This window comes from Spinacia oleracea, chromosome 6 (genome assembly GCF_020520425.1).
Source record: "Spinacia oleracea cultivar Varoflay chromosome 6, BTI_SOV_V1, whole genome shotgun sequence".
NCBI lineage: Eukaryota > Viridiplantae > Streptophyta > Magnoliopsida > Caryophyllales > Amaranthaceae > Spinacia > Spinacia oleracea.
The window spans coordinates 36810396-36882484 of NC_079492.1; the positions used below are offsets into that span (position 1 = coordinate 36810396).

The window sequence follows — 72089 nt, forward strand, 5'->3', positions numbered from 1 at the left end:
ATATTTATTGTAAACCCTAAATACAATATTTTCAGAATTTATAATCCCTAAATACACTACTTAATGAGTTTTACTTACCACATTACTTCCACTCACTTGATTATGTTTTCCTCCCTACACTATTCGGCTATTCCGTCAAGCATCAATAAATAAATAGGGTCCATGATGGCATCTTGTAGTCTAATGTAATTGTTGAGGCCATGATCTTAACGTAAGTCGTCAATCTTTAGGGTGTATTTAAAAATCTGAAAGTTTGAGTTTGTAATCGATAAAGAGATAAATTATTGAATTTACTCCATCCGTTTTGAAATAATAGGAACAATTTGACTTTTAACACTATTCACAAATTTCAATTTGACTATCATTTGTGATTTAAGGTAAGGAAAAATATGGTCGTGTGAGATCCTGTTTGATTCGTCTCGATATGTATAGTCGTGTGAGATCTTGTTTTATTTGTTTCGATGTATATTCGGATTATCAACTTTTTATAATTTTTACAGTTGCAAAATTAGAAATATTAATTCTCAAACACTTATATTAACAAACGTGAAAAGATAACTGTCCCATTAATTATTTCAAAACGGATGGAGTATTTGACAAATTTTCTTTGAAGGGGATAAAAGATAGGGGAGGTAAGAATTTTAATGTTAAAAGTAAAATACACATCTAAACTTTGTATAATTTTCTTTTTAATTTTATGATGGATAAACACATGACAACCTTATTTTCTCTCACATGGGGTCATAAATATATATTTAATTATATGAACCGCTCGAGGTAAATATATGGACGAAAACTTGATAAAGTTCGGATGTTAAAAGGGTGGTGGTGGATCGGGTGAATAGATTGGGTTAGATTTGGGTTAAAGTTCCAAGATGTTACCTAGATCATCATTCGACTCATCCATCCATCCGTTTAAAATTATATACAAGTATATTACAATTACCAAGTTCTATATTTCTAACTAGAATGTATTAATATATTATTCAAAATAATATTTTAGATTTTTAGAATATATATAGTGTCAAAATTTTAATTTATTATCTACTATATTCACAAATATTAGTTTATAAATAGTATTATAAATAAACTTGATGATTGTGTTTAATTTCACCCGTTAATTACCTGATCCTCTCGATTAATTTGCGAATGATGCATGGGTCAGATGTGAGTGAAGGGTAAATCGGGTGATAGATAGTTGGATGTGGAATGGACCATTGGCGGATAGAGGTGGATGAAACTCCACAAAATCTACTTCCGATCCATTGCCAACCCTTGGTTATTTGGGTACACGGTTCACCTATATATTTGCAACATATATATGGTTAGGATCCAATGAGAATGATCCTTATACTCGGTTCACCTATATATGTTTGGTAACCTTAATGGAACATTGTTAAGACTACTGAGTCTAATGGTGTTTTCACTGGAATTAATGCCTACCACTTTGATTTTATCGTTAAATACGAACCCATTACAGCATTGGCTGATGATCAACAACCTGATGCAGAACTTGCCACTGAATCAAATTAAGGTAAATTATCATCCCTACACATGATTGGATAAAACTCGATTGTAGTATTACTTGTTTCATTCTTTTATCCAGCTAATTGGGTTCTCATCGTTGCAGGAATGAGCTAGCTAGGGTCACCTAGCTTCTCGATCGCTTTCAAGGACACTGTGTTTCTTCAACAAATTTGGGAATCTCTCTTCTTTTCTTTATTGCATTTCTTTTCTTATTTCTTTCAGACTTTTTCCAATTATGTGCTGTAATAAGTATGCACTTTTTAAAGTGCTGATTGTTTCTTTTTTTTTTGTTGTACTTGTTGGATAAGATCAACCAGATTTACTCAACATTTCCCATTATCAAGTCCAATCTTTTCATTAACTAGTGTGTTTGTTCCCATAATTAATTTGCAAGTCTTCCTTTTTTTTTTTTTCCGTGATGAACTCTTGAATCGATCTGTACCCCAATGCAACACTTGTATCGATCCAAGACTAAGCATAATAGAAGGTAGTTCGATATTCTCTGGAAGAGAGTCATCAAGCCTTCAAAATCTACATGTAAAGTAATTCTCTTCAATTTTGTGTCAGCTATGAGTTGCCCCGCCTAGCTTATGTTCACGTTTTGAGCCAACTGGCAACTTGTTTGTGCTCCTCTCTTCAAATTTTAGTACTCTCATCCGTGATTGGCTTTTACGCCTTTCATTGACACTTTTATTTTAGAAAAGATCGCTCAATTATTTTAATACCTCTCTCTTTCCATCACAAAAAGTAAGGGCCCCCACCATCTCAAATTCAATTAAAAAATTCCTAACTATTTTCTATTCAGCGCGTCTCTTGTGAGACCAGTCACACCATCAACTTGATGGTGTGACGAACGCGAAATCAATAGCGTACCTCCCCTAAAACTATAAAAAAAAAAGTAACAGATCTAAACTATTGAAATAACATACCTAAACTAAAAAAGTACCTCCTCTAAAATTATATATATATAAAAAAAGTAACATGTCTAAACTATATAAGTAACATACCTAAACTAAAAATGTACCTCCCCAAAAACTATTCCGTATAAAAAAAGGTAACATGTCTAAACTATAGAAGTAACATACCTAAACTAAAAAAGTACCTCATTTAAAATTATGAAAAAAATAACATGTCTAAACTATAGAAGTAACATACCTAAACTAAAAAAAATACCTCCTCTAAAATTATTAAAAAAAAAGTAATATGTCTAGACTATAGAAGTAACATACCTAAACTAAGAAGGTATCTCCCCTAAAACTACTCCGTATAAAAAAAGTAACATGTATAAACTATAGAAGTAACATACCTAAACTAAAAAGAGTACTTCCTCTAAAATTATAAAAAAAAAGTAACATGTCTAAACTATAGAAGTAACATACCTAAACTAAAAAGGTATCTCCCTAAAACTACTCCGTATAAAAAAAAGTAACATATATAAACTATAGAAGTAACATACCTAAATTCGAAAGTGTGAACTGGTCTCACCATCAGTTGATGGTGAGGACAGTCTCATATAAGAATTTGGGTTTTCTATCACATCTATTTTTCAATAAAATTATAGTTCTCTATCCCAATGTTACTATACCCACATGTGAACTGTCCCACTTTTCATAAATAAGAGAGAAATATAACTTTATAAGTTTGCAGATACTCCCACTATTGACAATTGGTTTTAGTGTGGAACGTCCACTGAGCTTGTAAATGGACCAACTCGCTTCCTCCTTATTGGCTTGCTCAGACCCGTTTTATATTTCTCAGAAATTTAACATGACACGTATCATTTTTTAGCGTTCATCTTAATGTCAATGTAAAATTAATATTTCCTCCGTTCTTTTTTAGATACACAATTTGTCATTTGGAGCGCATTATTCATATAATCTAATTTGACTAACAATTGTGATTTATACTTAACAAAAATATAATCACGCTGGATCTTGTTATATTAATTTATAATTTCAACTTTTTATAATTTTTACTCATTTGATAATTAAAAATATTAATGATTGAAATCTTGCATTGACAAGTGATAAAAAATAATTGTGTTATATCAAAAAGACCGGAGGAAGTATATTTTAGAATAGATTGTGAATAACAAGTAAATAAGAATGCTTAATTTCATTATATAAATTTGTATAATTGGTGGCAAACATGATAAACATATCACTGACACACTATACATTATAAGAAAGCTAGATGCATCTTAAAAGTTTTTGGACGTATAAATTTTATACAACTTATACGAGGATAACTTTTATCCAATTTGTTGAACTTTTACCTAATTTTTGTAATTTTTGATATGCTTTGAGGGATTAACTTTTATATTATAAAAAAAAAAAGTTGATAGATAAACATTATAAATGGTTAAATGATTAATTTTATACATTATTAGTGATTTTGGAGAAATACTTTATATATATATATAAAAAAATGTATCACTAAAAAATAGATGACACATATAAACAGGTACTCTCTCCGTATTTAATTAAAAGATAAACTTCCTATAATCGGCCGTACTTAATTAAAAGATATTCCTATTTTTGGCATGATAAGCTTCCCAAATCTAATTATATTAATATTTATATCCCTCTTGTGCTCCCTACACATACGCACATCCTCTTTTTACTACAATAAATAATTCATCCACTATCAATTTCGTACAATAAATAATAACTCCATACCCACCTTCATCTTATTTTACTAATTAAATTCATTCCCCGTCCTAAAATTACGTGTGGTCGAACTGTATCTTTTAATTAAATACGGAGGGAGTAACTTTTAAGCACTTTGAGTTAAACTCCCATACAATATTTTTTGTATACCACTTGTAAATAAGAATTTAAGTATACTTACTTTTTTTTGAGGGGGTGTATATTTACTTATTATTATTATTATTATTATTATTATTATTATTATTATTATTATTATTATTATTATTATTATTATTATTATCATAGAGTCAATCAAAATACAAAAAATTAGTTGGTAGCCGACATACAATTTGGGCCCCCACTCCTCTATCTATAGCAAAGCCTATCCTGGTGAATATATGAGCAGCAACACGAGCCCCAATGTCCTGAGTCTTAGAGAACTTCTTAACTCGCTTCAACAACGCAACAACATCCTTATCTAGTCCCCCAGAGAAGAGAAAGAGAAAGGAAGAAACCCATACCCAATTTCCCGGCAACATGCTTCATACTTGACCCACTTCCGATTAGCTGCATCGGTCACAACTAGGGATGTCAGTGGGTAAAGGACCCGACCCAGATCCGTTTAAGCGGATATGGATCCTCAATTTTTGGACTCGACGGATCCGGGTAGGATCTGGATCCTTGGTTTTAAAAATGGATCTGGATCGGGTCCTAAGTCATTACCCAGATCCGGATCCATTTACCCGTTTTTATATAAAAAAATTTAAATATAAAAATAACGAATTAAGAATTGTAACATTATTGAAGTTTGTTGAACTTTTAATATTATTTATGTTAATTTGATTTTAGTGAATGCTTGTATGGACAAATAACGTTGTTATTGAGGTTTTATTAAACTATGTTTTAAGGTTAAAATGAAAATTAGGGTCGTTTGATGAAAAAATAAGTTAGGATCCGTTTTGGACCCGGATCCGTAGGATCTGGATCTGGATCCTCAATTTCATTACCCAGCGGATCCGGGTAGGATCTGGATCCTTGCCTAAAAAACGGATATGGATCTGGATCCTAGAGGATCCGGTCCGGATCCTACCCATTGCCATCCCTAGTCACAACCCGCCCCGGATCAAAGCTAGAAAACCCAGATTGTGTCAAAGGAGAAGATCCCATCAAGTCAAGACATACATCACGTCCCCGATCCCAAGAGTAGAGCTCCATCATTCCCTCCAGACAGACCAATATCAACCTCTTTACGAGCCGAAATTTCAGACCGATAACAAACATCAACAACGGTATCCCGAACAACATTATGTCGATGTTTAATACCTACAATGCCAACACACGACACTGCATGATCACCAAAGATATCCCCCGCAAATACCCTGGAGCAAGCAGAACATGATGCCGAAACAGATAACAAAGAAACACCCAACCGGTAACACAACACACAGCGGTAGGTATTAGCATTCATCGTTTGTCCCAAACCTGATATGAGGACTGCCCGAAGCCGATAAGAGGTGTGATCTCCCTGCTGCGACTTCCACAATGCCGATTGTCGAGGAGATAAAGAGAAGGTGGACTATGCAGATGCAGTAACCTTTATGAAATATATATATATATATATATATATATATATATATATATATATATATATATATATATATATATATATATATATATATATATATATCTACCAATTTCTTCATGAGTTTTGGGGTAGTGACCTTACTATGATTACTCATAATGTCAGACTCCATAGTTCTATTAAACAGATTCAACGCACCTTCAAAGGCACGACCAAGACCAACAATGCCAACACTTCGAAGAAGTTTTGTGTGCAAACCAACAGACTATAACCGAGAAGTAAGAAAAGCATAATGACGAACATCACCTGCGGAATAAACACCAAGCCCTCCAAACACACAAGGTAAGGTGGCAACATTAGTGGAAAAACGCTTATTGGCGTATGTCATTTAAGGCCATTTGCGTTGTACATTGTACGACGCAAAAGATCGCGACGCAAATGACCTAAAGTCATTTATGTCGCACATTAGCTAAATGAGCGACGCAAATGACTTTTCTGGCGCCATGAAAAAATGTCATTTGCGTCGCACATCAATGATTTTTTTTGTCATGCTGAAAAGTCATTTGCGTCGCACATTTAGCTAATGTGTGACGTAAATGACTCTTCAGCATGACAAAAAGAAAGTCATTTACGTCTCACATTAGCTAATGTCAACGCAAATGCCTTTTTTTTGTTTTTATTTTTATTTTTTTTTAATATTTTTATTTAGCAACTTAATTCTATATAGCTCGAATAATCTCATTACATATAATATATATCCAGAGCATAAAAGTAAAAGTAAATTAGATGGAAATATCGACAGAGTCTCCTTTGTAATTAGACCCTTCCCAATACCTAGAATGTTACAATACATTTATATATACATGTCACAAAAGTTTACAACCCAATAAAAGGAAAATTCATCACAGATTAACCAACATGTTACAACAAACATAAATATTACAACAAACTAGGTAGCTAGCTAGAGATTGAGTTCAAATTAATTACAAATTAAGCTAAATATTGACATTGTTCATAAAGTAATATGTCAAAAAATCTTTAACCTCATTGATCTCCTCCGGTGAATAAGACAATGTTCTTGAAAAATCCTAAAAAACACACAAGTGTAAATAATTCAATTTATCGACGATCAATATTTTTTTGTACTTCACACTAGTAGAAAAAACCCTTATTGCAGCGGGCTTTTAGACCCCTGTTACAGCGTACATCGTATGCTGCAACTGGGAGGCCTACAACAAGTCTGAACTTGTTGCAGCGTACATTTTTCGCTGCGAAAAGTGCTATATGTACGCTGTAACAAGTGTGTAAAATTTGGCCAAAATCATGACTTGTTGCAGCGTACAAATTTGTGTACGCTATAAAAGACCCATCCTAGGGATATGGTTAACCTAGACTTTATGGGGATCAAGGGCGCGATATTGGGGATACAAATATCTCTAGGGATATGGTTAACCTAGACTTTATGCGAAAAATTCAAAAGAGAGAAGTCGAAATGGCACTGAAAAAGATGGGACGCAAGAGGGCAATGGGGCCCGATGGTTTACCTATCGAAGTCTGGAGATGCTTGGGAGAGAGAGGGGTTGTATGGTTAACAACTCTTTTCAACAAGATTTGGGGAAGTAATAGGATGCCATTAGAGTGGAGGAAGAGTACTATCATCCCCTTGTACAAGAATAAGGGTGATGTCCAGGATTGTGCCAACTATCGAGGAATCAAACTAATGAGTTATACTATGAAACTTTGGGAGCGGATTATTGAGCAAAGACTGAGGAAAACTGTGAAAATTTCGAAGAACCAGTTTGGATTTATGCCTAGGAGATCGACTATGGAGGCCATTCATCTTATAAGGCAACTAATGGAGAATTATCAAGATAAGAAGAAGGACTTACATATGGTTTTCATAGATTTGGAGAAGGCGTATGACAAGGTACCAAAGGAAATCCTTTGGTGGGCATTAAGTAAGAAAGGAATTCCGAGGAAGTATATTGATATCATCAAGGACATATATGAGGGAGTTAGCACTACAACACAAATGAGCATATGCAACGGTCTATTGCAACGGTTACTTCTATTGCAACAGTTGTTTTCAACGGTCTAGGCTTTTACAACGGTTTATTGTAACGGTCTACTCTATTGCAACGCCTTTTTGCAACGGTTTTCATGAACCGTTGCATTACTCCCTCTAGAGCAACGGTTCTACAGAGTATAGCAACGGTTTGAATATATTGAATTTTAATTTATATATGTAGTATATTATATTGCTAGCGCGCGGAATTTCCCTCCTAAATTATTGGAAACTTTCTAGAACCTAAATTCCTTACAGGAAAAAAAAATTAAAAACACTAAAGCAACAAAATTTCACCCAAATTCTTCTTCTTGCTCGGACAAAAAACATAAACCCTTTTTGTTCGTTTCTTCGCTGAATTATCTGCCTGACCTTGAAGTGTTCTTCAATTCCCGGACTAAAGCAACAAAATTAAGAAAAAAAACCATAAAGATTCCAAAGCTTCCATTGTCGGCGACCTTTGCAGACACACGCCCATTGCTGTAATTCAAACGCCGGCGACCTTTTCAACGAGGACTGCTCTTTGTCTCAGGTATGCTCTCAACCTTTAAATTCTTAAGTTTTTTCATCCTTTAACCCCTAAAATATCATCAATTTTCACAAATTATACTTGCATAGAGTGCCTCAATTTAAGCTATTCCTAACCCATGAAATTGAAATTATCATAGTCTTTATGTTCTCCTTAAATGTTTAACAACAACACTACACGAATTATACTCTTTTGATTAGTGTTTTAGGGTTTAATCTGTAATTTTGATAGTGCCCACCAATTGTTCGACGAAATGCCTAGTAGAAATTCTAATATTTTTTCTGGTTGCCTTGTTGTTGCCTTCTGGATTGGTTCTTGGCTTGCTGTTGGGCTTCCCGTTTCTCTGTATTTTATTTCCATGTGTTGTTGTGTTTCTCTGTGTTGTTGTATTAATCTGTTTTTATCTTATCTGTTGTTTTAATTTTTTTTTTTTGGGATTTGTTTGAAATTATTTGTTTAAGTCATCATGAAATGTGCAATAATAATAAAATTAAATAATGAGTAGTAGTAGTAGCTTCATAACTTTAATTTCTCTGTACTATTAATTTGTTTAATTCTATTAGTCAATGAAATATTTTATTCCACCTTCCTTCTTAATTTGGCATTTAATTGTAAATACGCCGTAAGGGCAACGGATTACAAAGAGGAAGAGATTCTAAACTCGTTATCTACTGTACATAAATTCTCAGTATTTATTGGTAGAATATGTGTTGATGTATATAAATTTATCTGTAATCTTGATTGTTCACAACCACCCTCAAGGAATGAAGCAAAACAAACATTTTGAAAAAGATATTGCAACGAAATCTGAATGGTACATCTATACTATTTTGCAAGTAAATATATTGATTTATTGATTGTGTTCTTGAATTGTTCCTCTTCAAATATATAGCAGTAAATTAAAAAAAATATTGAGAAATAAAATACTCACCACATATCAGAAGTGAATCCATAAGATATGCGAACTACATGTACAAAGAATTATTTGATTAACTTCTTAACTTACAAAACATACATATTAGGAAATTGGACGGAGATAGTCTTGCGCCTCTTGAGTCTTGGCCCCCTTCTTCAGTTCTCCATACTTGATAGTTTAGTCTCCATGCAAAAACTCAGTTTAGGAGACATTTCAAACAAATTGATTAGTAAATGGAAAGCATTTAAGATATTGTACATTAAAATTTTAAGACTTCAAATAGTGTATGTACCGAGTAACGTTAACGTATGATGTCCCAAAACAACCTACCTATTCCATGCATACTAAAATTTTAAGACTTCAAATAGTGTATGTACCGAGTAACTTCTTTACTTTTTGTGTAAAGGAAAGGAATCATTGAAGTGCTAAATATGATAATTGTATACTGTAATATGGAATATCACTATCTATAGAGGTGTTAGGTTAAGCAACTAGTATATATATATATATATATATATATATATATATATATATATATATATATTAAAAAAATATTGTAAGATGGTGTGATTAGTTACAAATTTTGTTTGCATTTAATTTGTTTTCTTATTTGCATAATTTAATGGAGTATTTGTTTTGTTGTCATGTCTTTTAATTAGAGTATGGATAAAGGAAATAAAAAGTGGTGGACATTTGCTAGATGGAGTGATGAATATGAACGAGGAGTTGATGAGTACATTGAAAACACTTTTGCATCCAAGTCACAAGGAAATCAAATTTGTTGTCCTTGTGAAATTTGTCATTACCGTTATTGGCATCATACCAATGTTATTAAAGAACATACAATTTGTAACGGTTTTGTGCCTAGATCTGACATAGTAGGGGCGGACAACGAAAGAGAAAATGTGACAGTTGATCCTGATGTATCTCCTAATATAAACGATGGCATAGAGGGGTTGTTGAATGATTCTTTAAGAGAGGGGCCAAATGAAGATGCAAAGAAGTTTTTGAGACTAATTGAAGAAGGTCAACAAGAGTTGTATCCCGGTTGTAAAATTTTTTCTAAACTTTCCTTTACAATCCGGCTACTTATTCTCAAGTGTGATTATAAGCTGTGCAACGATGGGTTTGATGCTTTTTTAGAACTTTTTAAGGAAGCGTTGCCCAATGATTCAAAGTTTCCTTCTTCTTTTAAGGAGGCGAAAAATGGGTTAAAAGTTTTAGGGATGAATTATACTAAGATAGATGCATGCCCCAATGATTGCATGTTGTATTGGGAGGAAAATGCAAATGCAACAAGTTGCCATGTTTGTAATACTCCGAGATGGAAATCAAGTGATAAAGACAATGTAGATGAAAAGCCCCATAGAATTCCTGTCAAAATCCTAAGGTACTTTCCAATCAAGAAGAGGTTGTAGAGGTTATTTATGTGCCAAGAAACCGCAAGGTACATGACATGGCATGCAAATGGACGTGAAGAAGATGGGCTTTTACAACATCCAGTGGATGGTGAAGCTTGGAAGGAATTTGATAAGTTGTACCAAAAGTTTGCTGAAGAACCTTGTAATGTGAGGCTAGGGTTAGCCACAGATGGATTTAATCCATTTCACACGATGAGCATTGTACATAGTACTTGGCCAGTCATCTTGATCAATTACAACTTGCCTCCATGGTTGCTCATGAAGTCTGAGTTTTTAATGTTAGCATTACTTATTCCCGGCCCTCTATCCCCCGGCAATGATATTGACATCTATCTACAACCACTAATCAAAGATCTAAAAGATTTATGGGATTTTGGGATGGAAACATATGATGCTTCCACAAATAAAAGGTTTGACATGCATGCAGCTTTGATGTCTACTGTTTCTGATTTTCCGGGTTATGCAATGTTGTCTGGTTGGAGCACTAAAGTAAGAAAAGCATGTCCTTGCTGTCATTATGACACACAATCACGATGGTTGGACCATAGCCGTAAATTTTGCTACCGGGAAAATCGTATATTTCTAGATCCATCCCACCCTTGGCGCCATGATAAGAGAAATTTCAACGGTGAAATTGAGGAGAGAACTGCACCTCTTAGATTGAAAGGAACTGAAAATGAGGAGCTACTACGAGACTTTCTAAATGAATTTGGAAAGAAGCAAAAGAAAAAGCCAGATGAAGAAGTTCCATGGAGAAAGTTGTCAATACTTATAACTTGCCTTATTGGAAGCATTGCACTAATCGCCATAATCTTGATGTTATGCATATAGAAAAGAATATATTTGATAACATCATCGAAACATTGTTAGACATTCCTAAGAAGACCAAGGATCATGTGAGTGCTCGTCGTGATTTGAAAGCTCTCAAAATTATGCCGGAGCTTCAACCTATTGGAGAAGACGATGATGAAGAAATCCCGAGATCGCGATTCTGGTTGACACTAGAAAATAAGCGTTTGTTTTGCCAGATCATTAAGAATGCAAAGATACCACAAGGTTATGCTTCTAATATTTCTCGTTGCGTGCAAGTTAATGAAGGGAAGATCATGGGCTATAAGAGCCACGATGCTCATTTTTGTATGCATTACTTGCTTCCAATTGCTTTGAAAATAACATTACCTAAAGATGTTGCAACTCCTTTAATAAGGTTATGTCATTATTTCAAAGGCATATGAAATAAAGCTATTAACCCTCGAGATCTTGATAATCTCCATCATGAGATAGTTGAGTCTCTTTGTCAACTAGAAACAATTTTTCCTCCTTCATTTTTTACCGTGATGGTCCATTTACCTGTTCATTTGGTGGAAGAAATTAGGTTGGGTGGTCCTGTATGTAGCAGGTGCATGTACGCAATTGAGAGGTATCTTCATGAATTAAAGGATGATGTTCGGAACAAAGCTTGCCCCGAGGGCTCGATGGCAGAAGCATATTGGGCCAAAGAATGTCTTAGATTTTGTGATAGATACATAAATCAATCAAACACTCCTTCAGGTATTGTGAAGCCTAGTATCTCACAACCATTCTTTCCTAATATTGGCCGACCTACTAGGGGAAAAGGAAGGACCACAAAGAACCAAGGTGTGTTTATGATTGATCATGCTACTTGGGCTCAAGCGCATCAATAGGTCTTATTCAATTCTAGTTGTGAGGAAATTGAGGAATACATCAGGTAAAATAGCTTCTAATAAAATCATTTTTTTTATATTTTTTTATATTACATAACTATCATCATAGACTACTAGTACTAAGATATTTTTTTTCCCACAGTGATCACATGGCATCTATAAGTTCTCATAGGAAAAGAAAATGGGATAGTGCTCAAAATCATAGCAAGGAATTCATGGATTGGTTTAAGGAGAAAGTTACTTATATGCTTGAACAGGGTGAGGTAGTACCTGACCATGTTAAATGGTTATCAAAAGGGCCTTCATATGTCGCAAAAAGGTACACCGAGTACTCTGTTAATGGCTATCACTTCCACACCATGAAGCGCGATGCAAATTCTGTATCTCAAAACCATGGAGTTACTTTAACAGCTCTAACACCTAGTTTTTCTAGTAGCAAAGATCAAAATCCTATTATGGGAGATGTTGCTTATTACGGTTCGCTAGAAGAAATCATTGAGCTATCTTATCATGGTCAATTCAGTGTCGTCTTGTTTAGATGTGTGTGGTATCACTCAGAAACGAATGATGACTTTACAATGGTTAACAAGAATAAGACAATTTGTGGAGGAGAACCATTTATCTTGGCATCTCAAGCACGTCAAGTTTTTTATGTAGAAGATCCAACCAAGAATGGTTGGTATTATGCTGTCCACAACCTTCCCACGGAACTTTCTGATGGTAGGTTGTTGAATAACATGCTTTTTTTTTCTAATGATGTAAATGCTCGAGTTTTTCTTGCACTTGCTTGATGATGGAGGTTCTTGATTTACTTGTTTAAGCACTATTTATCTGTTACTGAGAATTGATACCTTATATTTCTTGGAGAATCTGAATTTTGGTTTGATTTAGATGAATTCGACTTTTCGAGTATTTGTGTTTTCTGTTTTGCTAAGTTTTTATGTGCCCTAAGTCTGTTGTTAGATGTGTTAGCTGTAATGAAGAGAATTTGGTGAATGATGTAGAGGGAGTAGTGTTGAATCTGGTGTTATATTCATAATTTCGTTGTTTCATTGGATGTCATTGCTTTCTGCTCACTTTTGTTGCATATCACAGTACTTTAAATTAGCTTTTGCATATTTCTGCTGTTGGTTTTATTTCAGTTATAAGATACTGTGATTTTGGGCATAAATGAAGCAGGGATTTGATTAAGTGTTCCTAACTTTTTGACATGCATGTTTGTTTCTTTCCTGGATTTACTCATTCAAACTTAAACTTATATATCCATAATGCAAAATAATGAACATCAGTCTAGCAAGCCGACTCCATAGGTTCGTGTAAGTTCAGAAACCTGATTGTTTGAATTCTCCTCTTGCACAAACAAGAAGCTACCATTTTTTTCAAAGTTACTCCCTTTCTCTTCCCTATTGTTGTGCAAACTGTGTTCTTCCCTTCTGCTAGATTTTTTCCCCAATTTGTCACGCCAGCCTGTGCTTTTCAAACCACCATTCCTGATGGAACTGTGGACAAAATATTGAACAAGAACTCCTCTGGAATTCAAGTTTACAGTAGTAGTTGGATTTTATTTCGGAAGAAATCAATCAGAGTCATCAGACTACATTACTAATCATCAGAAATTATATATCCATAATGCCAATGTCTGGTTTTTACTTCTGTGGACATTTTCAATTCCTAACAATCTCTGGCACATGAGAAAGGTCAAATTTGGTTGTTTCTCTAAGGATCTCTCTTCTCAATTTTTTATCCTTTTGCCCACCAGAAGGATAAACTGACTTCACAGGAGAACTTTCCTTGTTTTATCTCTGGCCTAGCTTTGTTGTTCATCAAACTGAATCATTTTTCTGCAGATGTATTCGCCCCTCTCCTTTGTGGTGCTTTTGGAATATTCTTCTCTTGATTTACGGTTAAGAGATATCCCGCCAGTATTTGTTTCAGCAGCTATAAAAACAATTTTTCCTTTTAATATATAATGATATTTATTTGTATAATGTTTTTCTACTATTGTAGATGAAGGGGATTAAAGCTAAATCTATCCTCCACAAGAATGTGTTACCGGATTATGAGAGGCAAAGACTAGAGAAGTTGAAACGCAATGCAGAGTTCATGGCAGCTCAAGGAAAAGGAAGTTTGGCAACCCAGATATATGATAAATCCAAGGCATTCGCTAATACTATTTTCCCAATTAACACATGGGATGATAACCAAGGGCTTTCAGATAAAGATGGCGATGATGAGTACATGCCGGAGAATGAGGGTAGTGAGGATGAATTCGGTTATGGGAATGTAAAAAGAAACTCCAAGGTCAGTATCATATAAATGCAAAATTGTATGTCATATGTTAGGAGCCTGCAATATGTTAATTTTTCTGTATGTACTCTCTTTATTTATATACGTGCTATTATTGTTAACAATATAGGTAAAATGTGTACCTTTTTTAAAGGTTCGTGTCACTGCTGAAAATAATGGAAGGTCCCCTTCTTTACAGCTGCCACATTTTACAGAGGTGGTTACCAAAAATATTGCACGCAAGGTCCGTGAGTTAACTGATTATAAATTATCTTCTTTTTTTTGTTAAAATGTAAAATATCAACAATCAGTCATGTCACACACCTATTCTGCTTACAGAGTGAGTGCATTTATACCACTAGTACAATTGTAATCCAGGTTCTAGAGAAAGATGAACTTGCAGTATTGATTCATTACATGTTTAGGAACAATGTTGAACTTGTGTTTCACTGCGTTAAATTAACAATGTTGAATACAAATGAGATAGGACTACTTGGGAACCATAGGAAAATCTTAAGAAAGCTTATTGCTTATTAGGAGTACTACCATGATAAGCTAATGCTGATAGATTGGTAAAGAATAAACATAACATGTGATTCTGTGAATATAGTATAAGACACTGGCACACTGCATAACCGGGATGTTGAGCTTTATGGACTTGAAGCAACTGAGATCCTCAGTGAAGTAGTCACTTTCTTAGTGAGAAATCTGCAGAAGTATCCAATAGTGACGGCTGACGCTGACCATCAGCCTTGAAACATGCATCTTTATGTGTCCATGTGCAAGTAAAAGCACATGTTCAATCTAGCATTGCCTTCTGTTTTCTCTTATGAATATCTGCTGTATCATGAGTTGTATTACCAGTTGACATTCACATTGGACGTGGCAAATAAACTACTTACAAACTCATTGTCATCATCTCAATCTATGACCTGATATAGTTATTATATGTGAATGTGGTCCTATACTTTAATGGCCTTTAAATGATGAACATGTTCCAAATACATTTTGCTGGTAACTTGTATATATGGAGATATTGATGCTTCAAAATTTTGCCTCATGAGGTTTTGTTTTTGATTTGTTCACCAAATCTTGTGTACAGTCCACCTGTTAGCATCGCTTTTAAAGTACAAGCCTATCTAGCAGAACAATAGATCTTTGGCTTTTGACCAAAAAGCTTCCATCAGTTAACTTTAACATGGTTGTCAACTGTTAAGTATCTGAAATATTCATCACTTTGAAATATTCGAGTTAAAGTTGATTGATTACCCTTATTTGAGTTCTAAAATGATTGTTAAGCATCTGAAATATTCATGACTTTGACTGTGGAGAACAACATGGTTAGATTAAAACTTGGTTTATGTTGTTAAAGTTGACCAAAGAAACTAGCTAGTGTTAAGATAATCAGACGGCAACCATGGAATTCGATCCCTCTAAATATCAACACAAGGGTGACATGACTTGATCCTAGATTAAAGTGCAGACCTGGAGCTCAGTGTTGACAGGATACTCATCCATGTCAACATAGTTCTTGTTCATGGCAGCCATCACTAGTTTATCGCACTCCACGTATTAATCCTGCTGCCCTTCACACTCCAACTTGCATTATTTTGAGATTTGATAAATCAGTTGATGAATTGCTATTGGTATTTGCAGGTCTATAGAGAAAAGTCTGGTCCTATGGCTGCATTTATCAAGCACAAAACAGAACAACAACCTTCAGAAAATCATCACGCGGAGCAACTTCCAGAAAGGCATTCTCCAGAATTGCAACTCTCAGGAGAACAATGTGCCGAAAGGCAACAGCGGACACTGACATTTGGAAAGAATTTGCAAAACACTGATGATCATTAAGTAGTCCTTCCAATTAATAAGGTTCAACAGAAAAGTAAGCAACACAGAAACAACCAACCTGAAAAACAGTCAGTCCGGTTACAGAAGAAGCAACAACAAAAGGCATATTGTCGTCCAGGGTCATTGTCTGCATTCCGTGAATTACGGAAAAAAAAATCAGGAAATGTGATTCGCGACTATGAATTAGAAAGTCCTTCCAACCATGAAGTGGCATATGAATGTGAGGTTACATCCACTAGTACAAATGGACAAGGGCTGAAATTGTACCACAACTTAGGGATGCTGAAAATGTAGTAATGGATGGTAGGACCGCAGCTTTACGTGAAAATGAATCTCAACAACCAACTGAAATCCCCATCGAAGGTATGATTCAGTTTATATATATATATATCATATGTATATTCACTAGTGGAAAAAACCCCTGTTGTGGGGGGCATTTCGGGCTTGTTGAGGCGAACATGGCCCGCTTCAACAGAGGGGGCTTCAACAGGTCAGAGACATGTTGAGGCGGGCCAAGCCCGCCTCAAAAAAATATTTGTTGAGGCGGGCTTTTGAATGCCCCCCACAACAGACCCATAAATAAGCTTAATAATTAACTCTCTGTTGAGGCGGGCTTGACAAATGCCCCCCATAACAGACCCACAAATCAACTATTGCCCACCTCAACAGATTACGAATTGATACTTTTGGAGACAAAAATCTTAAAATACTATGAAAGTTTACATTTGCGCATGCTATTAAAGTTTTGGAGACAAAAATCTTGAAATACTTAACTTTTTTATTATTATTAATCAAATACGGAGTACATATGAGTTTCTATATTATCTTACAAAGTTGAATAAATCAAAGTACAAATATATGAAAAATCCAAACTAAGAAAATCGACAACTCCATTGAAAATGTATTTGTTTGCAAATCTCACAGCCATGACAAACCTGCAAAGAAAAAAAAAACGAGTAAGACACAATTTAACTAACAATAACAATTTTGCCAAAAAAAAATGAACAATAACAATAAAACAGAAATAAAGATCCTTAAATTATGAAATAATAAGATGAAAAATTACAAAACAGTTGCCATGAAAATATACCAGAAATGTTTTAAAAAGTAGTAAAACAAAACCGACAAGAAAACAAAACTCACCCATTTAGATCTAGATCCTAACGTTGGAGATGGATCTTTTTAGCCGAAGATCGACCATCAATCCATAAGCAGAACAACAAGTTTCACCAAAAAATCGAGTTAACTGCCGACATTAGCAAAGAAATCAAAACATCACCAAATCATGAACAAAGTAGAAAATAGAGCAAAAAACCAAATTCAATCAAAAATTAAATTGAAAAAATAAAAGAAAAGGAGATTGGACCTTGTTAGCATCACCATGTCGAGAAAATAGGGAGGATGGTTCGAAGCTTTGGTTTCTCTATCTTTTGTGAACCGCAAACACGAACCGCAAACACAAATGGAGAGAAAACGCCACAGGGAATGATATGGTTGAAGAATCCATGGTTATTTTTTTCAAGAAAAAATAAACCGCAATCTGTAAATGTATGAGTTGTAAAAAATAAATCACAATCTGTAAATCTAAATCGCAATTTGTAATTGTAATTGAGAAATAAGGTGATTTGAAATAAATCGCAAGAAAAAAAGATGAGAAGTGAGATGATTATGAAAAAATATAATGAGAGATGGATCTGTTGAAGCACAAAAATATAAGGAAATAAGGAGAGAGAAGAAAAAACGGCCGGCCAAGGAAATAAGAAAAAACCCTAATTATAATGGAGGTGAGTTGGGCATTTGGGTATTACTTAATTGGGCTTTAAAATTCGCGGGCTGAGACTCTGTTGAAGCGAGCAATAGAATGTTCGCTTCACAACCTTGAAACGGTTGAAGCGTACAACACCAAAGCCCGCCCCAATAGAGTTGTCTTGAGGCAAACAATTAAAAGCCCGCCTCGACATCTCTTTGAAATCTTTGACCCGCGTTGACTTAGGGTTGTTGAGGCGTGCTTTTAAATGCCCCCCTCAACAAGGGGGCTGCAACAGGGTTTTTTTTTCCACTAGTGATTCCCTGATTAGTATAGTAGCTTACAACTTCTTTTTGTCCTTATATTAGCTCCTACAATCAAGAAGCGTCGTGGGCCGACAAAATTGGTGAAGGTACATGCCCGTACAATGGACGAACGCCCTTACCTTATTCTGAATAAGTTTGGGCAGCCAGTAGGGCCTGATGATGAAACTGTTGAAGAATTTACTCGATTTTTGGGAACTGTGGCTAAAAATTCTGAGTTAGCCCCTCTTAATTTTATTAATTGGCCAAGTCTTCCCACACATGATAACATATGGGAATATGTCCAGGTTTGTTTCTCACTGAAATAATCATCTATCCCTACTAAGCAGTTCGGCTAAAATTCTACTAATGCATATATTTTTCTGGTGTAGGAGAAATACTTGGTACCTGAAGAAGGAAGAAAGTGGGTAATGGAAACTGTTAACTATGCCTGGCGTATCCATAAATGTAGACTGAAACAGAAATATTACTATGCATTTGATACAGACGAAGACTGGAAAACTGTCCGAAAACCATTCCAAAAACACATTTCGAAGATCTCTTGAACTACTGGAATTTAACGACGACTAAGGTACTGCAAGGCTTTTCATTTTCCTTCTACTAATTTTATTTTGGTAAGCATGTCATTAGTCATTAAATTATTTCTGCTTTTCATTTAAACTCTCAGTTCAGTTGCATACTTTCTTGCATATAACATGAGTTAAGGGGGAAAATAACCAATTTCGTAGGAAGAAAGTGAGACCAACAAAAGGAATCGTCAAATGCTCCAGGATATGCACACAATGGGTCCCAAATCATATGTCTTGTTACGTCATAAATTGGCAAGTATTTTTGTAACTCATTTTCATTAAAATCTTAAGTTGGCAAACATATAATAGTTGTTATGTTATCTACTTCTATGTTGACATTGTCGAATTCATTGAACTATATAAGCATCTAATATCATATCAATATTTTAATAGCAACAAGAGGACCCGAATAAGCAAGAACCTTCACAAGCAAAGGTCTACAAAGCATCCAGGTCAAGAAATCCTAAGAAGACATACAAAACAAGTTTCGAGAAAACGAAAGATAATATTGTGAGTTTATCTTATTATATCCTTACTTCCGTGAATAGCTATGATATGTGTAAACTTATAATGCTTCATGGCCAGGTACAAATGGAGGCGTTGCTGTCTCAAGAACATGAAGAAGGACAGAAAAATGCAGATCCCTACTACGAAGTGATAAAAAAGGCCGAGCACAATGGACGTGTACGTCTTTTTGGGAAAGTTGTGACCAAGAGTGATTTGAAGAATAGAGGCAAAGCTTCGGGATATACAATTCCTGAAGAGTTCCTACAAAGCATCCAAGCAATGTTAATTAAACAATTTCAAGAAGCTAATCCTGGAATGAATCTCGTGGTTCCTGGATCCTCTACTAGATCTATTCCAAGGGAGTCAACTAGTGATAGGTCACACGTTAACGAAGAGAGAAGTGGGGAACAGTCTTCTGTTGGGACACAGCTAGAAAATCAGGTAACTCATATTGACCTTTTTAATCGATTAAAAAGTTCTGGAGACAATTTTCTTTTGGTATGTTGGAGAACTTTTTCCTATATCTTTCTCTGGTCTTGACTCTCTGGTTAGATTCTGGTTTTGGTTCCTTCATAGCCTAACCATTCATGATGAGATAGTTAACATTTGTGGTTTAGTTTCTTTGCATAATGCTTACAATGAGGGTATTGGTTAATGATTAGTGAAATTAAACAATTGCTATCGGTAGCAAAAATAGGCTTAGAATTCAGATGCAATGGTGTCATTGAAAAGTTTTGAACTTTGCATGCGTGGTCCTGTGAAGCCTTCTGATTAGCAAAAATGGACCTGTAGGCTGTATCATCATGAGCATCAGTTCTTGAAAAAAAGGTGTGAACACCCTTCTAATCATTTTCATAATTCTGTGAGTCTGCAATTGTTTACAATCAGTTTTATGGTAGTTATTTCAGGTGCCTCAACACTGAGTTATTATGTTTTCCATCGCATAAGCTACGGTTTAGAACTTTAGACTAAGGGGATGTAGTAAAGCCTTGGTTTTACTCTGTGCTCTTGCTGTGTGTAATAATTAGCTTTTTACACTTGTGTTGATTCCTGTACTGGAATAGTGGAATCAGCCTCGTTAGACCATTGTCTATTGGACACTTGCTGAGAAAGACAGACAGACCTCTAGAATGACTAGGGGCTCGTCCAGCTTCCCTCAACACTTCTCTATACTACTTCAGCACTTGAGCACAAAGAATAAAGTCCAGTTAATCAAGAGCTATACCCGTGATGACCTGACCTACTACAAGCCTGCAATCATGTATTTCTACGTTAGAATTTCATTAGGGGATCTTTATCACAACCAAACAACAGTCTTAAGTAAAAAGGACCACGAAACACTCCCTGGGTTTTCTGGTAATAGCCAATTGACACAATCCAACATCTAAATTTAACCAAAGCTTAAAGAAACCAAATTTAGAAACGAATAAGAGACTCAATTTACAGAAAGATCTTCTATCAGTAATTATCACATCTTCTAATGCTAATGATTAGGCAAGCCAAGGCAACAAAGTAGTTCACAATTACAATAATGTTACAACATAAATCCAAAATGTACAGGGCCATGATAAGACAAGGCTGGTTTGTTGCAGATGGTTGGTCTGTAATGGTTTATTGTAGAGTTGGTGTGGCTGCTTGTTAGTGCAGTTGCTTGTATGTTTGTTGCTGCTGGTCTGTTGGTTTTCTGGTGTGAGTGAGGGCTTGTTGCTGCTCTATTGTGTGCATGCTGTGTGTGTTGTTGCAGCTTGGTTTTCTGTGTGTGCTGTTATATATTTGAGACTTTTGAATCTTGCTCATTACTTTCCTTATATTTTAATCTACAGGTTGTTGAAGAACAAATGAATTAGATATGGAGGAAGTATAACTTTTTGGTGGTGCATGTATCTCAGATGTGTAATTAGTTGGCCGTTTTGATGTATTTATGTGTGATCTTAGCTACGTAAGAAACTTGTAATACGTTATTATTTTTTGGGAACGTGTGATACGTTTTTATCTTTTGGAATACTTATATAAGTACTAGCAAATTAAAGTACTTATAATTAAATTCATTTGTAGATATTCAAGTGATTGGAAAAGTATATATATATATATATATATATATATATATATATATATATATGGTCTCATTGAAAATGTAATATTCATCCTCCTGGGTTTTGTTACTTTAGGTATTTGTCCAAATTAAAATTGTAGGCAATATTCTATTTAAAAAATGATACGAGATGTAGTACACCCGTTGCATTTTCCAAAAATAGTTGTCCCTAAATCTATGGCAACGGTCAAAAGTAAATGGCGGTATTTATCAATGACTGTTGCATTAGGTGTTTATGACCATTACATACATGAGAAGCAACGGTTCTTGTAAAAATGTTTTAGCCGTTGCAATAGGGTCAAAGGGGCGTTGTAATAGAGCTAATGCAACGGTCTACATTGCTTGTTAGTGATCCGTTGCCTTAGCTGTAGTAAACCGTTGCAATATATCTAAAGCAACGGCAGCAACTGCAACGGTTAGGGGACCGTTGCCATAAGTCTAATGCTACGGTTATTTGGCCTTTTGCAACGGTTATGTGGCGTTGCATATTGTCGTTTATGTTGTAGTGTAGCACGAGTGTGAGAACTAGTGTTGGTAAGACCAAAGAATTCCCCATTACGATTGGAGTGCATCAAGGTTCCGCACTTAGCCCGTTTCTTTTTGCTATAGTCATGGACGAATTGACGAGGTCAATCCAAGGTGGTATTCCCTGGTGCATGATGTTTGCAGATGATATTGTGTTGATTGATGAAACAAAAGAAGGAGTGGAAAGTAAGTTGGAGTTATGGAGACAAACGTTGGAATCTCGGGGTTTTAGGCTAAGTAGAAACAAGACGGAATATATGGAGTGTATGTTTAGTGGAGTCCAAGATAGAGAGACAGGGGAGATTACCTTAGATGGGAAAATTGTCCAAGGCTCTGAAACGTTATGTTATTTAGGATCTATTATCCAAAAGGATAGAGAATTGGATGGCGATATGGCCCATAGAATCATATCAAAGCAGGTTGGTTGAAGTGGAAATGTGCCACGGGGTTCCTATGTGATTCAGGCATGCCCCAAAGATTGAAGGGAAAGTTTTACCGCACGGCAATTCGACCGGCTTTGTTATACGGCGCGGCACAGAATGCTGGGCAGTGAAACATTGTCACGTACGCAAGATGAATGTGGCGGAGATACGCATGTTACATTGGATGTGTGGGCATACAAGAAAGGATCATTTGAGGAATGAGATTATTAGGAAGAAAGTAGGGGTTGATCCGATTGAGTTTAAGATGATGGAAAATCGTTTAAGATGGTTTGGACATGTGAGCAGAAGACCAAGTGATGCCCCGGTTAGGAGGATAGAAGGGTGGCAAAGTGATAGAATTGCAAGGGGTAGGGGAAGACCTAAGAAAACTTGGAGGAAGGTGATTGAACACGATATGAGCTTTCTTGGGATTGAGGAAAATATGGCGTTGGATAGGTCAGAGTGGAGAGAGAGAATATACATTGATGACTTCAGTTGATTTATACAGTTTTCATGTTTTTGTTTCTTTCTATTTTTATTTTTATTTTTTTAATAAAATTCTTTTAAATTTTTTTTTTAAAATTTACATGCTATTTTGAAATATACTTATTATACTTATTCATTTATTTTAAACTTTACTTATTTTTTATTATCTCTTACAATATTTCTTCTATAATATATATACATTTTTCTCTTATCTTACTTTCATTAATTCCACTTTCTCTTCCTTTTTTTTCTTTTTACTTGTTGCTCCTTTTTGGTTTGATTGGTGACCATGACTGTAACAGCCCGCTCTTAACGAGCTGCTAAGTAAAATTACTTAATAGCATTAATCAAACTTAGCTCTTAACCAACAAGGAACTAATCCATGAAATTCAATAACTCTTCATATTTAGCTTAAGAATATTCACACAAAAACTATTACAACCTTATATATGAAATTCAGCTAGCATATATCGTTTTTTTGCATTCGCGATCCCTGATTCAACTTCCAGCATTAACTAAACCTGCAAAATCACGAATAGGAATCTGCCCCCACCAGGACAGGTTCAAAGAACAAAGTCAGGGAAACTGAGTACACATTGCCCAACCTGAAACTCATTTTAGTGGCTTAAAACATAATTTCGTGAGTTATTTATTTGTAAGGTAAAATCGATTTGATCCGATCAAAAATCATATTTCAAATTTGCAAGAACTTAAATCATTTCACATAAAATCTTTAATCATAACTGTAGTACTCGTGATTGATTAAATAAATTAAACAAAGGTTTCAGACTTATTCACTAGGTGTTCAAAAGATGTTCATAGCATAAGAAGTCTTCAAATCCACAATTCAACATAATCAAACCTTAACACATACCGGAAAAGTATCCATCATGGATTCACAATTCGTCTCTCATGATTTTAATGACGAACATAAGCTAAGTACAAACACATCTCGAACATAATAGCCACTAATGATTCTCCATACTGAATCTCTCATACCAATACACATATATATTCTCTCAAAGCCATTGGAACTTCGATTCGTATCGATCTCGATAATTTATTTTTGAATTTGTATCATAATACTAGTATAAACTTTTCAAAAGAGTAACTATAAGTTATTGATACTCCAAAACTATAAATTTACCAAAAATACTTCTTATAAATGATAAATAACGTATCAAAATCACACTTCGAATTTCGCAAACAATATATGTTTGATATTTCAAAACACATAAACATACTTATTCTTTCACAATATTTGCTTATTCCAGCAAATTCTAACATGTTTGTCTTTAAAACTTATAAACTAACTAAGGGAAGAGAACACGAATAGAGATGGGTTGAAGAACCACTGTCTCCAAACTTTTAGGGGTCGTCACCCACCTTTTCACACATGCTTGCAAGACTTTTAGGACGTGTCCCCACACAGATGTACGTATGTACATTTACACAGATGCACAAATGTGCATATACACAGATCACACACAAATACACAAATGTTGTTCATGGCCGTTGTTAACGGCTTCTTCCCCACTAAAACACATTTGAAAACTTATCCAATAAATTTAGGAAATATATATAATCACACTTACTCAAAGTCGTGTGTCACAACAAAACCTCATCTGAAATCATAAACACAATTGAAAATCTTGGCACAAACCATACTTATACAAAGTGATAAATTTGTCCAAAATATTTGCTTAAAGATCATAATGTATTACTCATAGCTTTTCACAAATTCCGTACACACGATTCTTGAAAAACAATTTTAACATAGTATATATATAAGGTTTATATTCTTAACGACACTCTCGAATACAGATACTTCAAGGCAAATCGTATTTCTTAAGCTTATCACAAATCATATTCTCCAGCTCAAATTTCCAATTCACTATTAATCCATCGAAATCCTTAATCTGAATTACACAATTGCGCATTCAATTTGATCTGTGACACAAAGATCACACCTCCAAACCATTAGCTTATAATCACAATAGCATAATAAGCTCATATCCTTTTAATGCGTAACCTTCATAACTCCAAGTATAATAACTCAAAATCTCCCTTATAAGTAACTCCAGATGCATATAGGTTATACCCAAGTTAGCTTAATAGCTCAATTAAGACTAGTGAACTTAATTTTCTCTTGATCGTACGTGGTTACAGACCCAACACTGTAATTTAGATCTTAAAATTAATTCTCATTAAGAATAAAGTATAAAATGATGTATAAATACACATTCTAATCGTATCAAAATACATATCATTTATATTATTTCATCTTAGTCAAAGAATAATCTTGGTCTTTTAAATTCAAACATACTCTTTACAGAAACCATATAAAGATCTCAAATAAAATAATTTAATAAACGACGAGCTTCACGACTCGATAAAGGATAACTTGGTAAATATATGCCATAAATCATAATTCGGAAAATCAAAATACATTATATGTTGAGTTGCTCAAAACTTGATTTTTAGAAGAATAAATTAGTTTATTTTTATGGTTACCCAATTCATAAAACTTATTTCAAAAAGCCCTTTTCCGTTGTAACCAATCCTTATCGTCATATCCGAGTTAAAATTATACAATAACTAGTATGTTGGTAAAACTACCGTTTAGTGATAACGTTAACTATAACCTAAAGAAAGTAATTATTTCATAAAGATAATTTATAGATCTTATTATAAAATTATATGGCTCAAATAATAGTTCAAGAAAAACAAAAGAATACAAAGGAAATATGTCTGTCGCTTACGATTCAAACGATAGTTCTTGCTAAACCTTATTAATCCAAACATAGGTTAATATATATATGAGTCACACTCATAGATCTCTGTACTCCGTACCTTATTTCAAAATTTGTCATATCTATAACTTGATTACCCAGAATGATATTCAATTGTATTTCTCGAAACGTACTAAATATAAGGAAGCTAACATAAGCCGACTTAGAGTATGGAATTCCGATCACAATACAACCCATTTCATTCTTAACAAGTATATGTATCTTTACAAATCTCACATTGGTCACATTCTCCAATACGTAACCAAATTTTAATAAATCTTGCTACCAAATCTTCACAAGTCTCACAATCGAATTGGCACAAGTCTCATGTTCAAATCTATCAAAATGCCTCACAATCAAAATTTCAAGTCTCAAAAATCGAGATTTCACAATCCACATGTTTAAATCAATTGGGATATATAAATTAAAAACACAAATTATTAAACTCACTGAAATTCTAAAAATGTTCATATTCACATCATATTTGGGCTTTCCAAATCACAATAGTATAAGTAAAACCTAAATCAAAATTCATATTGTTATACGTAAATCACATTCTTAAAGTAAAGATAATTAGCACAAGCCATAAATTTTCATCAAAGTGGATGGACAATGTGTACCTTAAGAATACGACAATAATACTCCAAGAGTACGATCTCAGGTTCATAATCCGATCATCAACACCAATTTCATGATACCCATCACTCCTTTGCTTGAACTCCCAATTATACATCCATAGTTCAATCTTCATAATATATGCATGAACTCAACCCTTTAATAAGCTCCATATATTATCTTAACAAGGGTTCTACTTCGCTAATCAAATCAGAGTTGGGAACTCAGAGGAAAGATCAACAACAACAAGGCCGCAACAACAATAAATTGAGGTATCAACAACAACTTTAGCCAGCAGCAGCGACTGATTTCAGAAGAGCATATCTCCTAAAATACGGCTCCAAATTAAGTGACGTTTGAGCCTAAATTCATCTACACAAAGATATCTAAAATTTTTGTTTAGAAACAAGAAGGGAAAAATTAGCGTAAGATCTTCAAAACATCACAAACAGAAGCTAGTTCTGAAAACAACAACTGCAGCAGCAGTGACAAGAAGAGGGCGTATCTCCCACAATACAACTCCAAATTGAGTGATTCTTGAGGCTAAATTGATTAGCTTTTCAAGGGCTACAACTTTCCTGAAGAAACTATTGGAAAAATCCGAACTCGTGTTGTAGAAAACGAACGAAACAGAAGCAGCAGCAGATATTCAAGCTAGAGGAGAGAGATTTTTGGGTTGTGAGTGTTTGCACCTAGGAGAAACCATTAAACAAATTTATTTTCTACCTTACTTGCCACTCAATTGTGAAGAATTAACAAGAAAATGACACCAATATTTGTGTGTGGCAACTCCCATGAGTGACACATAGCATGGAAGAGCAAGGCATATGAAATTATTTTATTTTTCTCACCAAGGGCAAAATTGTAATTTTACATTTAAAATAAAATAAAATAAAATAAAATAAATAATAAAAAAAAAACAGATTTTCCTCTCTTACACATTGAAAAGATAAAATACAATAATAATACTCATCTTTTATTAAAACTGTTTTAATCTATTTTAAGATAATAAAATGTAATTAGCCTCTAAAAAAAACACTTGGAAAAAATTGCGCTATTACATACTACCACCCTTAAAAATAAATTTCGTCCTCGAAATTTCAGAATGAAAATTTTAGATCATTTGAAACATATTACTTTAAAATGACATCTTGAAATCACAGTGTAGGAAACAATCTAAGATATCTCGATTCTCTTGACAGATATGATTCGAATATTATTATTGGATCTTGAGGAACAATGGATGGATTGGAGATTAACGGTACTCAATCCAGTTTAGGAAGAAGGTGACTAGATGGATTGATGATGACAATATATTGAAACTCTTGATCCAATAATAACGAATTTAACTATATGTTTTTCAATGGGCCCAATCTTTACATTAGAACTCTAATCACCTAAATCAAACGATCTATTCCAAACTCAAATTCTCGTAATTCAAAACAAGCAATGAAATCTAAAATCCTCAACCCATCATCTCCAAGTTCATAACCACACTAATATTTATAAATCCAATTTCATTCATCGACACTTCTTCCCACATAATTAAAATGAAGTTTCACTAACTCCCAAAACATATGTTTTAGCTTTCAACCTTCATGTTCGTAAGACATTTTACAAACCAAATATTATCACTTTAAATCTTTCAATTCTAGACTTCTCGGTTTAAGGCATAAAACTTTTAAGCTTTAACATCCCAAACATAACTCACATACTTACGGACTCTTATTCAATCCAATAAACCCACTTCCAACTCATATGCTATGATATGATGATCATAGCAAACCCAAAATCAACCTTGGCTCTGATACCACCTGTAACAGCCCGCTCTTAACGAGCTGCTAAGTAAAATTACTTAATAGCATTAATCAAACTTAGCTCTTAACCAACAAGGAACTAATCCATGAAATTCAACAACTCTTCATATTTAGCTTAAGAATATTCACACAAAAACTATTACAACCTTATATATGAAATTCAGCTAGCATATATCGTTTTTTTGCATTCGCGATCCCTGATTCAACTTCCAGCATTAACTAAACCTGCAAAATCACGAATAGGAATCTGCCCCCACCAGGACATGTTCAAAGAACAAAGTCAGGGAAACTGAGTACACATTGCCCAACCTGAAACTCATTTTAGTGGCTTAAAACATAATTTCGTGAGTTATTTATTTGTAAGGTAAAATCGATTTGATCCGATCAAAAATCATATTTCAAATTTGCAAGAACTTAAATCATTTCACATAAAATATTTAATCATAACTGTAGTACTCGTGATTGATTAAATAAATTAAACAAAGGTTTCAGACTTATTCACTAGGTGTTCAAAAGATGTTCATAGCATAAGAAGTCTTCAAATCCACAATTCAACATAATCAAACCTTAACACATACCGGAAAAGTATCCATCATGGATTCACAATTCGTCTCTCATGATTTTAATGACGAACATAAGCTAAGTACAAACACATCTCGAACATAATAGCCACTAATGATTCTCCATACTGAATCTCTCATACCAATACACATATATATTCTCTCAAAGCCATTGGAACTTCGATTCGTATCGATCTCGATAATTTATTTTTGAATTTGTATCATAATACTAGTATAAACTTTTCAAAAGAGTAACTATAAGTTATTGATACTCCAAAACTATTAATTTTCCAAAAATACTTCTTATAAATGATAAATAACGTATCAAAATCACACTTCGAATTTCGCAAACAATATATGTTTGATATTTCAAAACACATAAACATACTTATTCTTTCACAATATTTGCTTATTCCAGCAAATTCTAACATGTTTGTCTTTAAAACTTATAAACTAACTAGGGGAAGAGAACACGAATAGAGATGGGTTGAAGAACCACTGTCTCCAAACTTTTAGGGGTCGTCACCCACCTTTTCACACATGCTTGCAAGACTTTTAGGACGTGTCCCCACACAGATTTACGTATGTACATTTACACAGATGCACAAATGTGCATATACACAGATCACACACAAATACACAAATGTTGTTCATGGCCGTTGTTAACGGCTTCTTCCCCACTAAAACACATTTGAAAACTTATCCAATAAATTTAGGAAATATATATAATCACACTTACTCAAAGTCGTGTGTCACAACAAAACCTCATCTGAAATCATAAACACAATTGAAAATCTTGGCACAAACCATACTTATACAAAGTGATGAATTTGTCCAAAATATTTGCTTAAAGATCATAATGTATTACTCATAGCTTTTCACAAATTCCGTACACACGATTCTTGAAAAACAATTTTAACATAGTATATATATAAGGTTTATATTCTTAACGACACTCTCGGATACAGATACTTCAAGGCAAATCGTATTTCTTAAGCTTATCACAAATCATATTCTCCAGCTCAAATTTCCAATACACTATTAATCCATCGAAATCCTTAATCTGAATTACACAATTGAGCATTCAATTTGATCTGTGACACAAAGATCACACCTCCAAACCATTAGCTTATAATCACAATAGCATAATAAGCTCATATCCTTTTAATGCGTAACCTTCATAACTCCAAGTATAATAACCCAAAATCTCCCTTATAAGTAACTCCAGATGCATATAGGTTATACCCAAGTTAGCTTAATAGCTCAATTAAGACTAGTGAACTTAATTTTCTCTTGATCGTACGTGGTTACAGACCCAACACTGTAATTTAGATCTTAAAATTAATTCTCATTAAGAATAAAGTATAAAATGATGTATAAATACACATTCTAATCGTATCAAAATATATATCATTTATATTATTTCATCTTAGTCAAAGAATAATCTTGGTCTTTTAAATTCAAACATACTCTTTACAGAAACCATATAAAGATCTCAAATAAAATAATTTAATAAACGACGAGCTTCACGACTCGATAAAGGATAACTTGGTAAATATAGGCCATAAATCATAATTCGGAAAATCAAAATACATTATATGTTGAGTTGCTCAAAACTTGATTTTTAGAAGAATAAATTAGTTTATTTTTATGGTTACCCAATTCATAAAACTTATTTCAAAAAGCCCTTTTCCGTTGTAACCAATCCTTATCGTCATATCCGAGTTAAAATTATACAATAACTAGTATGTTGGTAAAACTACCGTTTAGTGATAACGTTAACTATAACATAAAGAAAGTAATTATTTCATAAAGATAATTTATAGATCTTATTATAAAATTATATGGCTCAAATAATAGTTCAAGAAAAACAAAAGAATACAAAGGAAATATGTCTGTCGCTTACGATTCAAACGATAGTTCTTGCTAAACCTTATTAATCCAAACATAGGTTAATATATATATGAGTCACACTCATAGTTCTCTGTACTCCGTACCTTATTTCAAAATTTGTCATATCTATAACTTGATTACCCAGAATGATATTCAATTGTATTTCTCGAAATGTACTAAATATAAGGAAGCTAACATAAGCCGACTTAGAGTATGGAATTCCGATCACAATACAACCCATTTCATTCTTAACAAGTATATGTATCTTTACAAATCTCACATTGGTCACATTCTCCAATACGTAACCAAATTTTAATAAATCTTGCTACCAAATCTTCACAAGTCTCACAATCGAATTGGCACAAGTCTCATGTTCAAATCTATCAAAATGCCTCACAATCAAAATTTCAAGTCTCAAAAATCGAGATTTCACAATCCACATGTTTAAATCAATTGGGATATATAAATTAAAAACACAAATTATTAAACTCACTGAAATTCTAAAAATGTTCATATTCACATCATATTTGGGCTTTCCAAATCACAATAGTATAAGTAAAACCTAAATCAAAATTCATATTGTTATACGTAAATCACATTCTTAAAGTAAAGATAATTAGCACAAGCCATAAATTTTCATCAAAGTGGATGGACAATGTGTACCTTAAGCATACGACAATAATACTCCAAGAGTACGATCTCAGGTTCATAATCCGATCATCAACACCAATTTCATGATACCCATCACTCCTTTGCTTGAACTCCCAATTATACATCCATAGTTCAATCTTCATAATATATGCATGAACTCAACCCTTTAATAAGCTCCATATATTATCTTAACAAGAGTTCTACTTCGCTAATCAAATCAGAGTTGGGAACTCAGAGGAAAGATCAACAACAACAAGGCCGCAACAACAATAAATTGAGGTATCAACAACAACTTTAGCCAGCAGCAGCGACTGATTTCAGAAGAGCATATCTCCTAAAATACGGCTCCAAATTAAGTGACGTTTGAGCCTAAATTCATCTACGCAAAGATATCTAAAATTTTTGTTTAGAAACAAGAAGGGAAAAATTAGCGTAAGATCTTCAAAACATCACAAACAGAAGCTAGTTCTGAAAACAACAACTGCAGTAGCAGTGACAAGAAGAGGGCGTATCTCCCACAATACACAACTCCAAATTGAGTGATTCTTGAGGCTAAATTGATTAGCTTTTCAAGGGCTACAACTTTCTTGAAGAAACTATTGGAAAAATCCGAACTCGTGTTGTATAAAACGAACGAAACAGAAGCAGCAGCAGATAATCAAGCTAGAGGAGAGAGATTTTTGGGTTGTGAGTGTTTGCACCTAGGAGAAACCATTAAACAAATTTATTTTCTACCTTACTTGCCACTCAATTGTGAAGAATTAACAAGAAAATGACACCAATATTTGTGTGTGGCAACTCCCATGAGTGACACATAGCATGGAAGAGCAAGGCATATGAAATTATTTTATTTTTCTCACCAAGGGCAAAATTGTAATTTTACATTTAAAATAAAATAAAATAAAATAAAATAAATAATAAAAAAAAAACAGATTTTCCTCTCTTACACATTGAAAAGATAAAATACAATAATAATACTCATCTTTTATTAAAACTGTTTTAATCTATTTTAAGATAATAAAATGTAATTAGCCTCTAAAAAAAACACCTGGAAAAAATTGCGCTATTACAATGACGATCTCCTACGACGATTCATGTTAGCCGACCCCAAATCATTTTGGGACTAAGGCTTTGTTGTTGTTGTACAAAAGACCCATCCTGTTGTAGCGAACATCTATTTGTACGCTGAAACAAGTCATGATTTTTGCCAAATTTTACACCCTTGTTGCAGCGTACATATATATGTACGCTCCAAAAAAGCACTTTTGGCGGGAAAATTTTAATTTTATTTAGGGATACCTAGAGTACCTTGCACAAAATATAGAAACATGTCACAACAATAATAATATCGCAACCTGTATAACAAATATAAAAAAAATAACTGTTGTTTTGTATATATCCCAAAACCAAAGTGCACGTACTACATTTAAATATATGTACGACCCAATTTCAACGTACGCATACATTTTAATATAAAAGATTGTTCTATAACATCTTAGCGGGAGTACTATAAAACACACTGATATGGTAAGATATGCAACTTTGTTATCCAGTGGTTATGCCAAACTAGAAGGTCCAGGTGGCCCCATCCCGAAAACTGTTGAAACATTTTGCTTTGTTGTATCTAGCACAGATGAACCCCTGCTGATACCAGAGATATTTAACAAGTTAGCTAGGCTTTATATCTGAAATTTCAGACAAGGTAAAACAGAATAATATACTTGAAACAATATTTATATGCAAATTCACCTTGTTGAGGGATACTGGCAAGTTTCCGTACCTGAAATTTTAAATACATCATGATCAACAACCAAATTCATCACTACCAAGCTAATACAACTTAATTCTTATACAGGGAAATGCATCCAAAAATGAAGTAAGATTTCATACAATAGTGAATAGTGACAGATAGATCGAGTTAATTAATTAATTAACCTAGCTGCTCATACGACATTCAGCAAAAAGCTAATGACTATTGTACCGTTAATACTACTACTTTATCTTTAATTAGTGAAAGTTAACACTTTGTTTATCTAAACTAACTTTATCAAAATGTGGGAGTAGTAAAGATGTACCGCGGCTGATTAGAATAATTAGTGGTTAAGGTCTCAGAAGTTGAAGTCAAAATCAGCCACATGGATGGCAAAATTGCACTTTGTAGCACCAGGATTCACTAAGTAAGTGTAATGACATAACATCACAATCCACAATAACCTATGATGCACATAAACTCTCTTTAAGGCCACATTTCCTGTTACAGAAACCTCATTTCTCTGTCCTTAGGGATCTTTAATGATCTTTTATTCTAATACGGAGTAATATATTTCCATTAATTATTTCTAGTATATTCGTCAATCATACAATAATATTTCCTAGACGAACTAAACTATTGGTTAATTGTTAATGGTTTTAGTTTCTGCGTTTCCCAGTTTAAAATAAACTACATATATATCTAAAAAACTGAAAATTCAAAGAAGAAATAGAGGTTTGTGTTGAACATACTTGGATTAGTGCTGGTGAGAAGTGCAGTTCCTGCAAAATTACAGCTATTTGGAATAGGGTTGTTCTGGTAGTAGGTGTTGAAAGCATAAGAAGCGTGATCATGGAGAGTATTTGGGTAGAAACAACTCCCATCCATATTGAATTTCTTTACAATCAGCACCACCGTGGCATACATTTTAATATAAAAGATTGTTCTTATCTCTTACTCTATTGAGCTTTTATTTTGTATTATTTTTAGGATTTTTTGCTAAAAAGGACCTTTTATAAGCATTTCTTTGTGAGAAAGGACCTTTTATGTCAAAATTGGTGAGATGGGACCAAAAACACAACTTTTTTTGTCAAGTGGGACCTTTTGCCGGATTCTTGGAGTCAACTCTCTTTTCTGGCATTGACTTCGACACGTGGCAACTGGTAACCGCCACGTGTCAAACTATTTAAAAAAAAAAAAAAAATTAAAATTTAATTTTTTTTACCATTTATTTTCCCTCCAAAACAACTGAATTTTTTTGCCTTCCTTCTGCCTTCTTCCTCATCTTCTCGTACTTCACCTTCATCTTCTCATGCTCCTCATTCAACCTCTTCATTTCATGTTCCATGAATTCAGCTCTTCCCTTAATTATTTTCATCTCCATTGCAAGCCTCTGCTTTTCTGAAAGAAGATGATTAGTGACGTCTTTTTGCCACTCAAGAATGTCTTCATCAACCCAATCAAATGCATCACATCCCCTTTGCCCAGTTTCGAAGTTGTAGAATCTGCAACCTTTAAATTTCCTCCCCGGATTCTCATGTGTCCACGATGTTCTTTGAACAACGGGATACCCACAACCACATATTTTCGCTTTTTGATGGGACATTGTCAATCTAAAACACAAATACACAACAAATTACAAAATCCCCAATTTTCGTAAGAACCCTAATTTTTTCGACCTAAAATTACAACAATTGAAGAAGATTTTGAGGGGGAAAAATAGCATACCTGAATCGTGTAGGCCTGAGTAACAATTCGTGGCAATCAATTTGAGATATCAAACACTTTCCTTCAACCTTGAATCTTCACCAACAATGGCGTTTGAAGGAGCAGAGGAGAGAGAAGAGAACGCGATTTTATTTTATTTTGTCAAAAAATTTCAGTTGTTTTGGAGGGAAAATAAATGGTAAAAAAATTAAATTTTAATTTTTTTTTTTTTTTTTAAATAGTTTGACACGTGGCGGTTACCGGTTGCCACGTGTCGAAGTCAATGCCAGAAAAGAGAGTTGACTCCAAGAATCCGGCAAAAGGTCCCACTTGACAAAAAAAGTTGTGTTTTTGGTCCCATCTCACCAATTTTGACATAAAAGGTCCTTTCTCGCAAAGAAATGCTTATAAAAGGTCCTTTTTAGCAAAAAATCCTTATTTTTATTTTTCGATGCTATGTAGTTGTTTTTGGCTTTGCCTCTAGCAATGAGTTGCTTTATCTAATGCAATGGTAGCTGAGATGATAACTTTTGTTTGGTCATATAATTATTTTTGAAAGAATGCAAGTTGCAACAATGCCCTCACATGCTCACAAATATGTAATGTATGTAAAAATGTATGCAAGTTGTTTTTTTAGCTAGGTGCAGTTGTTTAGTTCTTAAATAACTGCTGCAATCTATAGTTGAGTCCTAGCAATTTGAGATCCAAGCTGAAGTATTCTTTGCACCAAGAATCTAAGATTGATGAGCTCTGTTTTATTGCGGTGCTTTGCCCTTTGAATGAATTTTTCTACCCTCTGCAGATGTGCGTACTCAGGCAATGTATCGGCAGACCTGCACTAGTGTTGATCATGCAGATCAGTGCGGCAACATCAGCACCTTTGATTGAAATTTTCTACCCTCTGCAGATGTGCGACTCAGGCAATAATTCAGCAGATCTGCACTAGTGTTGATAATGTAGATCATGTTAGGTTATGATACATATGAACAACATAAATCATGCGGAAAAACCTTAATGCCAGGAATCAAATTAATTGCATATAATCATATAATTAGTCTAGGATGCATACACTTTGTAGCGTGCCCTCCCTAGCTGCGCCCGAACCGAACAAGAACAAGTCTTTAGGACTCCAAGTGTCGTCCCTCCGTAGAAAGTACACAGCACGTCCGGATCCGCCTTAAGATTGACCAACTAGAATCGCCCTTAAGGTACTAGTGATTTTCGGATAATATGGGGCAATAATATGACTGAATTTTTCTCTCAAAATGTCACTTTAAATACTTGACTCGTCCATAAATTGTGAACCTAGGCACATATTTATAGGGCTATGGAAAAGGATTTGGAATCCTATTAGGATACTAATTAGTTTAGTTAGAATTTTATTAAAACTCTTTTAAACTAATTCTATCTATTAGGATTAGGAATTAATCAATGAACGAATTCCATTAGCTTTAGGATTCGTATTGAACACAAACGTTGCACGAGCACGAGCGTGCTGCACAGCCTGCGCAAGCCTTGCGGCCCACGCAAGCAGCACAACTCGAAGCCCACGAGCGTAGCTCGCAGCCCACCCGCGCGCGCGCCTTGGCCTTGCTGGGCCTGGCCTTGCACTGGGCCTGGCGTGGCCTTGGAAGCGTTGTGTTGGCACGCTTGGCTTGCTGGATGCGGGCCTGGCTTCGTGCTGGGCCTTCGTCTAGCAAGTCTCGTCCAATGCTAATTCGTACGATGCACTTCCGATTAATTCCTATACGAACAATATTTAATATTTCAAATTTCGGAATTAATTTCCGTTTCGAGCAAATATTTAATATTTCCGTTTCCGAAATTATTTTCCGATTCCAATAATATTTCCGATTCCGACAATATTTCCGTTTCCGGCAATATTTCAGATTCCTGCAATATTTCCATTTCCGATAATATTTTCCGATACGTACCATGTTTCCGTTTCCGGCAACATCTACGACTTGGATAATATTTATATTTCCAATAATTAATAAAAGCTGAGAGACTTTCTCCCCAAGTTTTCTCTCGGTGCATGTTAGCCTAACGTGCACCGCAGCCATGGCAGGAAAATCTGGCTCGAAATCTCACAGCAACAAGCATGGAAATGGCAAAGGAAAACCTCGAGGTCCATCATCGGATTCCCAGGCATTGAAAACGCGCAGTATTGAGGAGGTATTGGGGGTTGAAGCTCTTGATTTTGGGGTTGAAAATGAAATTTTTACGCCAAAATCTGGGTTGAAGCATCTTCAAGCTTGTTCAGAATTGCGTCACTCATTCAATGAGTTCTTGGAAGTGATTCATGGCTCAGCAAACCAGTTGAAGCAAGGTAATACTCGATCGAATATGGAGGTTGGTGCGATTTCAATCCCTATTCTACAGCAATTTGATGAGGTTGCGAATAATCATAATGTTGATTCGAATACTGTGAATGATAAGATGAATACTGAATATATTGATTTTGATAATGCTGCTGGAAATAATGTTCATGATAATCACCCTGTTGAAATTGAGGTTGATGACATTCAAGAGGAGATCGATTTCTGGAATTCAGCAGTAGTTTGTTACATTGTGGGAGCTAATCCTCCTATCAATGTTATGGAGGGTTTCATTAGGAGAATCTGGAAACAGTTGAATGTTGATAAGGTAGTGATGGTGAGAAAAGGGGTGTTTCTAGTGAGATTCCTTACTATGGATTCAAGGGATAAGGTGTTGACAGGTCATTACTTCTTTGATAACAAGCCCTTGATTATGAAACCCTGGAACCCTGATATGGACATGCACTTTAAATATTGGGGGGGAGAGGGCTCTGTTTAAGATTGTAGCACAAATAGGGAACCCAATCAAAAGAGATCAAGCTACAACATGTAGAGATAAGCTGCAGTTTGCTAGGGTAATGATTGATGTTCCACTGACTCAAGAGTTGCCTGAACATGTTTCATTTAGAGATGAGAATGGAATAATGGTACTGTTTTCTATGAATGGAAGCCAACACAGTGTACTAAGTGCAAGATGATGGGGCATTTGCAAGGTGATTGTAGGCAAGGTAGGAAAAGAGTTTGGGTTAGGAAGCAACCTGCAATACCTACTCAAACAGCTCAAGTGACTAGTCCTATTGTGGATCAGGAAGGTTTCCAAAGATCATTAAGGCCCATAAGGGTGAGAGTTGAGTCAGAACAACCAGTTAGAACTTCTAATGCTTTTCAGGTATTGGATGTGATTGAGAATGATATCATGATGGGAGAGCAAGTGCAAGGGGTTGTACAAGGGGGTGATCCAACTGGAAGAGGGGACTCTTCTGAATCTTATGGATAGAGTGTTAGCTAGGAATGTTAGGGGTCTGAACTCCACACAGAAACAGGATGAGGTCAAGCATTTCATTCAGAAGTATGCTGTGGGTTTAGTTGGGCTCCTAGAACATAAGGTAAAGCTCTCAAACCTTAGGAGGCTTTATCAAAGAGTTTTTGCAAATTGGTGTTTTTCTAGCAACTCTAGCTTTCATGATGGAGGAAGAATTGTGATTGCATGGAAGTCTGGATGTTTTAATGTGAATATAGTGGCTGCTTCTAGTCAATTTTTATGCATTGCCATGTTACTCCAGTCAGTGGCATGCATAGCTTTTATTGCACTTTTGTTTATGCTTTTAATAATCCTAATTTGAGACAGGAGTTGTGGAGGGATTTAGGATTACTTAACACTCAGGATCCATGGATTCTGTGTGGTGATTTTAATAGTGTGATGGAAGTTGATGAAAGAATTGGGGCCCCTGTTAGACAGAGTGATATTGTTGATATAAGTAATTGCTTTCACAACTGTGGAATGGAGGATATCAAAAGTGTGGGGAATTTCTTCACATGGAATAACAAGCAGCAAGGCACTAATAGGGTTTTCTCAAAAATAGACAGATTCATGGCAAATCAAGCATGGCAAGGAATCTTTCCAGCTGCTGAAGTTTGCTTCATGCCTGAAGGTCATTTTGATCACTCACCTGGTCTTTTGACAGTGTACCCTAGGAGTGATGGAGGGAGGAAGCCATTCAAGTACTTTACAATGTGGAAGAGTTCTCCTGTGTTTTCTGAAACTGTCAAGAAGGCTTGGAGTAGTCACATAGATGGAAGTAAAATGTTCAGATTGGTTTGCAAACTTAAGAAAGTTAAGCAAGCCTTGAGAGAATTGAACAAAGTTGGCTTTACTGATGTTCAAGCTGCAGATCTAAAGGCCTATCACGAAATGGTGAATGCTCAAAGTGCATTACATAGCAATCCTACTGATGCAAGTGTAGCTGATGCTGAGCTGAAAGCTATACAAGATTATAAAGAAAAACATAAGGCATACTTGGCATTCTTAAGTCAAAAAGCTAAAGTTAATTGGCTTAAAGAAGGAGATGAAAATACTGCTCTATTTCATCAAAGCATCAAAGCTAGAAGAGTTCAAAATCAAGTTTACAGTATCTGTGATATGACTAGAAATTGGAAAGACACAGCTGATGAGGTTTCTGAAGCCTTCTTAGCTTATTACAGAATGTTATTAGGCACCACTCATGACCACAGAACTCCTGTTATTAAACAAATAGTTCAGCAGGGTCCTGTGTGTCAAGATCATCACAAAAGTATTCTCAATGCCCTTTACACTGCTGATGAGGTTAAATCTGCTTTATTCTCTATTCCAGGAGTCAAAGCTCCAGGTCCAGATGGTTTTGGGTCTTATTTCTACAAAGATGCTTGGCATATTGTTGGAGATGAGGTTATAGCAACTGTTCTGGATATGTTACAGAATGGGAAGCTCTTGAAGGAGGTGAATCATACTGTCATCACTCTCATCCCCAAGACTAAATGTCCAAAAGATGTGAGTGAATTCAGACCAATTTCATGTTGTAACACCATTTATAAGTGCATAACAAAGGTCCTTTGTGGGAGATTAAGACAAGTATTACCTGATCTGATCTTGGAAAACCAAGGTGGTTTTGTTCATGGTAGGTTTATTGTCCACAACATTATGGTTGTTCAAGACTTAGTCAAGCATTATGGCAGGAAGGTAGTCAAACCTAGTTGTCTCATGAACATTGATCTTTAGAAGGCTTATGACACAGTTGATTGGCAGTTTTTGTATGAAATGCTCACTTATCTGGAGTTTCCATGCTCTTTTGTGAAAATGGTAATGCAGTGTGTTACTACTCCCATGTTCTCTTTGATGTTGAATGAAAGTATGCATGGATTTTTTAAATCCAAAAGAGGGTTGAGGCAGGGGGATCCCATATCTCCATTGTTGTTTGTCATATGTATGGAATATCTGTCTAGGATATTGAGCAGAATGTGTGAATCTTCTCATTTCCAGTTTCATCCAAGATGTAAAGATATCAAGCTCACTCACCTTTGTTTTGCTGATGACTTGATCCTGTGCAGTAAGGGTGATTATCAATCTATTATCCTCTTGTTACAAGCTTTCAAACTTTTTTCAAATTCAGCTGGTTTAAAGGCTAATCAGCAGAAGTCTTCTGTGTACTGTCATGGCATGCCAGAGAATGAAGTTCAAAGAGTAGTTGATGTTTCTGGTTTCTCCAGAAGTTCTTTGCCTTTCAAGTATCTGGGTGTTCCCATTTGTTCTAAAAAGATTACTGTGGCTCAATGTGGACATCTAGTGGATAAAATGATCACTGGGATTAAGATCTGGAGCTCAAGGAACTTATCTTACACTGCCAGAATTCAACTAATCAATTCTGTTTTGCTTAGTCTGCATATGTATTGGGCTCAGATTTATGTTCTTCCCAAATCTGTGCTACAGGACATTGTGAGGATATGTAGAGCCTTCCTGTGGGGTGGACAAGCATTCAGCCAGAAACCAAGTAATATAGCTTGGGATAAGGTTTGTTGTGACAAGCAGCACGGTGGTTTGGGTTTTAGGGATGTTGTTCTGTGGAATCTGGCTTTCATTGGTAAATATGTTTGGGCTCTTGTTAAGAAGCACGAGAATATCTGGATCAAGTGGATTACTTCAGTTTACCTCAAAGATGGGGAATGGTGGGATTACCAACCTAGCTCTTCTACTAGTTGGTATTGGAGACAAATTTGTGTTACTAAGGAGAAGCTTAAGCAATTTTTTACTCTGCCTGACCTGGAGGGCATGGCTCATTATTAAGTGAAGCAAGTTTATGAGAAAATGTTGGATTTGAAACCTAGGGTGCATTGGGATGGATTAGCTTGGAATAGATTGCTCACCCCTAAGCACAGATTCATCTGTTGGTTAGCTGCTCAATGTAGGCTAAAGACTACAGCTAAATTAGCTAGAATTGGGATTAGTCAATCTGCTCTATGCTTGATTTGTGGGTTGCAGGATGAAGATCACAACCATCTTTTCTTTCAGTGTCAGTCCAGCTATCAGATTATGCAGGCAATGCAGCAATGGTTGGGTGTTCCTATGGCTGGTACCTTGCATCAGTTGGTAAGGAAGATTGGTCATAGCAGAGTTACTAAGTTCAGAAAACAAGTTATTTTTGCTGCTATTGGTACTGCTGTGTACCTGATTTGGAAGAGCAGGAATGCAAGCTTCTGGGATAATCAAATCCCCACTGTTAGTCACACTGTGAGTAGCTTGAAGCAATTGGTTAAGGGCAGAATTCAAGTAGTTTTGCCAAAAGCTGTGAGCAAGAGAGATTATGATTGGTTTATAACCTTGTAATGGGCTTTGTGCCTTGTTCGTTTTGTTTGTGTGCCTTGTATAGCTGTGAGTTGCTAAGTCCTTGTTGATAGAGTCCAACCTAGTTGGTTTGTATCACTTGGTTTAGCCTAAGTTGTAATGTTTTGCTCAATTAATATATTCTCTCTTGCTTAGCAAAAAAAAATAAAAAATTTATATTTCCGATACGATCCATATTTCCGTTTCCGGCAATATCATCGTTTCCGGAGTATTCATTGTTTGCCTTTGACGATCTCAGCTCCCACTGAAACCAAGATCCGCCGATTCCGAATATCCATAGATGGAGTATTTAATGCCATTAAATACTTGATCCGTTTACGTACTATTTGTGTGACCCTACGGGTTCAGTCAAGAGTAAGCTGTGGATTAATATCATTAATTCCACTTGAACTGAAGCGGCCTCTAGCTAGGCATTCAGCTCACTTGATCTCACTGAATTATTAACTTGTTAATTAATACTGAACCGCATTTATTAGACTTAACATTAAATGCATACTTGGACCAAGGGCATTATTTCCTTCAGTCTCCCACTTGTCCTTAGGGACAAGTGTGCATTTCCTAATTCCTTTGTCACTCGATGCTTGCTCTTGAACATAAGGTAAGAGTTGTCATCCTTATTATGTCCAGAGCTGTTTCTCGGTTTCAGAGTTCAACTGATCAAATAAACAGATAATCATAGCCTATGATTCATCTGAGAACGGCCATGCATTTTACAGTTTCTAGCTCTCCGATTGGCCTTGTACAACTTTCAGCATTTCATCCCGATTTATGGGAGGACAATCCCAATCTTGCGATCTTGAGATTAGACTTCGTTTGATAGGTGATTACCTGAGCGTTGCCTTTATAGCCTCATTTTACGGTGTGACGGTTGACAACGTCAAAGTAAGCAGTTCTCAAACAAGTAATCTCAAATCACTCAGGTATTGAGGATTAATGTCTAATAATTTTAATGAAATTTACTTATGACAGATTTTCATCTCTTACAGTAAAGTTTCATAGGTCTGTCCGATACTAGTCTTCCCAAAGTAAGTATCTATGCAAATGATTACGACATTGCCATGTCCACATAGTTCAAGAAACAGAACTACTAGTCATCTTGCATTCTAGTCGTCTAACGTTTTCTATCCGTCCATCTTTATAGAAAACTCCGACCAGGGACCTATTTCAACTTTTGACATCCAAGTTAACTTGATAGACATTTCTTAGTCACAGGACTAGTCTTGACAGTCTATCTTGAATATATCGTCAAATTGAAGGGACTCATCATTTAATACTAAACCAAGATTAAATGGAATATGAAAATACATTTCATATATGATAAATGTTAAACCCCAACATTTTACAACCATGGACCTCAAACCCATCTTTAAAATAGTTCTTGGAATTCAAAGCTATGCTTGATTTCCAGTGGTACAATGTGAGTGTTTCTTCTCACTTGTTGCATAGGTTTAGTTATCATGCTTTGCCAATCTTAATATCCTTTTCATCGAATGTTCTTCGAGATATGATGATAAGATCTTTTGAGTTTGTTTATTATGTGATCTAGTCTTTCTTACTTCAATAGTGGTTCTACGCATTTTGCAATGAAGATCCATCAAGTCAGCAGACATGTGATCCACCCAAGTTCAGTGAAGAACTCTTTAACTTAAACAACCCTTTTTCATTGCTTCTTAGGCAATAATTACTTTTACTTCAACTGTATAGGTTGCTAGTGATGCTTTGTTTGGTTTTACTTATCCAAGCAGTCCATAGATATGCATGTGGAAGACTTTCCATCTGTATCTTAGAACATAGAAATTATTATTTTGATTTCCCACGCAACAACTCATGGTCTCCAATCCATGTTGCCATTTCAAAACACGACGCTTTGTAGCTCGTCCTTGCCAATGGTTAACTCCAAAGGGATCTTGCTTGATCCTTTGCCAGTGTTTATGCGTGTATTATCAATATTTAGCATATCTTTATTTCCTTGAATCAAGAACTATTCCTATGTACTTTTTCAAGTACCATAGGATTTTCTTGATCTCAATCTAGTTGATCTTTACTTAGACCAATAGAGATTGGTATGTGTTCGTCATGCCTATAGCCATACGATACGTTTTTGGCGATCCTCATATTATATCATACATGATAAATTCTTTTGCAGAATAATTCCCAATTGAATTCTATTCATGTAACATTAGCTCCTCTAGTTTCAGTAGATACTAAATCCAACTAAATTCTTTGACATATAATATAGGTTAAGAATCTCACTTAGATCCTTTGATGTTTAACTTAGTAAATGCTTATACATAGTTCAAACATTCTTTACTTAGATTTATTCACATGGGTCGAATATCTCCTAAGGAGTCTTCCGTGTTAGATTTAGTAAATGCCATTACTTAATCCAAAACAATATTCTAAGATCTTTGTCAATGGATCTTAATACCCAGTATGTACTAAGTTTCGCCTTGGTCCATCATTGATAAATAATTTCAAATCTAAGTCATTAGTATTTGAATGTTATTTCACAATAGAGAGATATGTGTGTGATACACATAGGACCAATTAAGTTTTACGTACTCCCACTAAACTTCTTATATATCTATAAGAATTATGTGCATTTTATGGAACTGAAATACTTATTAGCTTCACTAAAATACAATTCCAATTCCCAATTGCTTGCTTAAATCTGTACTTAGATTTCATAAGCTAGCTTTCCTTTTCAAGCATTTATTTGGATCCACGAATCCTATGACATACCATGTACATAGTTATTCCAACATTTGATTGAGGAATACGTTTTGTCATCCAATTGCCATATGTACCAATATCCAATCATTGCTTGATTTATAGATTTGAGCATTACGATTATGCATGAGGCTTCAACACAATCCACGCCGTGAATTAGCTTGTAACCTTTAGCAACTAATCTAGCTTTGTGTGTGAACACAATTTCATGTTTGATGGTTTTCATCCTTAAAACAAACTTGCAACAAATAGGTGTGAAACTATTCTTGCAAATCAATAAAATGTCAATTTTGTCATCAAAACATTGATTATGTTTTTTGGCCTTTAACCATCTAAAAACATTTGAGTCTATATATGGCCTTTAACCATTTTAGGGAATCTAGGTTCTTTCATAGCTATCTTACAAGTCACAAACTCATTAATCTACATGATAATAGTTTGACTGCAAGTTGTAGGTTTCTTCGCTAGCTAATAGAAGAATTGCATAGTTTCAGTGACCTGAACTCTATGTTTCTTCACTATCTAATAGAAGAATCTCATAGTTTCAGTGACTTGAACTCTATGCCTACTTGGGTATAGAACATCAAACAATAGAATATCAACAGCCACTTGAAAGTCCTTTGAATATTCCGTTCTCCTTGAAGCACTTGTAAAGTCTTCTAAGAGTTGTCTATTCTTTAAAGCCACTTCTAAAGTCCTTAAAGAATAAGTGTTCGGATTTTCTGAATAACTTCGAAAAGCCTCCGGAATGTCCGTTTATGTTTGTTGTTCGTCTCGAAGACTTTCGAGGTCTATTTTCTCCCACTTGTCATTTTGGAAACGAATCTCCAAAAGGACATTATTTCGAGCAAACAAACATTATGTTCTCAAAAATTCGTGGTAGAAATAATACCCTTGTGTCTCATTTGAATAAATCATAATGAAAAATAAATCTAGACATGGGCCTTAGTTTGTCGAATAACAAACACTAAGCTCCCACTGAGTTTAGAAACTCTTTAGATATATATTATTGAAAAGATATTCTAAAATTACTTTTCAATAGCTTTGACGAATTTGGTTTAGTTTGGTGGTAGTTGAGCATTTTGTTTTTAGAAATTATAGGAAAAGTCTTTATGATTCTTCATTGATCGAATCAAGTACTAATTGACTTCGACCATTCCAAAGTAGATATTTCCATATCTTATGGAGCTAGATCGTGAAATTACAACACACAATCATTGATGATCATTCTTGGTATAAGTAATCATCAACATGATCTAACTTAGATCTTTATGATTTCTTGCCAAGTGGATTTTATACTTCTGAATCTTTGAACTAGCCAAACAGATTCAAACTTATATCACATTTGAGTAAATAAACCTATATTCACTCAAATCTAGGTGAAATAATAAAGTCATAAAATCTCTTTCTTTAGCTTTGAACTCTATCGTCTAGGCGTTCTAACAATAGTTCATATTGTTTGTTACTTTAAACAAGTAAGACTAGCTTGTGTTGAATTGATCTAGAAATCAATCAACTTTCAAAAGTCCATCAAAATATAGCTTATGAATGTTAACTTGTTGATATGGTCTAAGCAACAATGCCAAAGATTAGTGGAACTCTAATTAAGGGGTTGATTTGAACCTAGTAAAGTTTTTATTGTTAAAGAGTTGTTTGTTTTAATCAAGCATATTGACTCAACCCGTAAATGACCATTTCATTCAAATAAACAAACAAACATTATTTTTGTTCTTGTGAATGTGAGTCTGTCTGTGTTTGAAAACAGAAATTTAGGTATGCTGATTGTGGAACAAAATAGCCATTAAGTTCCAGCCTTTGAAAGGACTTAAAACAAACTAGATGACCCTACAACTAATGTAGCATTGCCATGCTTCATTTCCCATCTCTAGGCATTAGTGTAGCCTAGCTTCCATTGTTTGAGTTATTATCGAAGTAAGAACCTCAAGCGGTATATGATACCAAGGAAGTTTGATTGCTAGGTCACTTCTCTTTAAACATAAACTTATAGGTAGAAACGGAATCGTAAATTCCTTTCATTTCTTCCTTGCTTTCCTATTTCTTAGACCCTTTCTTATAATCTTAAGAATTGAATTCTTTAGTGTTGACTTTTATACTTTGTTAGACATGCCTAATGTCACTCCAACAAAGTTCTTACCATTTTGTTTATGTTGAATATTCTGTTTCAACTAGATGATCTTACCAGAAGCTTCTGAAGTTCTCTAAGCATCGATCTATTCGAATGTCTAGGGACTAGACTCATTCGAGAATTAAATGGACAAAGATGTTAGGTTGTTAACCATTGGTAATGCTGAGCGTTTAAACTCAATGCTTTATGATCTCAAAACTACATTGTATTTTGAATTCACAAGCACCAATCGGTTTTCCATTCGACTTTGATATTCGAAAACAACCATAAAAGTTGCTATAAGAAACGTACATTTTAAATTGCTCACTTTCTCTCATTTCCGTGAATCGTTCTTGGATTCACTACCAATCAAGGAAATTTACTGTTACATTTCTAAAAGGATTTACTGCAGTTCAAGATATTTAATTATAAACAATAATTAAAACATACATTGAAGCATGCAAAGTCTAAACATTTATCATGAGTAATAACTTGAAAATTAAAGCAATCATGCAATATAAACAAGTTATTGGCATTTTATTCAAATTTATTGTTCCGGCAGGTGTGAATAAAATGATTCCAAGACCCTTAAATCATTGAAGAATTAAGCACATTATGTATTTTGACTCAATTCTAAAATATTTTAGGTAAGCAAAAGCCTTTTGCTAATAGTCTATAAACTACTCTTGGTTGATAGGTACGTCTAAGAACTTATTAGGTAAACCTATCGAATTTGCCATGACATAAAAGGACTCCTTACTTATATCGTTGAATTTCACCAAAACTAACATGTACTCACAATTATTTGTGTACCTTACCCCTTTAGAACCAATAAGTAACACCTCGCTATGGCGGAAAACTATTACTAAGATTGATGTAAAGGTTATCCAAGTAAGTGTTATTTTGGCATGGCACCTTTTAACTCAATTTTTAAGTTTGGAACTTAAGGCTCTTACTATGTTGGTTAGATTTTAAGTGAACTAAAATCCTTAATCATGCAACATAATCAAGCCATAATCTCATGCATAATTAAGACATATTTAAAAGCAATAAATAACTTAAAACATGCATAAGATATAAATGTGATCTAGTATGGCCCGACTTCATCTTGAAGCTTCAACTTCAAAGTCCGTCTTGAAAATGGATTGGAAACTCCGTCTTTGAATTTCACCATGGGAGGCGCCATTTTCTTCAAATTGGATGAGCTATAATTCAAACTAATTACAACTATTTGATGGTACGCAGACCATAATTAATTTGAAAAACAAATTTGGTGCATTAGACCAATACTACATTCAAATTAATGGTACGCAGACCATATTTTCTATCCTATTTGGGCCATACTAGTCACTTTCAATAACCTGCAAAACAGTACATATACAATATATACTATTCATCCATTCATTATCATGAATGGCCCACACAGTTGGTTAGTAATAAAACACATGTTATGCATCACATAAATATTTGCAGCAATTAATCAAAGGCACCAATAATCTACCAATTATTCAGTCCTTATTAATTCTAATCAAGTTTTTTTAACCTTAAAGGATTGTAGACCTAATCAAGAGTTTATGACTAAAGGCTCCCACTTAAACCAATAACTTTATATGCTTTACTAATTTTAAACATAAAAATTTATTTCTAGTATAACCGGAAACATACAAGTTTAATTAAAATTTAAAGCTCATATAAAATTATAATCGAATCCATTTAATTTATTTTCAGTTGAATTAAACGAATTTAAATTAATTAAAGGTTTTAATTTTAGTAAAATAATTAGTATAAATTAAAATTTATAATAATTATAATAATCAAAATTAAATTCCGAGAAAATAATTTAAATTAAAATTATTTCCGAACTGAAAATCTAAAATTAAAATCAAAACGTATCAATCGTAGCAAGACGAGGCACTTGGGCTTGCGCCCAAGCCCCATCGAGCCACGAGGCTGTTGCTCCCTGTTCGACCGATCGCTGCACAAGGCACGAGCAACAGCGCCACACGCACACGCAGCCATTGCTGGCCACGCTGCGCGCAGCCCCTGTGCTTCGTCGCGTATGCTCCTGTGCAAGGCAGCGCGCGCTGGGCGAGGGATCGTTCCCTGCTTGCGCGTTCTGTCTTGCTTGCTTGGGTGAGCCAGGCGCGCTGTGGCGCAGCCTCATCGCTGCCCACACGCGTCTTGCTCGCTCGCTTGTGCCTTGCCCCATCGCCCTCGCCCATCGCACAGCACACACGCCCAGGCGCTGGGCATTCGTACCGCACGGGCGACGAGCTCCCTTGCTCGTCGTCGCGTGCCCGCACTATACCACACCCCTTGAGGGTAACACGTAGCGTCCATTGCTTTGTGCGTGCAACATTTATGAGCGTTTTTCATAAAATTTTAAAATTTTTAATTCAAAATTAATGACAAATTAATAAATCATATTAATTATCTAATTTTAGGGCGAAAAATCGAAAATTTATTAATCAATTAATTTCCGATTAACATGGATTCAAATCTAGGTCATAAAAATTTAAAATTTATCATAAATTAACAATTTTTATGGTGGTTTTTAATCATGGATACCTAATTAAATCGTCAATTAATTATGAAAATCAAATCAAATTCTAAATTATTCGAATTTCAACAAATTAATTACAATTACAAATTAGGTTGTATAATTAACAAGCTTAGGCATTCAAATTTGTTAAACATATACAGTAGGTCAATCGAAAATTCAAGATTTAACAACAAGAATCGCAAATATTCAATTTAACATCTTCAAATTACAAACTTTTGCGTTCGAAAAAACTAAAACCTCCGAAAAATCATAGCTAGGCTTCGAATTTGGGAATTCTGGGTTCGGCCGAAAAAAATGAATTTTTGTCAAAATTTTAGAATGCCTTTTACATGCGGAATTGACACAAAAATCACTCGATTTGGTTGAGTAACGAAGAAACTGCCGAAAAACTGCGTACATATAATTAAATAAACGCAATTTGCAATTAATTAACAATTACAAAAATTAATCACCCCTTTTAATTCTTTGCACATTTGTAAAATTTAACCATGTTAAGCAATAATAGATCATGCAATTAATAAGAGGCTCCGATACCACTGTTAGGTTATGATACAAATGAACAACATATATCATGCGGAAAAACCTTAATGCCAGGAATCAAATTAATTGCACATAATCATATAATTAGTCTAGGATGCATACACTTTGTAGTGTGCCCTCCCTAGCTGCCCCCGAACCGAGCAAGAACAAGTCTTTAGGACTCCAAGTGTCGTCCCTCCGTAGAAAGTCCACAGCACGTCCGGATCCGCCTTAAGATTGACCAACTAGAATCGCCCTTAAGGTACTAGTGATTTTCGGATAATATGGGGCAATAATATGACTGGATTTTTCTCTCAAAATGTCACTTTGAATACTTGAAAACTCGTCCATAAATTGTGAACCTAGGCACATATTTATAGGGGTTATGGAAAAGGATTTGGAATCCTATTAGGATACTAATTAGTTTAGTTAGAATTTTATTAAAACTCTTTTAAACTAATTCTATCTATTAGGATCATGAATTAATCAATGAACGAATTCCATTAACTTTAGGATTCTTATCGAACACAAACGTTGCACGAGCACGAGCATGCCGCACAGCCCGTGCAAGCCTTGCAGCCCACGCGAGCAGCACAGCTCGCAGCCCACTCGCGCGCGCGCGCCTTGGCCTTGCTGGGCCTGGCCTTGCGCTGGGCTTGTCGTGGCCTTGGCAGCGTTGTCTTGGTGCGCTTGGCTTGCTGGATGCGGGCCTGGCTTCGTGCCGGGCCTTCGTCTAGCTAGTCTCGTCCGATGCTAATTCGTACGATGCGCTTCCGATTAATTTCCCGATTCTGTAATTCATTTCCGATACGAACAATATTTAATATTTCCGATTCCGGAATTAATTTTCGTTTCGAACAAATATTTAATATTTCCGTTTCCGGAATTATTTTCCGATTCCAATAATATTTTCGATTCCGACAATATTTCCGTTTCCGGCAATATTTCAGATTCCGGCAATTTTCCATTTCCGATAATATTTTCCGATACGTACCATGTTTCCGTTTCCGGCAACATCTATGACTTGGATAATATTTATATTTCCGATACGACCCCTATTTCCATTTCCGGCAATATCATCGTTTCTGGAGTATTCATTGTTTGCCTTTGACGATCTCAGCTCCCACTGAAACCAAGATCCGTCGATTCCGAATATCCAGAGATGGAGTATTTTATGCCATTAAATACTTGATCCGTTTTCGTACTATTTGTGTGACCCTACGGGTTCAGTCAAGAGTAAGCTGTGGATTAATATCATTAATTCCACTTGAACTGAAGCGGCCTCTAGCTAGGCATTCAGCTTACTAGATCTCACTGAATTATTAACTTGTTAATTAATAATGAACCGCATTTATTAGACTTAACATTAAATGCATACTTGGACCAAGGGCATTATTTCCTTCAGATCAGTGCGGCAGCAGCAGCACCGATTAGTGTAGCAGTAGCAACACAAATCAGTGCAGCAGCAGCAGCACTGATCAGTGCAGCAGCAGTAGCACAGATAAGTGCAGCAGCAGCAGCACAGATTAGTGCAGCAGCAGCAGCACAGATCAGTACCCTCTGTGCGTTTTTGCTCCCAACGTGCTCCAAGATACGTTTTTGCTCCCAACTTTGAACTAACGAACCTAAGAACTCATTTCAAACTTATTACATGGTCCATATGATTAGCTTGAACTTTCCAAGACTCAATCCGATCTATTTATGCATATTTGAGACTTGTTTGGTCGTTATGGTTCATATTTATGCTAAAATGAGTCATTTTCGCTCCCAACTTTGAACTAAAGAACCTAAGGACTCATTTTAAACCTTTTAAATGATTAATATGATTAGTTTAAAGTTTCCAAGACTAATTCCAATATATTTATGCACATCTGAGGCTCATTTGGCCGTTATAGGTCATATTTAGGCTAATGTGACACTTTCGCCCCCAACTTTGAACTAACGAACCTAATAACTCATTTCAAACTTCTTACATGGTGCATATGATTAGTTTTAACTTTTCAATACTCAATCTGATCTATCTATGCACATTTGAGACTTGTTTGGTCGTTATGGTTCATATTTATACTAAAATGAGGCATTTTTGCTTCCAACTTTGAACTAAAGAACCTAAGGACTCATTTTAAACCTTTTAGATGATTAATATGATTAGTTCACTAGTGGAAAAAACCCCTGTTGAGGGGGGCATTTTAGACTGGTTGAGGCGGGCCAAGCCCGCATCAACTGGGGGGGCTGCAACAGCTCGGTTATCTATTGAGGCGGGCTTGGCCCTCCTCAACAAAGTAGTCTGTTGAGGGGGGGCCTTAGGAAGCCCGCTTCTACAGACCCATTAAACAACCAAAATTTGTGACCTATTGGAGGCGTCAATCGGTAAAAGCCCGCCTCAACAACAAGTTTAATAATTAATATAAAGCCCACCTCAGCGTGAATTAATGTTTTTTGTTTTGGAAAATTGTAATTAATTAATTTATTTCTGGTTGCTTTTTTTTTTTATCTTGGTTGATGTTCCATTTGCTTTTAGAGTATTGGTTAATGTGGTCCTGCTTGAATATTTCTGAGACTAAAAATAGAAATTCAAAAGTAAAAGTTGGGTAAATACATGAACACTATTAACGGTTCATATTGAATAAAATAATTAATCCACCAATACATTGTTAAATAAATTAATACTTGCAATATGGAGCACATGATTACATATATTTACATTTATCAAAAAAATGTAAGTAGTTTTTTATGTCTTCGGAGGATCCGTGAACTTCTCCATTTGATAAATCTGCAAAAACAATAAGCAATAAAGATCAAATTATATATCTAAGATAAGTTTACATGAATTTCATATTGTATACATCCGAGATGTTATTCGAAGTTCTTACAAAAACTGGAAAAATTAATGAAATAATTTAAAAACAGAACAAAAAGAGATCGATGAATCCAAAATAATCAATCTCCATTTCAATGAACCAATTTTTTTTTTTTAAAAAAAACCAAGATAGTTGTTTAATGAATTCAGAGTAATAATAAAACAAATCCAACAGGTAATCGAAAATAAAATGAAAATTAGGAGGAAACTTGCCCTTAAATATTTTCCTCGTTCGTTCCGCCGTCTCCGCCGTCATCTCTCGGTAGTTCTGTCGTCTCCATCGCAAATTGAAATATTGAATCTTTTCCACCTCCACTGACTCATCACTCATGGTTAACATCGCACGTTTTGTTGGAGTTTCAAAACTAACCTAAACATTATTCATCTTGAGAGATGAAGAAGATGAACAAGATAAAATGGAAATGTTAAAATAAAAGAAAAATGAACTAAGGGGATGAAAGTTAAAAAACGGCTGAGTAAGTGATTATGAGAGGAGTGACATAAACCCTAGGAGTATATGTGAAAAAGAGGGAAGGAGCAGCGTGGGCCCACTATGTTAAGCGAACAAAGTAAAGCCCGCTTTAACAGACTGACGTTTCTCGAAGCGAACATAAAAAGCCCGCTTTAAGATATCCTGTTGAAGCGAACAAAATAAAAGCCCGCTTAAACAGGTCATAAAATAGTTGACCCGCGTTGACTTAGTAGTTGTCGAAGCGGTCTTATGAAGGCCCGCCCCAACAAGGGAGCTGCAATAGGGCTTCTTTCCACTAGTGGTTTTCACTTTTCAAGACTCAATCCAATCTACTTATGCACATTTAAGACTTGTTTGGTCGTTATGGTTCATATTTATGCTAAAATGAGACATTTTCGCTCCCAACTTTGAACTAACGAACCTAAGAACTCATTTCAAACTTGTTACATGGTCCATATGATTAGTTTTAACTTTCCAAGACTCAATCTGATATATTTATGCACATTTGAGACTTGTTTGGTGGTTATGGTTTATATTTCTGCTAAAACGAGGCATTTTTCGCTCCCAACTTTGAACTAAAGAACCTAAGGACTCATTTTAAACCTTTTAAATGACTAATATGCTTAGTTTTAACTTTCCAAGACTCACTCCAATATATTTATGCACATTTAAGACCTTTTTGGTCGTTATGGTTCATATTTATGCTAAAATGAGACATTTTCTCCCAACTTTGAATTAACGAATCAAAGAACACATTTCAAAATTATTATATGGTACGTATGGTTATTTTTAACTTTCCAAGACTCAATCCAATCTAACTAGGCTAGAAATTCTCACAATAACAACAAGCCCTCCCAAAAACAACTGAAAGCCAACCCATTATTCGGGTTAATCTCCATCTTGGATGTTTTGCTATGCCCATCAATTTTATTCAAATGACCCACTAATACCTACTTTTTTTCCTCCCTTTCTAGAATCTAACCAAAATTACAGGTCAAAATTGGATAATATCTATAATCAAACAAATTTGAGAATTCTAATTATAAGACTAACCATATCTTCAAGATCAACTGCAACCCGATTATGATCAAACCTAGTTTCCCTCCTCTACAAGAACCCAATTACACTCATTCTACTCAACATTCACAAAAACCCAATGTAAATATTACTCAACATTAACCAAATTTATCAAATCACACCTAAAATCATACAGCAATTAACAAAAAAGAACAGAAAAATACACCAAAATCAATGAACACTAGTAGAAAAAACCCTTATTGCAGCGGGCTTTTAGACCCCTGTTGCAGCGTACATCGTATGCTGCAACTGGGGGGCCTGCAACAAGTCTGAACTTGTTGCAGCGTACAATGTTCGCTGCTAAAAGGTGTTTTTTGCAGCGTACATATGTATGTACGCTGCAACAAGTGCCAAAAAATTGGCAAAAATTTGGACTTGTTGCAGCGGACATATATATGTACGCTGCAAAAGACTCAACTTTTTGCAGCGTACATTTATTTGTACGCTGCAACAAGTCTGAATTTTTGCCAATTTTTTGGCACTTGTTGCAGCGTACAACATATATGTACGCTACAACAAAGCACTTTTGGCGGGAAAATTCTAATTTTGTTTAGGGATACCTAGAGTGCCTTGCACCAAATATAGAAACCTGTCAAAACAATAATAGAATAACGCAACCTGTATAACAAATATAAAAACAACAACTAGAGTTTTGTATATATCCCAAAACCAAAAGTGCACATACCGATACATTTAAATATATTTACGTTCCAATTTCAACGTACGCATACATTTTAACATAAAAGATTGTTCTATAACATCTAAACCAACACGATCAAGCGCCCTCAGGTCAATAATAAATACTTGGTGGTAAAAAACTTCGCCCATTTCTCACGAACCACATCAATTTCCTCACTAGCATAAGGCGCAGTCCTCGGAGTATAGACCTTACAAAAACAAAAATTTGATGGAGCATTAGATCGATTAAATGCAAATGAAATATCACATTTTAACATTCAAGCAACTAATGACAATGTATTAATAGTCTAGAATACGAATCAATTAGTTCCTATAACAATAGTCAATTAACATTAGTCATGTAATAAGAATCAAATGAGTCCTTAGGTTCTTTAGTTCAAAGTTGGGAGCGAAAATGTCATTTTAGCTCTATATATGACCTATAACAACCCAACGAACCTTAAATGTGCATAAATAGGTTCGAATGAGATTTAGAAACTTAAAACTATGCATATTAGTCATGTAATAGGATTAAAATGAGTGTTTAGGTTCTTTAGTTCAAAGTTGGGAGCGAAAATGTCATTTTAGCTCTATATATGACCTATAACGACCCAACGAGCCATAAATGTGCATAAATAGGTTCGAATGAGTTTTAGAAACTTAAAACTATGCATATTAGTCGTGTAATAAGAATCAAACTATACAAAGTTTTTGGTGGAATTTTATATGTGGTGTTGATGGTTATAGTAGTTCAAGTTGTTAGAGTCAAGGGTTAGTTATTTGTTGTTATTTAGAAAAAGTATATCCTATTAATTTAGTTATGTCGAAGTACTTAAATCATATCAGAAAATGTGAGTTTGTATTTGTTTTTGAACAATTAAATCTTGTATTGGTGAGCCCCATATTAGCCTTAGTAGTTTATACTCTCTTTTAAGCCCAAATTGTCTGTTGTACTATGAATTACTAATTATTAGTACGTTTATCAAAATCTTGTTGGTTTTTATATCTTGCCATTCTCTCTCTTTTTTTTTTTTTTTTGAAGGAATATCTTGCCATTCTCATTATAAATGCTTTGCTGTTGTTAAGTTTTTAGCTACACGAACAACAATATGTACACTCAAACCCATTATGACAATCCTAGAGTTTCTGAAACAATGCATATCCTTGACAGACAGTAGAGTATCAGAACCATTTCAGTATTATAAAAACTATGCTACTAAGATGATTCACATTATAAACGTGAAGCTAAACTAACAAGAAAGAACTGGGGAAATAAACGAGGAACAATATACTTACAAGAGCTTTTTGGCTAGTCAACCTCCGGATTGATGGAACACGTGCAACTAAGGTAGCAGCTGTAATATGCAGCAACACGTATTCTGCATGAAGTCGGTGAAATTGTGAGTGCCAATTCTTTTGTGAAATTGTGAGTGCCAACACCTAGGGTTTAGCCCTTCTTCCCATTTTCGCAGAGATTGAATTTTCAGATTAAATAGAGAGGGACGGCTTGGTGGGAGAAGACTTCGAAGGGATAAGGCTGATTCTGAATTTTTGAAGATGAGATGGGAAGAGTTGGAGTTCCAGCAGTGGAGATTTGGAATGGAGAATGAGAGAGAAGATAGAGGAGGCGAAAAGTTCCTGGAGTGTTTAGGATATGTGAGAAAAAAATAATTGAAAAATTAACAAAAGTATGAGTTCCGTCGATCAATTATATTAGTTTGTGACTCAATTAACAAGTAATTGCGACGTTGTTTGACTAATCACTGGTGCAAATCATTAAATTTACTTGTACGGGGTCTACTTGCGTCAAAAATTAATAAACCAGTGACGCAAATGAGTATTTTTGCGTCGCCCATTAGAATAAGCTACGCAATTACACCGACGCAAATGAGAATTTTTGTACTAGTGCAAGTCGCCACTACCATTCGCCAAACCCAGGCCCCGAAGCAGTAACAATACGCTCCAAGGAAGATCGAAGAGCCCCTTCGAATGCGCGCTGAGCCGCCTAAAAAATACAAGGAGGAAAAGTACGCAAAGCGAAGTAGAGTTTAGAAACTCCGGTACATGCCCTAAGTAACAATAACTCACACTGAGGATCATCAAGCTTAGCAACCTTATCCATAAGCACAATGGTCTTGGTCACCCTTTGTATCACAAGCTAACCACTAAAAATGGAACTAGAACTGATGGGACCACCAAGCAACTTGAACCCATGCAAATGCCGAGCAATATTAGGGGGAAAAACACCCATAATTAAGCTTGCTTCGAGGGTCTTCTATAGGCCATAAGACTTCAGTTTTGACCACATTAAGATGTAATCAGAATTGAGGCCTTTCCTCAATAATCAACTGTAGAACCTTCCCCACCACCAAGGTGTCACCAATAATAGTACCGTCATCCAAATACCACGCCTGAAGACATGCATCAAAACATCTCTAATTTTACACACCAGGGGTTGTAAAACCAAAGAAAAAGCAGAGGATCAAGGGGATCACCCTGTTGCACCCCTTGAGACAACCATAAGGTGTGTTCCCCATAATACAATCTGGCTGGAGTAGAGTAGCAGAATTCAACCCATCGCAAAATGGCCGGACAACGAAGACGAATTTCACGTAACATGACCGCTCGATCAACTAAATTGAAGGCATTTTGAAAATCCATTCATATGCTCTTAATAAAATTGAATTCAAGCAATCATGCATAGTACAAAGTTATTAAGCATTTTATTCAAGTTTATGTGTTCCGTTAGGTGTGAATAAAATGAATACAAGATCCTCAAAACCATTGAAGAACTAATAATTCTTTGGCTTGTCTAAATTCTGAAACATTTTAGGTAACCAAATCCGTTGCTAATAGTCTAGGACCTACTCTTGATTGATAGGTACGTCTAAGTACTTATTAGGAAAACCAATCTCATTTGCCACGACACAAAATGAATCTTTACATAAATCGTTGAGTTCAACCAAAATCAACTTGTACTCACAAGTAATGTGTACCTTACCCTAATAAAATCAAGAAGTGACACCTCGCTTTGGCGGAAAACTATCACTAACTTGACATAAAGGTGAGAAACTAAGTGTTATTTTGGAATGGCACATTTGAACTAAATTTTAAACTTTGCAACTTAAGGCTTTTACTATGTTGGTTAGATTTTAAGTGAACTAAAATCCTTAATCATGCAACATAGGCAAACTATAATCTCATGAATAATAACAAGACATATTTAAAGCAATAAATATCTGAAAACATGCATAAGATAAAATTTGTGATCTAGTATGACCCGACTTCATCTTGAAGCTTCAACTTCAAACTCCCTCTTCAAAATGGATTGGAAACTCCGTTTTTGAATTTCACCAAGGGAGGTGCCATTTTCACCAAATAGGATTCACAACAAATTAATAGTACGCATACCATATTTAAATAAAAACCATGGTACTTTTGACCATATTTTACATTCAAAATTAATGGTACGCAAACCATATTTTCTATCCTATTTGGGCCATACTAGTCACTTTCCGTAACCTGCAAAACAATATATTTACAATATACCATTCACCCATTCATTTATCAACAAATGACCCACTTAGCAAGTTAGCAGAAAATATGCATCACGTAATAATTGCAATAACTAATTAAGGCTCAAGAATCTACTAATTATTTGACCTTATTAGTTCTAATCGAGTTTATTAATCCTAAGGCAATAAGGATCCAATCAAGAGTTTAACCAATATGAATAAAAGCTCCCCCATTCAAACCAAGATTTATATGCTTTAATAATTTTAAACATAAAAATGTTTTTCTAAGTCCAATCGGAAACCATATATTATATTTAATTAAAAATTTAAATCTCATATAATTATTCTAAATCCCTTAGTTGATTAAATAAATTAATTATAATTTATTCAAGGTTTTAATTTTATTAAATAATTAATATAAAATTAATTATAATAATTAACCTAATAAAAGTATGAGAAAAAATTTTAAGCACAAAATTAAAATTAATTAAATTCGACGCTCAATAAAAATTAAAATTGCACAAGTGTGCACAATGGCCTGCAACATTTGTACATATGTGCATGGGCCAAGGCAAGGCCATGAACACGAAGCCCATCCCTTGCCAAGGCCATATTACGAGCAGCGACAGCCATAGGTCGCAGGCACAAGTGCAGTGTGCCCATGCGCTTGCCTTCGATGAACAGCGCGCCTGGCCCATGAGCCAGTGCCTACCCATCGCTGCTGTGCGCACAGGCAGCAGGCACGCAAGGCAGCACGCACATGAGTATGCCGCCCTGCGCTGATCTGCCTATGCTCTTCCTCGCCCCTTCTCTTTCACTCGCACACAGCGTACACTGTACAGGCTGTAGCCCGCGCGCGCGTGCTTTTTCCATGCTCATTTCCATGGCACCGCATGGGCGACGAGCTCCCTTGCTCGTCGTCTCATGCCCACACTATTGCAACACCCCTTAAGGGTGACACTAGGCGTTTCGTTGCTTCGTGCGTGCAAGTTTGTGAACGTTTATAAAATCAAAAATTTTATAATATTTCAAAATTTATGAAAAATTAATCAACATCTGTCATTTCTGAATATCCATAATTAGAGTATTTACTGAATATAATATTCACTTAAATACTTGATCATCTGTTCACGTACTATTTGTGTGACCCTACGGGTTCAGTCAAGAGTACGTTGTGATATTAATAACATTAATTCCACTTGAACTAAAGAGGCATCTAGTTAGGCATTCAGATCACTTGATCTCACTAAATAACTAACTTGCTTAATTAATATCGAACCGCATTTATTAGACTTAGCATTAAATGCAAACTTGGACCAAAGGCATTATTTTCTTCACTTTAGAACTTTAATTGGAATGCAATTAAAATTCCTTTGACATGAACCTATCTTGGACGGTTAACTATATTGAGCAGATACATAGAGAGGTAACTGCTATAATTAGAAATTACTATAAATATAAACTTCAGGTTTGGGTAATGAGTCAGTCAGTCTGAGAATGTTCATCGATCAGGAATGCGTTTTCCAAGTGGATGTTTTCTTTCATCATTGAATTTATCACTTCTAGCCGAAGACGAAATGTAGGCGTCTACAACTAGTATTTCAGTTGGATGGCTTCTTGTTGTTCTTTTTGGGCGTGTTTCTATTTGTCAGCTTGCCATTTTTTTTGCTGCTGCTTTAGTTTGAGTTCCTGGTGTTATTGTTTGCTTGGTTTTCTTGCTGATTTTGTTCATTTTGTTGTTGAGGTGGGGTCTCTTCTCTTGTAAATACTTTTGGTTACAGTTGTTTTTATATTACTTATCCGGAAAAAGAAGTTATTGAAACGCTTGTCTAGCATAAAGAAATGGGAAATTCGACCTTGTAATGTGTAGAATCTTTTACTTCTTCTATTTTAATTTTTGTGTGGTTTGATGTTTGGTAATTTTAGTTCGTATCAATATTTGTAACACCTCTATTAATTTCTTTAATCTTATGAAATAAAATAAGTGTATTATCTACGTAGTTAGGTAGCTAATTAAATTTCTATTCTTTTATTTAATTGAATTTGATTAATGGTTACCATAATCTTTTTTGTGATTTTTGTTAGATTTAACACTCTTAATTATTACCTTGAGAAAATTGATAATGGCACTAAGGAGTGGTGGATAGCCGCCAAATGGAGTAAAGAATAAGAACGAGCAGTAGAAGAACATATTAAAAAGGCATTTTCTACAAAGTCTGGAGGGAATGAATGCTAAAGGCCTTTTCTACCAAGTCTGAGAAAGAATGAATGTTAAAGGTGCTAGGCTCTTAGCTAAGAAAATACTACAAGAAAAAACTCATGGTTTGAGTTTTCCAAATGAAAATTACAATAATCTGGTGGAAGAACTAGATGATGAGTCAACATCTGAATATGATGGAGGTGGTAATAAGGATTAAACTACTAGCAACATGATGGAGGTGGTAATAAGGATTAAACTACTAGCAACATGGTAATTGAAAATTTCGCATGTAATAAAAAATTTAAACTACTATTTTTTTTTCTGAAGCCTTAGATTCTGTTGGCAATGATGATGTCTCCATATGCTATTGTCTATGCTGGTTTTTATGAGACTCACCAATAACATATTCTGGAAAAAGGTTATGCTCACCATAACTCTGGAAAATTTTATTACATTAATGAAAATGTTGAGTTTTGGCACTTGGCAATATGATTCGTACGACATATAAAAAGTTCTAGTTCCATATATGCATGGTGCAATGCATTCATTTTTAAGCTTAGAAACTAGTATCCCATTACATCATTCTAATTAGACCTGGCAAAACTGACCCGGACCCGAAAAACCGACCCGATTGATCCGATCCGTAACCCGAAATTGATCCGAAACGACGACCCGAAATTAACCCGAAAATCGAATAGACCCGACCCGAAACCGAAACCGACCCGTAAGTGATTTGACCTGAAATGACCCGATAGCCGAACGACCCGAACCGAAGTACACGAACCGATCTTCACCCGAACCGAAAATAACTGTAAATTTTAAATCAACCCGAACCGGTCCGTACCGAAAATCTAAAATCGATCCAAACCGAAGCAACTCAAATTTACCAATGAATTTAAATATAGTATAAGATATTTTTAGCTTTTCATATTATAATTATTTACTTTATTATTATTATTATTATTATTATTATTATTATTATTATTATTATTATTATTATTATTATTATTATTATTATTATTATTATTATTATTATTATTATTATTATTAGGGAAATTCTCTATGGTAGCATTATACTTTTACAAATTTTCGTTGATAACCAAATTTCTACCACTTTCTCTAAAATAGCAATTGAAATCTAAATTCTCTCTAGTATAACATTTTTCACTAATTTCAATCTAAATTCTCTAAAAACGTATCGTATGGCTTTAGGCATGACGAACATATACCAATCTCTATTGATCTAAGTGAAGATCAACTAGATTGAGATCAAAGAAAACTTATGGTACTTGAAAAGGTACACAGGAATAGTTCTTGATTCAAGGAAATAAATATATGCTAAATATTGATGCTACACGCATAAACACTGGCAAATGATCAAGAAAGATCCCTTTGGAGTTAACCATTGGCAAGGACGAGCTATAGAGCATCGTGTTTTGAAATGGCAACATGGATTGGAGACCATGAATTGTTGCGTGGGAAATTAAATATTAATTTCTATGTTCTAAGATACAGATGGAAAGTCTTCCACATATCCGTGAACTGCTTGGATAAGCAAATCCAAACAAAGCATCACTAGCAACCTATACAGTTGAATTAAAAGTAATTATTGCCTAAGAAGCAATGAAACAGGGTTGTTTAAGTTAAAGAGTTCTTCACTGAACTTGGGTGGATCACATGTCTGCTAACTTGATGGCTCTTCATTGCAAAATGTGTAGAACCACTATCGAAGTAAGAAAGACTAGATCTCATAATAAACAAACTCAAAAGATCTTATCATCATATCTCGAAGAACATTCGTTGAAAAGGATATTAAGATTGGCAAAGCATGATAACTAAACCTATGCAACAAGTGAGGAACAACACTCACATTGTGGCACTGGAAATCAAATCATAGTTTTGAATTCCACGAGTTGTTTTAAAGATGGGTTTGAGGCCCATGGGTGTAAAACAATGGGGTTGAACATTTATCATATATGAAATGTATTTTCATATTCCATTTAATCTTGGTTTAGTATTAAATGATGAGTCCCTTCAATTTGACGATATATTCAACATAGGCTGTCAGGACCAGTCTTGTGACTAAGAAATGTCTATCAAGTGAACTTGAATGTCAAAAGTTGAAAAAGCTCCCTGGTCGGAGTTTTCTATAAAGATGGACGCATAGAAAACGTCATACGACTAGAATGCAAGATGACTAGTAGTAATGTTTCTTGAACTATGTGGACATGGCAATGTCATAATCATTTGCATAGATACTTACTTTTGGATCACTAGTATCGGACAGACCTATGAAACTTTACTGTAAGAGATGAAAATCTGTCATAAGTAAATTTAATTAAAATTATTAGACACTAATACTCAATACCTGAGTGATTTGAGATTACTTGTTTGAGAACTGCTTACTTTGACGTTGACCAACTGTCGCACCGTAAAAGGAGGCTATAAAGGTAACGCTCAGGTAATCACCTATCAAACGAAGTCTAATCTCAAGATCGCAAGATTGGGATTGTCCTCCCATAAATCGGGATGAGATGCTGAAAGTTGTACAGGGCCACTCGGAGAGCTAGAAACTGTAAAGTACATGGCCGTGCTCAGATGAATCAAAGGTTATGATTATCTGTTTTATTTGATCAGTTGAACTCTGAAACCGAGAAACACCTCTGGACATAATAAGGATGAAACTCTTACCTTATGTTCAAGAGCAAACATCGAGCGACAAAGGAATTAGGAAATGCACACTTGTCCCTAAGGACAAGTGGGAGACTGAAGGAAATAATGCCCTTGGTCCAAGTATGCATTTAATGTTAAGTCTAATAAATGCGGTTCAGTATTAATTAACAAGTTAATAATTCAGTGAGATCAAGTGAGCTGAATGCCTAGCTAGAGGTCGCTTCAGTTTAAGTGGAATTAATGATATTAATCCACAACTTACTCTTGACTGAACCCGTAGGGTCACACAAATAGTACGTAAACGGATCAAGTATTTAATGGCATTAAATACTCCATCTATGGATATTCGGAATCGACGGATCTTGGTTTCAGTGGGAGCTGAGATCGTCAAAAGCAAGAAATGAATACTCCGGAAACGATGATATTGCCGGAAACGGAAATATGAATCGTATCGGAAATATAAATATTATCCAAGTCGTACATGTTGCCGGAAATGGAAACATGGTACGTATCGGAAAATATTATCGGAAATGGAAATATTGCCGGAATCGGAAATATTGCCGGAAACGGAAATATTGTCAGAATCGGAAATATTATCGAAATCGGAAAATAATTCCGGAAACGGAAATATTAAATATTTGTTCGAAACGGAAATTAATTCCGAAATCGGAAATATTAAATACTGTTCGTATCGGAAATGAATTCCGGAATCGGGAATTTAATCCGAAGCGTATCGTACGAATTAGCATCGGACGAGGCTTGCTAGGCGAAGGCCCAGCACGAAGCCAGGCCGTCGCCCAGCAAGCCAAGCGCAACAAACCACACACCAAGGCTCGACCAAGCCCAGCGCAAGGCCAGGCCCAGCCAAGGCTTGGGCGCGCGCACGGATCAGGCAGGCTGCGAGCAGTGGGCCTCAGAGCTGTGCGCTCGGCGTGGGCCGCAAGGCTTGCGCGCGGGCGTGCGGTGCTTGTACGCTTCTCATGTGCGTGTTACACGAATCCTAAAGCTATCGGGATTTGTCATATGATTAAATCCTAATCCTAATAGATAAAGTTTATTTAATAGAGTCCTAGCAGGATTCTAATTAAACTAAATTAGTATTCTAATAGGATTATAAGTCCTTTTCCATAACTCTATAAATAGGTGCCTAGGGTCACAAATTTATACACAACATTGAAGTATTCAAAGGTAAGATTTTGAAGCAAAAATCATCCAAACACTTGCAACCATTTTAGCCGAAAATTCCTAGGAACCTTAAGGGCGATTCTAGTTGGTCAAGCTTAAGGCGGATCCGGACTTGCTGTGGACTATCTACGGAGGGACGACACTTGAAGTCCTAAAGACTTGTTCTTGTTCGGTTCGGGCGCAGCTAGGGAAGGCACGCTACAAAGTGTATGCATCTAAATTATGCTAAATGATTATGTGTAAATAATATGTTTCCCGGCATTAAGGTTTTCCGCATGATTTATGTTTTGTCATATGTATCATAAACTAACATTATGCTGTTCATATGTATCATAACCTAACAACGCCTCCGAATGCAAGGGTCATTTGTCGTCACATTAGGTCTAATGCAACGGATTTTCATGCCTACTACAACGAATTTAGGCGTTGCATCTTATTATAAATGTAATTGTGATAATAGGGAGCCTAGGTCCCTTTCACGTTTTGTAGGGTGGATTAATTGAGATGACCATGTTGTTGTGCTTAATGTCTTGGGAGTATTCTGACTATCCGCTGGAAGTAGATTACATACTAGGAAGCGTGTCTCACCGGTGAAAATCAGGTGGCCCATATTTATAGGGTGCATATGTCCTTTCATGTTTCGATTTGTATTGCAATAGTTGTGACTTACCATAGTTATTGTAGGATGAAACCCTCATCCCTAGTCACATACATTTATTATTGTTGTTTTACGCATTTGTGCAATTGGTGAAAAGTTGTACAAACAACCCAAGCATTCATTGTTGTTATAGAGTAAAGTGTGCTACTAGCTACATGTGTCTTGCTAGTATGTAAAATGCTTGATCCCCGAGAAGTCGACCCCTTACTTTCCCCTTGTCTACTATAAATTATGTAGTGCTATAGGATTGAGTCAAGTGGAAAAAAATATTATCACTTGTGTGCCGCTCCGAGTGTTTAACGACCGCTAGGAGTGCATCAATGTGTTTGTGATTTTCACATGGAGCCAATAGGAACTCTTTTTTGTACATATTAGCATAGTTTAGTTGCATACAGGTTGCATTCAGAGTTATTCCTACTTTATTATCTTTCTTTCCTTGTTTTATGAGAGAGCTCCTCTCTTACTATTTTTAGGCTAAGTTAAAGCAGCGCAAGGAGTATGGATGTCCGTCAATCCAAAAGAGAAAATAACCACGTCAATGGGGAATGAGTGTAGCTTCACGGCCTCCTCATCACCACACCTCATAAATATCATTGAAGTATCACACGGAGAGAAGAAGGAAGAGTAGAAATCTTCCACTAAGTCGAGGCTTTGGGACTAAGGAGTGCACGATGTTTATGCCGGGAGAAAGAAGAAGATAAGTGAAGCAGCCAGAGGCACGATCCTTGCACGAACCGTGCAACCCTTGTATCGTCCATGAAGAAGCTAAGGATAGCAGCGTGGCACGGGCCGTAAGAATTTGGCACGGACCGTGCAACCCTTGTATCGTCCATGAAGCAGCTGAGGATAGCAGCGTGGCATGGGCCGTAAGAATTTGGCACGGGCCGTGCAACCCTAGTATCATCCATGAAGCAGCTGATAATAGGAGTGTGGCACGGGCCGTAAGAATTTGGCACGGACCAGCTGAAGACCGTGCGATACTTGAAAGCTACCCGACTTCTTTGTTAAATGTTCCCCCTAGTATAAAGAGAATGTTATCCTAAAGCCCACATGTGTGGAGTGTGTTGCAGTGTATTTTTCTTTCACTTGTCTGAAATTTCTAGGTTGCAAACTCTCACCACTTTATTGCTTTCTTAGTTTAACTCTTTAATTTAGCTTTAATTTGCTTTATTGTTCTTTCAAATTCTGCACTTTAGGAGCAAGATCTCCACTTTCAATTCAAGTCTAGTATTATTTATCACCTTAATCTTGTTATTTATTTCATATATAGCTTTCTTTATAATTTCTGAGTTTTTAGTTCATGATTTGTGGTTGAGTTTCTTTACATTATTTCATATGTTATTGGTTTCATCCCCAACATCTTTTAGGTTAAGTTTCTTTACCCGAAATAGAAAGTCATGCTTTCATGTATAGTTTGATCAGATATTCTAGGTTTAAGTTATGCTAGCTATGTGTTAGTATTTCCCTTAGGCCTAGGGGTTGGGGTGATCCCGAGTAGAATTATGGCATAAAAGCTCTCTCTCCCTCTCTCTTCTTGTATGTAACTTAATTTGGTGTTTAGTTATTGGACTTTGCTAGTTGTTGTGGTATTATGTTGTTGCTTAAGATGGGTGTATGACCATGCTAGATGGACTTAGGTTAGTCTTTCTTGTTTGTTTCCTTGTTCCAAACCCAAAGGAAAGGTTGTTGTTATGTTTTTTCTCCTAGATAGGCATTAATCACTGAGTCGTTGACACCGGCACGCTCATTTTGACACGGGAAATCGCTAATTCGTGTTGACCCTAGGAACGTGATTATAGTGGGTCTTAAGCCTCATTTCTATTTACCTAGTTTTCACCGTGACCATCGAGAACCTAGGTAGAAAATTGGAAACACGACTCTAGACTCTTGAACCACACCGTGACAATCGGGTGGGAATGGTTTGTAGTAGTGGCAATGCTCCCCAGACTAACTTGTAATTCGTCTTGTATTCATGCTTGTGTAGATTAAGAGAGAATATTTCTTTCCATAGTTATACTAGGAGGAATACCTCTTCCCTATTCCTATCCCTTAGTATAGATTACCTCGTTTGTGAAACTCGTGACAAGTTGTGCAAACAACCTAATCAGCGATTGTTTTTTAAGTGAAGTGTGCTAGTAATTGCATGTGCCTTGATAGTGTGGAAAGTTATTGATCCCTGAGAGTTCTACCCCTTACTTACCCTTTGTCTACTATATTCATTGTAGTGTCATAAGATTTGGTCAAGTGGACTAAATATATTACTTTGCATGTGTTGCTTTTATTATAACGACTAGTTAGAGTGCATCAGATTTTTGGCATCATTGTCGGGGATCAACGGATTTTTGTACTAGAATATGTGTAGTTGTAAGTTGTAGCTTTACTTTGTTTCTTGAATTGGTACTCTTTTCTGCATTTCCCTTTTCACTTTTTCTTACTAACTCTTGCTTAAGTTTATGTTTTGTGCATGCAAACTAGGAGGAAAGGGGATACCTTGATAACCCTTGATCACGAAATAGAATCTACGACAAGGAGGGTGAATGGTAGAAGAAGAAGGAGGTTGCGGGAGAGTATACCAAACATGGAGAATAACACTTTGAGGCAATGGGCACGACAGAATGAAGTTACCACTTCTTCAAGTATCTTGCGCCCAGAAATTGAGGCACATACATTTGAGTTGAAGCCTAAATTCATAAAATTCTTGGGCCAAGACAGGTATGGAGGATCACTTTTTGAGGATGGGGCGGATCACCTGGACTTATTCCTTGAGAAATATGATACCTTACCAAGGAGTATCCACTGATGCATTGAATTTGAGGGAATGAAAGAAAATGAAAGAAAAAGAAATGAAGAGAATTATTCACAAAACCTAGACTCATCAACCAATACTTAGTCAATGTCAACCAAAGTCCCCGGCAACGGCGCCAAAATTCTGATAGGGTCGTCGTCAAGCCTACCAAAAAATAAAAAACCTAACTTGATCTCTCTAATGGGTAGAAAGGGCAAGCAAGGGTCGATCCACAGGGACTAAGGGGAGCACTGTTAAAATATTGACTATGATAAGCTAGGCCAAGTCTTTTTGGGGTGATGATTTTTGGGTTAAAATGAACAACAATAAAAAAAAAGACCTTGGGAAAGGGTATTTCACCAATCAAATAATTCACAAACCAAGCAATCAAAATGAGAAAGAAACAAAGGGGATCAATTGAGGGGAACCGTTCATCCAAGGGTATTCTAACTACTCCTTCAAGCTAGTTAGATTGGCCTAATATCTAACCAAAGACCTATTTTCATGGCTAAGGAATTCAACTAAGCATATCCATATAAATGATGAACATAAACAATCAAAGAAAGTCCCCTAGACTATGTAGTCCCTATTTTCATGGTCCTCCAAGTCTAATGATCGATTTGAGGCAACCCCTTAACTTCATCTTTCGATCTTTCACTAAGGGTACCTAAATAATTAATGCTTTTATGATGGCCAACCACACAAGCATTCATGAAATACCAAATCAATCAACCAAATTCATCCCAAGTGAAAATCCTATGTTCAATTTATAGGTTCATAATCTCATCAATGGCTTCAACCAATTCCCAAGTAAACAACTACTCACAAATCATTCTAAATAGCAAGAACAAAGATATTACAACTAATAACATGAAATCCAACACTAATCTAAAACAAACAAGTAATTAAAAGGGAAACAACACAAAATTAAGTAAAATAAACAATAAAACAAGAGATAGAGTAAGAAATTCTCATTGAAATTGCAAGGAATCTCCAAATCTTCAAGTTTCCTTCTTAGATGCTTCAAAATCCAAGCATTCAACAAGTTTCTCTCACTTTCTCTCTCTATAAAACAAGAGTTTATCTCTCTAAAAACCCTAACCTAAGCTAAAATCTGCTAATACATGGCTTCCCCCTTTGAAAATGCCGTACAATGACTATTTATACCAAGCAACATAGTAATATCCGTCAAAAGAAAGTGTACGCAGAACACGTCGTCCCGGGCGGGACGGGATTGTCCCGGGCGGGACGAGAGAGCTGGGAAAAAATAACAAAGAGTTCCAGTAGAAAAATCCCGCCCGGGGTGAAATACGTCGCGGGCGGGATGCCTTGTCCCGGGCGGGATAGGTCCTCGTCGCGGGCGGGATCGGCCTTCTCGCGGAAAGTCGAACATAGCCTGCTTCAAATGGCCATAACTTCTTCGTTACTCGTCCAAATAAGTCGTGTGACCACTCGTTGCAAATCTCTTGGAATAATCTTTCATCTCCAACTGAGATCACAAGAAAATATTTAGTAGACAAAAAGTTATGCTCGTTTTAGTGTGGATTTTGTGCATAAGTCTTGCAAAACTCCTCCAAATGGTTTTATTTCGCTCCTTTGCGCCCTTCCATTCTTTGTGTGTGGCATGTAGACGTGCAAGATCCAAACCTACAACATTAAACACAAGGGAGCAGTACCAAATCCTAGAAAAGTGACATAATTAACTAGATTTTACAAAAGACCTACAACTATAACAATTATCTAAAATTAAGCAAAATAAGGTAGGAAATGCACAATGAGGATGGAAAAAAGATAAAAATGGGAGAAAAGAGACACTTAATAGTTGACAAAACTACCACTTATCAATAACGAACTTGAAATGAGTCTTATAATCATATAACTAATCATATAAATCATGAAAAAGGTTTAGAATGTGGATATAAGTTCGTTTGTTGGTAGTTGGGATCGAAAATGCCATTTTTGGCCATAAATGACCTATATCGACCCAAATGACATATAGGCGTACATAACGAACTTGAAATGAGTCATATAATCATAGAAATAATCATATGAATCATGAAAAAGGTTTAGAATGTGGATATAAGTTCGTTTGTTGGTAGTTGGGATCGAAAATGCCATTTTTGGCCATAAATGACCTATATCGACCCAAATGACCCATAGGCGTGCATAACGAACTTAAAATGAGTCTTATAAACATATAATTAATCATATGAATCATATGAATCATGAAAAACGTTTATAATATGGAAATAGGTTCGTTTGTTGGTAGTTGAGATCGAAAATGTCATTTTTGACCATAAATGGCATATATCGACCCAAATGACCCTTAGGATTGCATAACGAACTTGAACTGAGTTTAATAAACATATAACTAATCATATTAATCATGAAAAAGGGTTAGAATGTGGAAATAGGTTCGTTTGCTGGTAGTTGGGATCAAAAATGCCATTTTTGGCCATAAATGACCTATATCAACCCAAATGACCCATAGGCGTGAATAACGAACTTGAAATGAGCCTTATGAAGGAAATAATGCCCTTGGTCCAAGTATGCATTCTATGTTAAGTCTAATAAATGCGGTTCAGTATTAATTAACAAGTTAATAATTCAGTGAGATCAAGTGAGCTGAATGCCTAGCTAGAGGCCGCTTCAGTTCAAGTGGAATTAATGATATTAATCCACAGCTTACTCTTGACTGAACCCGTAGGGTCACACAAATAGTACGTAAACGGATCAAGTATTTAATGGCATTAAATACTCCATCTATGAATATTCGGAACCGACGGATCTTGGTTTCAGTGGGAGCTAAGATCGTCACAGGCAAGAAATGAATACTCCGGAAACGATGATATTGCCGGAAACGGAAATATGGATCGTATCGGAAATATGAATATTATCCAAGTCGTAGATGTTGCCGGAAACGGAAACATGGTACGTATCGGAAAATATTATTGGAAATGGAAATATTACCAGAATCGGAAATATTGCCGGAAACGGAAATATTGTCAGAATCGGAAATATTGCCGGAATCGGAAAATAATTCCGGAAACGGAAATATTAAATATTTGTTCGAAACGGAAATTAATTCCGGAATCGGAAATATTAAATATTGTTCGTATCGGAAATAAATTCCGGAACTGGAAATTTAATCGGAAGCGTATCGTACGAATTAGCATCGGACGAGGCTTGCCGGACGAAGGCCCAGCACGAAGCCGGGGCCATCGCCCAGCAAGCATGCGCGCCACAAGCCCAGCCAAGGCAGCGCCCAGGCCTACCGCAAGGCAGGCCCAGCGCGCGCCAAGGGCCACGGATGCGTGGGCCGTGCTGCGCGGGCTGCTGCTCGCACGCGCATGGGCAGCCCTTGTGGCTGCCGTGTGTGTGTGAGTTTGTGCTCATGCGTGATTCCTGAATCTACAAGAGTCAGTGTATGATTAAATTTCTATTCCTAATTGGATAAATTAATTAAATAGAATTCATGTAGGATTCTAATTCCAATTAATTCGCATCCTACTAGGATTACGATTCCTTTTCCATAACTCTATAAATAAAGGCCTAGGGGTCATAATTTATATATAAGTTTCAAAGTATTCAAAAGTGAGTTTTTTTTGAGAGAAAATTAAAACACACATCTTGCTCAAAAGTGCCGAAATTTTCTAGTACCTTAAGGGCGATTCTAGTTGGTCAATCTTAAGGCGGATCCGGACGTGCTGTGGACTATCTACGGAGGGACGACACTTGGAGTCCTAAAGACTTGTTCTTGTTCGGTTCGGGCGCAGCTAGGGAGGGCACGCAACAAAGAGTATGCATCTAAATTATGCTATATGATTATGTGTAAATAATATGTTGTCCTGGGTTAATGGTTGTTTCCGCATGATCTATGTAATGTCATATGTATCATAACCTAACAGTGGTATCACGAGCCCCTTATTATTTTCATAATCTAAATTGCATGAACATGGTTAAATATTACAAATTTGCAAGAATTAAAAGGGGTGATTAATTTTCGTAATTGTTAATTAATTGCAAATTGCGTTTATTTAATTATATGTACGCAGTTTTTTCGGCAGTTTCTTCATTACTCATCCGAATTGAGTGATTTTTGTGTCAATTCCGCATGTAAAAGGCATTCTAAAATTTTGACAAAAATAGTATTTTTCTGCCGAACCCAGAATTCTCAAATTCGAAGCCTAGCTATGACTTTTCGAAGGTTTTAGTTTTTCGAATGCAAAATTTCGTAAATTTAAGATGTAAAATTAAATATTTGCGATTCCTGTTGATAAATCTTGAATTTTTGATTGACCTACTGCATATGTTTAACAAGTTTGAATGCCTAGTCTTGTTAATTATGCAATCTAATTTGTAATTATGATTAATTTGTTGAAAATTA

At 35.5% G+C, this 72089-nt stretch overlaps 4 protein-coding genes and 2 long non-coding RNA genes across 7 annotated transcripts in view; 5 read left to right on the forward strand and 1 right to left on the reverse strand.

Annotated features, from left to right (window-relative positions):
- Window positions 1–1930, forward strand: part of LOC130462647 (uncharacterized) — a 2909-nt gene extending 979 nt beyond the window's left edge. Inside the window, exons 2-3 of the long non-coding RNA XR_008923241.1 lie at window positions 1481–1534; window positions 1631–1930. This is a non-coding gene — a long non-coding RNA (uncharacterized lncRNA). The remainder of the gene's footprint in view (window positions 1–1480; window positions 1535–1630) is intronic.
- A 16731-nt stretch (window positions 1931–18661) lies between these two features.
- Window positions 18662–19404, forward strand: LOC130462541 (uncharacterized). Its single transcript, XR_008922993.1, has 3 exons — window positions 18662–18870; window positions 18955–19154; window positions 19312–19404. It is a non-coding gene; the product is annotated as an uncharacterized lncRNA (long non-coding RNA).
- Window positions 19405–19743: 339 nt separating this feature from the next.
- LOC130462421 (uncharacterized) lies at window positions 19744–21729 on the forward strand. The gene is made up of 2 exons (XM_056830606.1): window positions 19744–20100; window positions 21483–21729. The coding sequence occupies exons 1-2, from the start codon at window positions 19744–19746 to the stop codon at window positions 21504–21506; spliced, it is 381 nt and encodes a 126-aa protein (XP_056686584.1). The 3' UTR covers window positions 21507–21729.
- Window positions 21730–32855: 11126 nt separating this feature from the next.
- LOC110776008 (PLASMODESMATA CALLOSE-BINDING PROTEIN 2-like) lies at window positions 32856–34258 on the reverse strand. 2 transcript variants are annotated; one of them, XM_021980592.2, is made up of 3 exons: window positions 34015–34258; window positions 33262–33292; window positions 32856–33153 (listed from the first exon to the last, which is right to left on the reverse strand). In XM_021980592.2, the coding sequence occupies exons 1-3, from the start codon at window positions 34187–34189 to the stop codon at window positions 33069–33071; spliced, it is 291 nt and encodes a 96-aa protein (XP_021836284.2). In that variant the 5' UTR covers window positions 34190–34258; the 3' UTR covers window positions 32856–33068. The 2 variants fall into 2 exon arrangements, with proteins under 2 accessions (XP_021836284.2, XP_056689062.1); XM_056833084.1 differs by having other exon boundaries at window positions 32856–33156.
- A 3726-nt stretch (window positions 34259–37984) lies between these two features.
- Window positions 37985–41104, forward strand: LOC110776007 (uncharacterized). The gene is made up of 4 exons (XM_056832099.1): window positions 37985–38176; window positions 38220–38516; window positions 38636–40003; window positions 40133–41104. The coding sequence occupies exons 1-4, from the start codon at window positions 37985–37987 to the stop codon at window positions 41102–41104; spliced, it is 2829 nt and encodes a 942-aa protein (XP_056688077.1).
- Window positions 41105–41125: 21 nt separating this feature from the next.
- On the forward strand, window positions 41126–41644 carry LOC110776005 (uncharacterized). Its single transcript, XM_021980589.2, has one exon. The coding sequence runs from the start codon at window positions 41126–41128 to the stop codon at window positions 41642–41644; it is 519 nt and encodes a 172-aa protein (XP_021836281.2).
- The last annotated feature ends 30445 nt before the right edge of the window (window positions 41645–72089 follow it).

Coding starts and splice junctions, on each gene's coding strand:
- LOC130462421 (XM_056830606.1), top strand. CDS start 19,744: ATGGAGGCGTTGCTGTCTCAAGAACATGAAGAAGGACAGAAAAATGCA. Junction 20,101..21,482: donor GGACACAGCTAGAAAATCAG/GTAACTCATATT, acceptor TTTAATCTACAG/GTTGTTGAAGAACAAATGAA.
- LOC110776008 (XM_056833084.1), bottom strand. CDS start 34,189: ATGTATGCCACGGTGGTGCTGATTGTAAAGAAATTCAATATGGATGGG. Junction 33,293..34,014: donor TCTCACCAGCACTAATCCAA/GTATGTTCAACA, acceptor TTAAAATTTCAG/GTACGGAAACTTGCCAGTAT. Junction 33,157..33,261: donor TGCCAGTATCCCTCAACAAG/GTGAATTTGCAT, acceptor CTCTGGTATCAG/CAGGGGTTCATCTGTGCTAG.
- LOC110776007 (XM_056832099.1), top strand. CDS start 37,985: ATGGGGCATTTGCAAGGTGATTGTAGGCAAGGTAGGAAAAGAGTTTGG. Junction 38,177..38,219: donor GAACTTCTAATGCTTTTCAG/GTATTGGATGTG, acceptor TGGGAGAGCAAG/TGCAAGGGGTTGTACAAGGG. Junction 38,517..38,635: donor GGAAGTCTGGATGTTTTAAT/GTGAATATAGTG, acceptor AATTTGAGACAG/GAGTTGTGGAGGGATTTAGG.
- LOC110776005 (XM_021980589.2), top strand. CDS start 41,126: ATGTTGGATTTGAAACCTAGGGTGCATTGGGATGGATTAGCTTGGAAT.